This window comes from Vicia villosa, unplaced genomic scaffold, assembly GCF_029867415.1.
Source record: "Vicia villosa cultivar HV-30 ecotype Madison, WI unplaced genomic scaffold, Vvil1.0 ctg.001494F_1_1, whole genome shotgun sequence".
Classification (NCBI taxonomy): Eukaryota; Viridiplantae; Streptophyta; class Magnoliopsida; order Fabales; family Fabaceae; genus Vicia; species Vicia villosa.
Window position 1 is genome coordinate 350,682 of NW_026705640.1, and position 72,089 is coordinate 422,770.

General features: G+C 36.8%; 3 protein-coding genes across 3 annotated transcripts; all 3 read left to right on the forward strand.

The window, feature by feature from the left end:
- The first annotated feature begins 10,269 nt into the window (after positions 1 to 10,269).
- Positions 10,270 to 11,410, forward strand: LOC131635461 (repetitive proline-rich cell wall protein 2-like). Its single transcript, XM_058906077.1, has one exon. The coding sequence runs from the start codon at positions 10,308 to 10,310 to the stop codon at positions 11,157 to 11,159; it is 852 nt and encodes a 283-aa protein (XP_058762060.1). The 5' UTR covers positions 10,270 to 10,307; the 3' UTR covers positions 11,160 to 11,410.
- A 25,635-nt stretch (positions 11,411 to 37,045) lies between these two features.
- Positions 37,046 to 44,328, forward strand: LOC131635472 (metal tolerance protein C2-like). The gene is made up of 7 exons (XM_058906087.1): positions 37,046 to 37,284; positions 40,868 to 41,172; positions 41,361 to 41,469; positions 41,796 to 41,835; positions 42,936 to 43,017; positions 43,475 to 43,542; positions 43,871 to 44,328. Exons 1-5 carry the CDS (start codon positions 37,046 to 37,048, stop codon positions 42,945 to 42,947), a joined length of 705 nt encoding a protein of 234 aa, XP_058762070.1. The 3' UTR covers positions 42,948 to 43,017; positions 43,475 to 43,542; positions 43,871 to 44,328.
- A 4,444-nt stretch (positions 44,329 to 48,772) lies between these two features.
- Positions 48,773 to 49,455, forward strand: LOC131635464 (repetitive proline-rich cell wall protein 2-like). Its single transcript, XM_058906079.1, has 2 exons — positions 48,773 to 49,367; positions 49,415 to 49,455. Exon 1 carries the CDS (start codon positions 48,806 to 48,808, stop codon positions 49,313 to 49,315), a length of 510 nt encoding a protein of 169 aa, XP_058762062.1. The 5' UTR covers positions 48,773 to 48,805; the 3' UTR covers positions 49,316 to 49,367; positions 49,415 to 49,455.
- The last annotated feature ends 22,634 nt before the right edge of the window (positions 49,456 to 72,089 follow it).

Consider the following 72,089-nt stretch of genomic DNA (forward strand, 5'->3'; position numbering starts at 1 on the left):
GACCACTCTATTAAAAAAAAAGAAGCCTTCTCTATAAGTTGGTTAACACTTTTTCAACTGCACTTCATTTATAGTACAAAAAGCACAACCTCAATGAATGTATATCTTCCATCATTCCTTGTGATCACCATGTTCCTAGTTCCTTCATGCTTTAGTGGTATAATCTATGCTAGTCTAACCTTGCTCTTTCTCGCACTATCAAGCTATACCAAAATATTTTGATCATGCTTTATAATGATTTCATATATGAAAATTTCTTTACCCACCTCCTATCCTTCTTGGTCACCTCTAGCGAATTTACGAAAATACCCCTTGTTTCGGAAGTTCATTTCCGAAAACGTACTTTTATTGGAAAAAAAGGTGTTTTCGGAAATGAATCTCCGAAAAGTTGAATATTTTAATGAAAAATATTGATTTCGGAGATGCATCTCCGAAATAAGGTTAATTTTCAGAAAATTGGTGAATTCGGAAGTTCATCTCCGAATTCACCCCCTTTGGAGGAATTCGGAAATGAACTTCCGAAATAAGGTCTGGACAGAAGAAAAATAACAAACAAGAACGATTCGCTTTATTTAATCGGATGAAGATTATATCGATCACATTACATAAGATTAAAGTTACATATTGTTAAACACGGGTAGGTGAGGATGAGTCAACATTTTGATAACGTCGGCCCCCGATCTTTGAAGTTTAGCGTCCAATTCGATCGGACCCTTCGAAGAAAATCGGTCGAACGTTGTCCACAAAACCTCTAAATCTTCGTCGTTCTTGATCTCAAAAGGTGTGAATTCAATGCCTCCCTCGTCGTTAAGCGATGGCGAATGGTACTCGAGCTTGACAACCTTTCGATTTTCGGGATATTGCAATAGCGTGTGGAGCGACGTTATCAACTCCGCAAACGGCGTGTCGCGCGAGAAGCGAAATTGAAACGGCATCGGGTAGCCGGTGGTGAAGTAGACGAATGCTAGGTGGGGTTAGGTTTGTGTCATTTGTGTTTTGTGGTGTGAAGACGATGAAGAAGAGTGTGTTGTATTTATAGACTTATTGGAGTAACAATGGCCCAACAAACCTTATCTTGCACTCAGTGGATGTTTCGGAAATGAACTTCCGAAAATTGGAGGCAGACTAGTATATTTCGGAAGTTCATTTCCGAATTATGCAGAAACAGACATAAATTTTGCATTTTGTTGATTGCTTAGTGTGTTGTGTATAAATAGCAAAAGGAATTCAAAATAGACATAAATTAGACAATGATGACATAAAACATACTTATATTATATATGTATTGAATCGGTCCGATTTTACATGATAAACAACAATACATATAAAAATGGTCAGCGAACTAATCGGTGGATCCTAAGTCCAAAATAGGTACGTTCTTCGACCGCTCTCTATTTTGCTCGCGCTCTTGGCTCATCATTTCTTCAAACTCCGCCATTCTTCAAACGAACGGATCCGGCCAAGTCTCCGCCTCATTTGAACGATGTGCCATCCATTGACAAGAAGTAGCCGGTATAGGACACCCCGGTTTCAAAAACACTTGGACGAAGTGCGGCGATCGTAGATACCCGATGCATATGATGTGGCTTGACGCGTCCAACAACGGTCGACTATGAAGTGGAAAGAAAGTCTCACTTAGTCCAAACCTCGTTAAATCGACACACACCATATCATATGCACTTTCTATTAGATGACCCATATCGAGGAATGACATCCACTTCAAAACTGGAGCGATACCGGTAAGTGATGGAACAAGTGCATCATGAATTTTCTCAAACTTTTCTTGATTTTCATATAGTCGGCCGTAGATGTCCCGATACGAAGTCAACTCCGCAATGAGTTCCCTTCGGACTAAAGTGTGATTATTTTCCCCTTTACCGAGCAAACCCGCAACGACCCGATATCCACAATTGTCGTCGGCTCCAACATCAACGATGTTATCGATATATTTGTGCATAAAAAGTGGCATCTCATCAATGTAGACAATCGGTGATTTTTTGATCGGCGGTGTGCGAGGTGGCTTCGAAATACGGGCTCCTTTGTTTCCACTACACTTGGACTTCGGTGTCGGTGAATCCGGGAATGATGCATCAACATGTTCAAAGTAGGAAGGAGATCGTTTTGTTGATGTGTCTTCTTGTGTAACTTTGGACTTTTTCGGTGCACCTTTCATTTTAACCGGTTGAGATGGCGGTTTCAAATCGGTGGTCTCCGGAAATGCAATTTTTCGCAATTGTTCTTTTATGTGCATTTTCGTGGTGTCATCCGCTTTAGAAAAATTCTCCATTATCACTTCTAACTCGTCGGAGATGGTGATTTTGGAGTCATTTTCTTTCGGCGGGTCAAAATCATCAAAACGAAGTTTCTTCCAATGGTCGGCTACCTCATCCATGCGTATTGGTGAATTCAACTTCTTCTTTTTTGAAAGTATACAAGCACATGGAAGGCCGTATGTATTTCTAATGGTACACCCACATAAAGAACTATCCGGCCCCGTGGTCTCCGACCGCTTCGCTTCATGAAACAAAAAATTCAAACCCGTTCGGGATATGTTGTAAATCAATTGGGAAAATAAAATTTGGCCCTTATACCGGTGTTCCATAACCGTCTTGCTCCGACCGAACGATGTTTGAATTTCATTGTGTTGATTTTCAAGCATTTGGTTCACGGTGTCCCATCCTCGACACAAATCTCCCTTGCTATCACCCAACCACCTCTTGAAGACCGCATGTGCGGATTCAACTCGGTTAGTCCTGGTGCAACCAAGATGTCTAACTCGGTTTGTCCAAGCGCACACGAATTTTTCTCTTACTTTGTCAAGAATGGTGGATTCGACGTAATGACAAAAATTCTTAATGGAACCACACAAAGACCTAAAGTGTACCAATTTCTCGGTAAACACCTCTTCGGAGTATGCATCTAAAATTTCCCTCCATGCCGCCATTATCCTCTCAACCACAACACCGGCTTTGATAACTTTACCGTTTTCATCCGGCCTATCTTTTGTCTCAACCGCGGGTTTCAACTTACTTCTCACGTTGCAAGTTATGTGATACCGACAAAGTAACGCGGTCGATGTTGGGAAGACGGTATCAACCGCATTCATCAAAGCATTGTCCCGGTCGGTCACAATGACATTTGGCATAACATTTTGATCAACCAACAAAGACTTGCATATTCCCAAAGCCCATGTAAAGTTTTCTTCTTTTTCACACTCCAAAAAAGCAAACCCGACCAAATAAGTCTTGTCCGTCGAGGTCACACCGACGATCTCTAGAAGAGGAAGCCTATACGTGTTTGTCTTGTACGTCGAATCCATGACAAGAATGGTTGGAAATGTGTTGAACAATTTGATACTTTCGGGATGAGTCCAAAAAATATCACGCACCGTAACTTTGTCCTCGGACGTTCGGAAGCTTGACACATATTTGTTATCGCCTAATAGTTTCAAAAGTTGTTGCATTTCCGACCGAGGGCCCATTTTCAAAACTTTGAGATTGTGTCGTTCATTGTAAACTTGCTTGATATTTGAAACGCTATTCGATTTTTTACGCTTCAAATCGGCAAGTATGTTGTGAGGCGCCACTTTGACTATCATTAAATCCGAAATTACATTCTTCTCTTCGCGGGACAAACGACACGCCATTGGATGTCCGTGTAACTTGGAATCCAAGGCATGATTATGAATTCCACAAATCACGATTAAACGCCACAAATCATCAACCCTCCGAGTCGCCCGCAACTTAAACGGACACCCGCACTTTCTCGATCCCGTGTCTTCGTGTTTTAGCACCCGGTTTGATTGTGCATAACTCCCACCCTGTTTGCAATTCAAAACAACGAAAGCTTTCTGCCTACTATTTCCATTGTCGGACCTTAAAATTACAATTCCAAATCCAACTTTACTAGCTTCGTTCCGAACCCAATTAATCAAATGCTCGCGACTACCGAAGCTTCGATCAGTGGTAAATTGTTGCCGAAATCAACCGCATTGATCATAGCTTGATCATCGATAACCGAATCGTTTTTAACGTTGACAACTTCCAGAACTACTGCGTCATTGTCTTGCACAATGTTGTTCGGATGCACCATACCTAACATATGCAAAAATTAGCAAAATTGGCCAAAACTGTTTTTTTTAACTGCCAGGGCATATTTCGGAAGTTCATTTCCGAAATTTGTTAGGTAATATATTTCGGAAATGAACTTCCGAACCATCGCAGGTTTCAGCAGAAAATTCATCAATCAATGTAGTGAAATAGGGGATGAAATGGGAGATGTTTACCTCAAATTGTAGCTTTCTATGCTCCCTTTAACGTGATCAACGGTTTGAAACTTGATTTTGAGACGAAAAATGGATGGAGATTGATTGAGTTTTGGAGAGGGTTTGGAGAAGTTTTGGAGAAAAAATGATGAAATAGTGAAGGAGGGAAAATTATATATGCAGGAATATTTTCGGAAATGAACTTCCGAAATACTCACGGTTTTGAATTTTTTTGACTTCGGAAATGCATCTCCGAAAACACCACTTTTTTGGTGTTTTCGGAGATTCATTTCCGAAAAGTATAAAAATTCAAAAAAAAAAAAAAACTTCGGAGATGCATCTCCGAAGCAGGGGTAATATTGGGATTTCGCTGGGGGTGACCCCCATAGGGAGGTGGGTAAAGAAAAATTCTTCATATATTGCAACCATGAACACTACAATACTAGAATTTGAATCATCTTGGACTATCTTCGCTTCATCATCACCATTATCTTGAGCCTTCTCATGTCTCTTATTGCACCAACAATCTAAGGCACAATGACCCTAAAAACCACAACTCTTCTTGAAAGTTCAAGCATGCATAGCTTGAATCGACTCTTGCACTCCATTTCTTTAAAAATCCTCAACTCACGTGCTTCAGGAGACCATATAAGATATCTCATCCCCATTGCTAAGGTGCCATATTATTGTAAAACACATATCATATGATAAAAATAAAGAGTAAATGTTCTTATCACCTTTTAAATCACAATTTTCTCTGCCATCACTTCACCAAAACATTCATTGTATGAAAAAATCTTGTAATCTTTGATGCATAGGATGAAATTGTTTCATTCTTCTTCATGCGTAAAAATTCATACAGTATTCTCAGAGATTACAACTTAACTACTATATTATTTGATCAAGAAGTTCATGCCTCATACATGAAATGCATTTGCAACTACTTCGAGTGTGTTTTTGATAGAGAAACAACTTTCATTTGTTTGTGTCATATTTCTCAATACTTGAATTTGTGCCTTCTACACAATCAAGAACAATGTTCAAGATACAAATCTGTTAGAGCATAAGCTTTTGTTTTTGTCAAGTACCCTATTGACTAGAATTTACCATTTAAAGATGAACAAATAAATGTCGTAGGTTCGAACCTCGAGAAAATGGGAAGTAAAGAGAGAAAGCGAGATATCAAAATAGAAATTGTATTCAATGAAGCCCCCAACCCATATTACATTATTTATATAGAATCATATTACTAACTAACGTTTAATTAATAGCCGCCCTATTATGGGCCCGTTTGTTTTGGCTTTTTTTAAAAATGATTTTTATAGTGTTATTAAATTTTGTGAAAAAAATTTTACAAAGAAATTTTTTATAAAAGCTTCAAATGAAAATTTTGTTTGAATATTTATTCTTAAAATATGATTTTAGGTATTTCATCTATTTATGGGAAAAAAATTTGGATATCAAAATTTCAAAAAATCACTTAATTTTGAAGCTATTTCAAATAGATTTTCCTAGAAATCATTTTTGAAATACAACTTTTTAAAAAAATTATGATTTTGACTAAGTTTTGGTCTTCAATTTTGTATGTTTATGTTATAGGATGTCAAATTATGTGTTTCATTTTAGAAAAAACGAATATAAAAAAACTTGTAATATTTTGAAAAACGGTTTTAGAAAGGAAAATTCTTTGCCCACCTCCCAACCTTCTAGGTCACCTCTGGTGAAAAACCCATAATACCCCTTACTTCGGAAATGCATCTCCGAAATGCAAGAAAAATGTGTTTTCGGAGATGCATCTGCGAAAGCGCCTTTTTTTTTTTCAAAATTTGTCTTATTTCGGAAATGCATTTCCGAAAACACCATTTCGGAAATGAACTTCCGAAATACCGCGCGTTTTGCAGATTTAGCAAAACAACCCCCTCCCCCATTCACTTAACCCAAATCTACTTCAAACTTCCTCTCTTCAAAAATTTCTGCAAAAGCAAGTGTGTATCAAACATTTAGACATTGCAAAAGCTTCCCAAACTCAACCTAAATCATCCCAATCTCTTCAATTGGTAAGTTTTTCAATTTTTTCAATTTTTAGATCCATTATTAAAATCTCTATTAGGGTGTTTAGAAATTGCAAAAACTGTATTAGATTAGGTTGGTACTGCTATTTAGGTTGTTTAGGTTGAATAAAAGTTGTTTTGAAGTTTGTTTTGGGGGTCTGCCATGGAAGTTGCAGAAAACTTCCTCGCAGGGGTGTTTCGGAAGTTCATTTCCGAAAACACCTCCATTCCCAGTTTCGGAAATGAACTTCCGAATTGTATCAGAAGTGCAATTTTTTTAATTTTTTCTGTTGTCTCGCATATTAATCGATTTCAATTGTTTTCAGGAACATGTCAGGCAACCAAGCACGCATCAGACAGGGTAGAGAGACCCAGACTGCGTCGGCTAGACGCGAGCGGGCGGCGGCGCAGCTGGCGTCGACACAGGTACGGGGGCAGGGCCGGGGACGACGTGTGCGAGTTCCCGTGGAGATGGACGAGGGTACCTCTACATCTGGATCGAGGAGTCGTCTGGCTCGGGTATCTTCTTCCCGCCAGCGAGAGGAGGAGGAGGAGGAGGTGGCAGTGTCATACCACGAGGCGGAGGAGGTACCAGATGTTGACCCTCCACTCGGGGAGGAGGATGAGCAGGAGGAGGGCTACCCTGGAGGGCCTAGTGACACTTCCGTGCTACTTACCTACCGCGAGCACGTCGCTCGGCGTATCTGGGAGGGAGAGGTATTTTTTATAATTTTCCCGACTACATTATTTAACCGTTTGTAATTTAGACGTTTATTCAATATTTTCTTAACGGTCTATTTAACATACTTTTTTATTTGTTTTTTTTTGTAACAGGAGAGAGAGCCGTTGAAAATGGTGAACCACGCCTAGAAGGTTTTCAGTCTGTTTAAACCGACTGCTGAGTGGTTTAATGACGCTGTAAGAGGTTCAGGGCTTAGTGGGCTCTGCATGACGGGGTATTCCACCATCAGCCACGGCATGCAGGGGGCCTTTGTGGAGCGGTGGCACAAAGAGACTTCTTCTTTCCACTTGCCGGTTGGGGAGATGACGATCACCTTGCATGATGTGCAGTGTCTTCTCCACATGCCGATCAGGGGGGCGCTGTTGACCCACTCCCGGATCCAGAGGATCGAAGCCAGTGAGTGAAGGGCGCTCTATTTGGGTATGGAGCCCGAAGCTGCTGACTACAAGTGCATCACGACATCTGGGCCTCATATCCGGTTCACCACACTGAGCTGCTATTTCGAGCACCACCTGGACGCGGCGGCCAATGCCGAGGATGCGGGTGACAACCTTTTTACACATTATCACTGTGGATGCGCCCTCCGGTGCTGGTACATGTATGTGGTAGGCGCTGCGATCTTTGTGGACAAGAGTGCGAGGTACGTCGACGTGACCTACCTCCGCTACTTCATGGACTTGACCACCGTTCACTAGTGGAACTGGGGGGCAGCTACTCTGGCATACCTATACCAGAAGCTGAATGAGGCCTCCAACTGGAGGACGAGGCAGTTGACCGGATCCTGCACACTACTCACGGTACGTTTCATTTCAATTGTTTCATATTTATTTATGTTTCGTATTTGTGTTTCGTATTTACTTATGTTTCGTATTTATTTATGTTTCGTATTTACTTACGGTACGTTACATTATCGTGTTTGTGTTTCAGAGCTGGATCATCTCTTACTTCTCCTGGATCCACGACTTTCACATTGATCCTGAGTACGTTGACGCCATGCCCAGGGCCGCCAGATACGTTCTCCAGAGGGAGAACAATGCGGTGGGACCATACCGTGGGTACCTGGACCACATGATGCACGATGACGTCACCTGGAGGCCATTCAGCGACTACACTCAGGTTGTCCCCTTTGACGACATATCTTTATATTCTGGCTGGTTGGCATGCGGGACCAGCATCATGGTCCGGTATCTCCCTGAGCGGTGCATTCGGCAGTTCGGATTTGTGCAGATGATACCAAGGTCACCTTTTGAGGCTGCTCCCGACACAGTGACCAGAGTGCAGCTCACTGCCATATTTGAGGATTGGGAGCATCATGTGGTACCGGAGGAGTATCGTGGCATTCGGGTCACCCAGGACTGGCACAGTGTGGAGGGGTACGTCACATGGTTCTACCGGGTGTCACATCCTCTGCTGACACCCGACGCTCCCGGCGCTCCTAGGCCAGCACACGAGGAGATCCTGGAGAACCAGCAGGCCGAGGATGACCACGCCATTGATCTCCTGCCGATCTGCCAGCGAATAGAGATGCTTGGGCGGGACGCGTTGGATCGAGGTGTCGTTCATCAGGGCGGTCCAGAGGCAGTCGCCGTGATGGAGATGATCGTGACTGATGCGGGCCGTGCGGCGGCATACAGGCGGCAGAGGAGGTCCCAGGGAAAGAGGGTTAGGCATACCCAGTAGTGGTCGGGTTTATTTTTTTTTTTTTCGGATTGTATCTTTCGTACACTATTATTATTTGGATTTGGATCGGATCGGCTTGTATATATTACTATTTTTATCATATTAATATATTAGTATTTTCTGTTTATATATCACTTATTTTATTTGCCGTCTTCTTTTAATTAAAAATACGAGGCTGCTTCCAAAAACATAAAAAAAAAACACAGTTTCTGCATAATTCGGAAGTTCATTTCTGAAACCCCCCAAAATCCGAAAAAAGGTGTTTTCGGAAGTGCATCTCCGAAAACACCCCCCATTTGGTGTTTTCGGAGATGCACTTCCGAAGTCTAAAAAATTTAAAAAAAAAATACTTCGAAAATGCATTTCCGAAACAGGGGTAAAGTGGGGTTTTCGCTGGAGGTGACCCCCATAGGGAGGTAGGTAAAGAAATTTTCTTTAAAAAATCTATTTTCAAAAATACAAAGAAAAAATCTATTTTTTTAACGCTGAAACAATCTGGCCCTAAATAACTTTTCGATAACTTTTTGATGTTTGATTTAGTTATATGTTTGTCTAAACTATTTTGAATTTCCTCTTTACTTATATTTTTTATATCTAGTTAGAACAGTTTTTTAATATATTTGTTTAACTTTTCCAAAAGAAATTAGACACCTATATGTTTTGATCACAAAACCATTTAAGTCATAACTTTAATTGTCTAATGTCTTATAACAAAAATGATGCATTTACCGTTATATGCACCAATGCAACTCTTTATTACAATTCACAATTTGTCAAAAATTGCAATAACAACATAAGTCATTGAACGCTTGGAAATGATTGTTCATCGGAGAAATTGTATTTACCAAATGTAATTTTTATGAATTTAGTAAAAATTCATTGTTTTACTTAAAATAGATTATAGTTAATTAGTTGATTTATAATTTTTTCGATTTAAAGTGTTAGTGATCTGCTTTTGTAAACGGGCTTCGAGTACCCTTAATACTCGTTTTATTGAGATCCTTGCTTATAAAAAAAAGTCATTGAACTAAACCCATTTTACAAAACTCTAGTCCCACCTAATTTAAGTCAAAGCAATGTTTTCACCAAGACAAAGAAGTAGGTGAAAGTATACATAATTAAGAAAAGTAAAGTGGAAATCAACAAAGCATTAGATATTGCAATTTGCGTACATACTTCATCCATTACCAAGTATGAACTACTAGCTTTGAATTTTTCAAATGGAAAGCATTATAAATTTACTAATGTATGTCACTGAATTTCACGTCTTTTTCTTCATACTATTTTAAGATCTGTACAATCTTGTACGTCGCACCAGATCTTCACTAGTTATGTCGAAAATAATACATATTTGGCATATATTATTATTATTGGTCGTGTCGGTGTGTTAAAAATGTTATCATGGTACAACTTGTCCTTGCGAATTCATTGACTTTTGGTACAAGAGAGTGCCAAGTCATTACCGATAAGATTGAGCCATGCAGCTGTGAGTGGAATCAGTAAGACCATGATTAGTATAAAAGCATGTAGTCACTCTTGTGTTTTATGCATCAAACTCAAAGTTTCTAACATGGCTTCCTTAAGCTTCATAGTCTTGCTTCTTCTTGCTCTTATCTTTCCTCAGGGGTTTGCCAACTATGAGAAACCGTCTATCTACAATCCACCAATTGAGAAACCTCCGGTTTACAAACCACCAGTGTACAAGCCTCCTATAGAAAAACCTCCTATTTACAAGCCACCTGTTTACAAACCACCAGTTGAGCATCCTCCAATATACAAGCCCCCTGTTGAAAAACCACCCGTGTACAAACCTCCAGTTGAAAAACCTCTAGTCTATAAGCCACCTGTAGAGAAACCACCTGTGTACAAGCCACCTGTCTACAAACCTCCGATTTATAAGCCACCTGTAGAGAAACCACCTGTGTACAAGCCACCTGTTTACAAACCTCCAGTTTATAAGCCACCCGTTGAGAAACCACCTGTCTACAAGCCACCTGTCTACAAACCACCGGTTGAGAAGCCTCCGGTTTACAAACCCCCAGTTGAAAAGCCTCCAGTGTATAAACCACCTGTAGAGAAACCACCAGTATACAAGCCACCTGTCTACAAACCCCCAGTTTATAAGCCACCCGTCGAGAAGCCTCCAGTTTACAAACCCCCAGTTGAAAAACCTCCAGTGTATAAGCCACCTGTTGAAAAGCCCCCAGTTTACAAGCCACCTGTCTACAAACCTCCAGTTTATAAGCCACCTGTAGAGAAACCACCAGTCTACAAACCTCCAGTAGAGAAACCCCCTGTTTACAAACCACCAGTGGAGAAACCTCCAACCTACAAGCCACCTGTTGAGAAGCCTCCTGTATACAAACCTCCCGTTTATAAGCCACCAGTTGTGAAGCCACCGATTTACACACCTCCATACTAGAAGTGACTTCACAATCCAAGTACCCTTCCCCAGGTGATGGTACTCGTGTCTAGAAAATGCTATTAAGAATATATGTTAAATAAGAGAAATATATAAAGTCTACAAGCAAGGAATATTTATATTGTTGTTGTAATCTTCATTTCAATCCTTTGTTTACAATGTTATTGCAAAGACAAGAATGTGAGTGTAAAACGGAGAAGGAAATTATGCTTTTGTTCTCCATCTTATGAATAAGAATATTATGATTTAGATGTTGTTTTGTGTTACTTTAACAAACTGTGCTGATCAACATAAATCTTTAATTAAGTTAACTTCTTGTCATATTAGTACGTACTACGTAGCATGAAAACTCAGTCTTGATTAGAGGCATATATTCGTTATAAGAGAAATTTGAAGGAAATAAAGGTATTCATGAGTACTAAATTATATTTTTGTTCTTAAATGTATCTGTTCGGCAAGTACATTTTACTGAACTTGCAGGAAAAAAAAAAAACAATACAAACTGAATCAGGACGGATCTACAGCTAAGTGTATGAGGACATCTTCAGCATATATATATATATATATATATATATATATATATATATATATATATATATATATATATATATATATATATATATATATATATATATATATATATATAGGATGTATCAAGTAGGAGGATTTTTAAAATAGGAGATAGAAGGATAAAATGATAACCATTGGATTAGATATATGGTCTTGATGAACATTAATTACAAGCATAAACAATTAATGTTCATCAAGACCATATATCCAATCAAATGGTTATAATTTAATCCTCTTATCATATATATATATATATATATATATATATATATATATATATATATATATATATATATATATATATATATATATATATATATATATATATATATATATATATATATATATATATATATATATATATATATATATATATATATATATATATATATATATATATATATATATATATATATATATATATATATATATATATATATATATATATATATATATATATATACTATAGTTTTCTATGATACTAGGACTTTGAAATAGATTAAATACATTTCATTAAAAGAAATGTCTACTAAAATCTAAAATTTGGAAGTGAGTTACTATTTTATTTGTCGGGGGTCTTGAGATTAAATTTAAAAGTAGTATACTAGTGAAATTAATATTTGAACCCGTGCAATGCATGAAAATTAAATTATTTAAATGTTTATTAGATATAAAATTATAATAGATTTAAAGGTGAGTACTGTGTTAAAAAAACTAATCATATTATTAGATAAATTTTTATATAATACATTAATAGATTGTGAAATTCATAATTATATAAATAATCTTAAATTATTGTCACGTAAAGTGTCAATTTTTAATGAATAATTGTCTAGGAACTATGATTGCTGCTTTGTTTCTTGGGGACAACTTCTCTACCCATCATAAAAAGATGGGCAGTGTACCTTTCACCAATCAGATGACACCATTTAATTTTTATGTATTTTCTTATTTATTATTTAGAATGATTGTTTGATATTTTCAATACATTTTACACTAAAGGTAACCTTACCCAACTTTTTGAGTTGGGTAAATAAGAATTCACCTTGTTTCTTTCTTTAAGTATATCTGCAACAAACACAATTTCAGATTTAGGTACCCATATTCTTATGGGTCATTTGATATTAGTTATGACAACCTTTCTTTTATTTTGTGCTTTTACCTTATAAAAAGGTCTTGACTTATTATAGACTTTGTGCCTATAAAAGTTTTGTATTGGATAGGTTTTAACTTTAGTTTCTAAATCTTTAAAACCTTTAGTCATAAAGTCGTAGGTTCTTCTTTCTTTATAACTTTTGACTGACGATTTTTGGGTTCTGGTTTCTTTTGAACCCTTGACTGTTGAATCTTAAGAACTGACTTCTTCAAAACCTTTGACTTTGAGGTCTCAGGTACTAATTTGTTCAAATTCTTTGATTCAGTTATCTTAGGTTCTAATTGGGTCAGATTCTTACCCTTATCAGAAGCAGACACAAAATCAGATGATGTGAGAGCCATCGTTGCTAAGATTACTTCTCCTTCATCTTTGTCTGTAATGTCTTCATTATCATGTTCATCTTATGTTGCCATGAGACTCTTCTTGAATTTACTTTTGAAGATGTCCTTCTGGAAGCTTCCTTTCTTTGATATGTCCTTCTGCAGATCAGGGCATTCAACTCTGAAATGACCAGGCTTCTTGCAGTTAAAGTAGTTCATCTGATCATCATCTTTGTCTCTAGAACTAGAGTCTCTTAAGCCACTACTTCTACCAGAGAATCTCTTGTTCCACTTAACTAATTGTTGAAACCTTTTGATTATAAAGGTCATTTCCTCATCATCAGAGTCACCGTAAAAAACTTCTTCAATAAAAGCTTCTTCTAATTTCCAAGCTTTGAGGATCTTATTGCTTTTCCACCATATTTCTCAACAACTAATTTTAAAGTTAGTGTTTTGGACATCTTCACAGGTTTATATCTATTTAGTTCCATTTCATGGCTCTGAAGGTTGCTAATAAAACTTTTAAGAATCTGAGTATTCAGATCTTTGACCTCCTAAATAGATGTGACTTTGGGTCAAAATATGACAGGAAGACTCCTCAAGATCTTCTTTACACGGTCAGACTACTTTTATTCAGGATCTGAAGGCTTCATACAAGAACTTGAAACCTAGAAAATATGGTTTCAATAGCTTTATTATCCTTCATCTGAATAACTCAGTTTTGTATAAGAAGGTTGGCTTTTTCCTCTTTAACTTGAAGATTTCCTTCATAAGTAGAACATAGGGAATCAAAGATAGTCTTAGAATTAGACTTATCAATGATTTTAATGTACTCTGAGTGAGGTAGAGATTCAATCAGAATCACTCTAACTCTATGATGTTTCCTGTAGAGTTTCTTATCAGTTGGTGTGAGAGTTTTTCTGTCAGCCACTGTTACAATACTATTGACCTTAATGTCAATATCATCCTCAAGGATATCCCATTACTTATCATAAGACCAATAATGTAGGTATACATCTTGCATTTGCACCATTCTAACTGTGTGGAATCACCACTGAATGTAGGATGTCTAGTAGAATAGTGTCTCTCTTAAGGAGAAATATAATCAAATGGTATACCAGTAGTAATAGTAACATTACTATCAGAGTCACCCATCTAGTAAACTTTTTTCTTCTGGATCTTTTTCTGTACCATTGTGAAGTGTTTAGCACACATTGTGCACTAATGCCAACTGAAGAGAAGAAAAATATACAAGAAGGGGGTTGAATTATGTATGGTGGAATATTTTGTTTCTTTTATAATAACTCCAAAAACTGATTGTTAAGATCAGAATTTGACTATAGAGCGGATAACAACGAAAAAGATTAAGTGCAGAAGCAATAAGTAAAAACACACACATAAGTTATCTTGGTTCCTCTACAACTAAGAGTAGTCCATTCCCCTTGTCCCACAAATGATTTTCCACTATAATCAAAACTTGATTACAAACTGCTTAAGCAAACTAGCTTAAGACTTCCTTGCTCAATCAACCTAAAAAGAGACTTCTGCTCAAGCAACCTTGCAAGAGACTTACTTTGCTCAAGCAACCTAGCAAGAGACTTCCACTAAACTTCTAAACAAATAGTTTAGCTGAATAGACAATAAGATGTACTTTATATATAATCAGTCATGCACAAAGAATACAACACAACCAAATACTTGTTTCTTGAGATTTCTAAGATATATAAGTGTCGCCCTCGGTTTTTTATATCTCGCGTGAGATACGAACTGACTCTTCTTTTGTTTTTGAGTTTTGAAAATCAGAGAGTCGCCACCTACTTTTATTTTATCCAATTAAGGAAAGGTTTATAAAAGAAACAGAAAAAGACCTTTAAGAGATTTTGGGTTCGGGGGTAGGTTATACAAAGGGAAGGTATTAGCACCCCTTTGTATCCATGGTTATCCATGGGCTTTTAATTGCTTAGCTCACTCGTTTGAATCATTTGTCTTGCCTTGAAATGCTTGTATGTGGTTTTAAAATACCTTTGTAAATTAACTTTGTAATGATCCTTGTGCGGATGTATACAAAGTGTTTTATCTTTCGAAAATATGTTTTGAAAAAAAGATCTTTAATTTCGTAATGATCCTTGTTTGGATATATACAAAATGTTGTCTTTTTTGAAAGTTTTTGTTTTGAAAAAACAATGATATATGAGACATTTGTTGTTTTGATTTGATTTGAGCAAGCAATTAGGAGATCTACCTTAAGTTTATAAGGTCCTTTCCTATTTCTTTTAGAAAATTCTCCTTTTACCGGATGTAAACAAAAGTTTGGATTTGCATTTGAAACAGTAGAATTGATTTTGAAAAGAGTAACAGAGGGATTACCCTAAGAGGTGCAAGTGTGATTGTGTTTTGATTCAGATATTTTTATCTTTGAAGTTAGTGATCTAACGCTTCAGTTTTTATCTTTGACATACACGCAGTTTTATATGTACAGAATTTAAAGTGCGGGAATGTAAAATGCGGAAAGTAAATCTACACTATTACATCGATTGTGCGGGAAATGTAAACTACGCTATTTACATGATTTTGACAACCTATAAACTTTATCTAGGAATTTAAATTGCAATAAGATAAAGGAAGTATTTTTGGATGTTTTAGATGGTTGATTTTAATTAGAATTAATGCATAATTAATTTAATTAAATAAGAAAGAGGTAGAAATAAAATTTAAACCTAAATATTAAGTCTAAAATATGTTTATATTGCTTGTTAATTAATTTTAAAATAAAAACTATTTTTTTTGGATTTTTTGAAGTTGTTTTGGAAATTATTAAGTTAAATTAATATATAATTATACAAATAATTACACACATAATTAAAAATTAAAGAGAAAAATATTCTAAATATGTACAAAATTAGTCTATAATATATAAACTTAATTTAAATAAAAAGAAAATATTTTTCTTGATTTTTTGATGGGTTAAAATAATTAAAAAGCAAATATATAAATATATACTAATTAATTAAACAAAATACTTTAATTATTAAGAAAAATAAAATATTTTTGTGTCAAAAATTAATAGATTATTTTATAAACCTAAAAATATTTTTATTATATTTTTTTGATTTTTAAAACTATTTTAAATTAATTTTGCAAGTTATATTAAATAAAATGGAAAATAATTAATTAATGATCAAGTGTGGTTTGCTGGAGAGTCCATGGTAAGGACTAGCATGTCATAAGCGTTAGATGAGCTGGCAAGTTGATCTGAGGGTGATTAGAGTGGAGGCACGTGGTAACAATAGAACCTGCAAAACACTGGATCACAAATTAATTTAAGAAAACACGCGCGCGCTCTGGCCAATAGGGAGAGGCCACGTTTTCATCTTCTACCTCCAGACTCCACTTTTAACAGCGTTTTCTTCAAAAAAGCGCTGTAATAAGTGAGCTTAATCCCTGCAAAATAGCGAATAGGGGTAAACCCACACAAAAATGTTTCGCGATCTGTCCATTCTACTTGCCATGATTCACTGAGTTCAAATATGCCTCTTGTTTCCTCTAATTTTGCCTAGATCAAAAAATCCCAAATTTTAGCTTAAGAACCCTAAAATGGTATATTCTACAAACGGCCATTAAAACTCAATTAGAGCTCCAAAAACGACCAGAGCACCAAACTAAACACAAATATATGTCTACATCTTATTAAACATGCATGAATGATCAGATACGAGGTGATTTATGTTTGAACAAACTGTGGCTTGTGTGGCTCGATTTGTGAGGCTTTGATGCTTAAAATTTATTTGGATAGGTTCAATGAAGTTCAGAGATGATGTTTGAATACTTAGTTTGGATTAAAACTAGCTTGAACTCAAAATTCGAAATTTGAATTTCTTTGAAATTTTCAAGTTGCTACAAGTATGATACAAGCATGGATTTGGTTCTGAAATTGTGTGTGTCTCTCTACTGAAGTGTTCTACTTCATTTATAAGCAATGAAGTGCTTAAAATTGAAGCTATCAAGCATTGATTGCTTTTTTGAACTTTGAATTTTTTAATATAAAAAATCTTGAATTCTTTGGCCATGGCTTTGAATTTTCTTCAATCTCTTGCTCTAGGCCTGCTATGTACTTCTCTTGCTGCAGAGTTGAATCATTCTTGGTGGCTTTAGCTTAAGAATCAAGCATTGTATCATTATCCTTCACCATTTCTTTTTCAATTTAACTTTAAATGTAATAAAATTAAACCAAAAAAGAAATAAAAATGCTATGGGCCTTAGGTTGGTCGTGGGAGGCCCTTAACATTGTTAGAATCATGTTTGGATCATGGAAACTTGGCCCCTTTTGGAAAAAAAACATTTTTGATCAATGTTGGTTTCATGCATTTTCCCAAAATATAGCCAACTTCAACAAGGCATAAATCCCTCAATTTTTATCATATGAAGGAGTTCTTGTACTTTTTAGAAACCTCAAGAGGTCCTCTACAAGCTACTTTGGAAACTTTTTTTCATTTGGAGAAGTTATCTTGGTGTTATGGCCTTTGACAAAAAACCACTTTTTGTTGACTTTGAAAATGACCTGTAATGTCTGAGCTCATATTTTTCTAATGGTGAATCCAATGACCATGGGATCAATTGAATTTGAAAGATAATTGAATTTCCTTCAAAACAAGCTTTGGTTGGAATTTTTTGAATGAGCGAGGAGAGAGTTATGGCCAGTCAAAGTTCAGTTGACTTTTTAGGAGAAAACCCTAATTTTGAAACTTAGGGTTTTGTTGATTTTTGATCTTTTCTTGATGAATTATGATCAACCAATGATCAAATGATGAATCTTTTGAACAAAATATGGATGTTGACAAAAAAATTCATTTTTGACTGTCTGTTGACTTTTCGGTCAAACTGGTCGTCTGTTGACTGTTTGAGCTGCTGACTGTGCGTCTGAGCGAATTGAAGTTTGAAAATTTGTATGGTGGTACTTTGAGACATATGGAGGTCCATGAAATCCATTTGAGGTCTCAAAAAACTTGTTCTCCTAAAAAAAACAAAAACCCTAGTTAAGGACTGTTTGTGTAGGAGACAGTTATGCGTACCTGATTTTTGTGCAGTGCTGAGTCTCTGCTGATCATGTGATTATCAGAAGACTTCTAGAACAAAAATCTTGGAATTTTGAAATGCAAAAGATTGATTTGATTAATGGTACAAAATACGGAGAATTGCACTGTCAGCGGGTTTGACTGTCAACTGGTTGTTCGGGCATTAACATAACAGTTAAAGTGAAAATTCAACAGTTAAAGTTAATTTTTTTCTTTTTGTTTTTTGTTGTGTTAATGGTGAAAATTTATTTACATGAGTTGTTAGAAAAACACAAACATAATAAATAAATAAAATATACCGTACGCGAACGAAATTACCGATAATAACCTTGAAAAATATTTAAGGCACAGAAAAATAAATATTTAACTGGCAGAAAACACACATAATATTATTTGGATAATTAAACTACAGTGCGACAGATAGTACGACATTTAATACTGACAGTACAAATATAATATAATGAACAGTACGACAAATAAACGGTGCATTATTTGAAAGCAAAAGATACGACAAACTTTAAAAATGACGATTAAAAACCCATGCTATAAATAACAACATATAGATGATCGGGAGTGTAAATAACCCAGGTCCGCATTTTTCAGGACTATGCAGACAGAAAAAGGACATGATCACCACCAAGACGGTGATGACCATAAGAAAACACGTATCCATCCACTTCGCCATTTTTGCCGGGGAAGAAGAAAAAATAAATATGAGGTAGAAATTTGAGAGATGAGTTGAAATTCGATGTGAGAATTTATGGAAAAAATGAGAGGTATTTATAGAGTGAAAAGAAGGATAGAGACGTTGGGGAATGAAGTGATTCCGTATAAAAAAGGAAAATTTGAGTGGTAGTAGGATTTGAAGGAAAGTGTATGGTAGGGTTTGAAAAGAGAGATGTATAGAATAAAGTTAGGATTTGATTTTGAAAGAAAGAGATTTGAAAAGAAAGGAAAAGATTTTTAAAATAATAGAATATAGTAAAAAAATTAGTGGGAAACAAAAAACTAATAATAATTTACTCGTTACCAGTACAGTCTGAATCCCGGACTCTGCGCCTGCAAAAAATTTAATTCTGTACCAATTGCGTCAGTACTCTTTATCTGCAAATAAATCTCAAATAAACAGCGTGTGTGAAGTGATAAACAGTACTTGGCGTTTGTATAAGAATAAATTCAACAGCGAACCAAAATACCGTATAAGAAAAATTCTAAAAACCGAGTATTCATAAAATCAGGATATTTATGAAATAAAATCCAAGATTATATGAAACTCCCAATTTTTAGACAGAAGTCTGTTGTCTTCTTCTTGAAAAAGATGCGGGCAAATTTTGGGGTATAACAGTTGCCCCTATTCAATCTTCTTAAACCTGAAGAGACTGATTAGAATCTGAAGGTAGAAGATGATTGAATATTTTAGATGCCCTGAAAATTTGCACTTACCTCCACCGGAAGTGATGTTGGAAATTGCATTTGAGTGTTGTCTGAGAAATGTTGTTGGCAGATCGAAACATTACCTGAGATGGGCTTTCAGATGCCATTTGGCAAATGTGTTGATGGTTTGTTCATCAAAATGAATCCATTGATTATATCTTGATGAAGGATTTGAAAACCTCTGCGTTGACCGTTTCGGAACCGTCCGAGGTTACCGCTTTAAGTCTTGGAGGCTGATCGTTACGGAACTGTCCGAAGTTTTTCCGCTTTAGATTTTGAAAGTTGATCTATGAGGAACCGTTTGAGGTATCAGCTTTAGATCTTTGAAGATTGACTGCTTTAAGGAACCGTCTAAGGTATCGACTTAGATCTGAAGGTAGATCATTGTGGAACCGTCTAAGGTATCCGCTTTGGATCTTGAAGATTGATCGTTGTGGAACCGTCTGAGGTATCCGCTTTGGATCTTGAAGATTGATCGTTATGGAACCGTCTGAGGTATCCGCTTTAGATCTTTGAAGGTAGATCATGAAGGAACCGTCCAAGGTATCGACATAGATTTGTGTTGCTTGTTTTGAGTTGATAGGTGATTTGGAAAGAGAGATCTCTTCAGAATGAATCTTTAGCTTGATTATATCTGAGAGGAATGTTCGTCTGAATAGAATTCAGGGGAACACTGCATGTGACTGAGAACAACTTTTCTGAGGATATTCGTCCACCTGAAAAAAATAAAGTTAGTGACATGCAATGTTATGATGCATGTAATGTATATGTTGAGATTCTCAAACTAAATGAGAAATGTGCATGTTATGTATGCGTTTGTCATGAAACATTATATGCTATGTATGAATATGCTTATGATATATGACTTATGCAGTTTAGAGCGTATCAAACTTCTGGTTGGGAAAATAAATCCCTGCTTGCTATTTTGGAAACGAAGGCATTGTGATTGTTGATGATCTTTGTTCAAGTATACTCAGCTGGGGAACTTCCTAACGGACCAGAGTACTCTGTTGAGGGATCTTTGACTACTGCTTGGAGATGAAGGTAGTTTGAACATTCTGATTTTGATGCCCTTTGAATGGGAATAAAAAAGATGCGTAATCCTCCGATGCACTATTTGACCAAGTCTCGATGTGGGGACCACACCTTCTGGGGATAGTGCTCTTGAAAAGCCTTGCTGGGGAACAAGATTTCTCGAATCACTTTGTTAGAGAGAAAAATCTCATTTGAGGAATTTGCTGAGAAATACGTCTCTGTTGGGGAATTTTCTTCTGAAGCTGGTTTCGGGACGATGTCCAGATGATTGGGACATTACCTGAATGCTATTCCTGTTTTTCTTATAAACATCAGTCATATGCATATGTTCATTCAAAATTATCATTGGGACGTTTATGTATTCAAAACAGAAAAAGTGGAAACACTGATTTTGAGCATGAGCTGTATTGATTTTGAAAGAGAGCCATAATAGGCGGATTAGTACAAGGAGACAAAAATCCTAGTAGTAGGAAATTGTCATAAAACTTTGAAAAGTACTTATAAAGAGAAATAGCTATGTGAAAACAATCCAGTCAAGTTTCAACTCTGCTATTGCCAATCTGTCTTTGAGTATCTCATCCCTCACTTGATGGAAGAAAGTGATTGGAATGATTGGTGCCTTTGATGTGCTGAACCTTGAAGGTGAGTAGGTAGCCAAATGGGACATAGTCGTACGCTTTATTCCCTAACTTTTGCCTAGGCTGCCTTTTCAGGTTTTCAGCCTACCGGGATAATTACTTATTTTTTAGTCTCTAACTTTTGCCTGGATCGCCCTTTCAGGTTTTCAATCCACCGAGACGCTCATTTTTTGCTTAAGTTGCCCTTTCAGGTTTTCAACTTAGCGAGCTTTTCTTTAAGCGAAGTACTTTTTGACTATGTCCGCATTTACAGGGTGTGGGAAATCCTCGTCGTCCATAGTGGTAAGCAACATGGCTCCGCCGGAGAATACCTTCTTAATTACAAACGGTCCCTCATAAGTGGGAGTCCACTTGCCCCTGGGGTCACCTTGTGGTAGGATGATACGTTTGACAACCAAGTCACCGATTTGGTATGCCTGAATTTTAACTATCTTGTTGAAGGCTTTGATCATACGCTTCTGGTACAACTGACCATGACAAATAGCTGCGAGCCTCTTCTCATCAATCAAGTTTATCTGGTCCAACCGAGTCTGAATCCAATCGTCTTCATCTAGATCAGCTTCTTTCATAATCCTTATGGAAGGAATCTGAATTTCAATTGGAAGAACTGCCTCCATACCATAGACTAAGGAAAATGGAGTTGCCCCTATTGAAGTACGCGCTGATGTGCGATAACCATGAAGAGCAAAAGGTAACATCTCATGCCAGTCTTTGTAGGTTACTGTCATCTTTTGTATGATCTTCTTGATGTTCTTGTTGGCAGCTTCCACGGCGCCATTCATCTTTGGTCGATATGGAGAGGAATTATGATGTTTGATCTGGAACTGCGTGCAGAGTTCAGTAATCATTCTGTTGTTTAAATTTGTGCCATTGTCTGTGATGATCCTTTCAGGGATGCCATACCGACAAATGAGATTGTGCTTGATAAACCGGGCCACAACATTCTTGGTGACTGAAGCAAAAGAGGCTGCTTCTACCCACTTTGTGAAGTAGTCAATAGCGACTAGGATAAAACGATGTCCGTTGGAGGCAGTAGGCTTGATTTCTCCAATCATATCAATACCCCACATTGCAAAAGGCCAAGGAGCCGTCAGGATGTTTAACGGGACTGGAGGTACATGTACTTTGTCGGCATATATTTGGCATTTGTGACAAGTTCTGGAGTGAAGATGGCAATCTGTTTCCATGGTAGACCAGTAATAACCTGCTCTTAAGATCTTTTTAGCCATTGTATGTCCACTTGAATGAGTACCAAAGGCACCATCGTGTATGTCTTCCATAATCTGTTCTGCTTCCTTCTTGTTCACACAACGAAGCAAAGTCGAGTCATGGTTGCGTTTGTACACGATTTAATTACTTAGAAAGAATTTGGCAGCAAATCTTCTTAGAAAGTTTCTATCGTTAATGGATGCCCCTTCAGGGTATTCTTGGACTTCGAGATATCTTTTTACTTCATGGAACCATGGTTTTTCTTCCATTCCTTCGGCATCAATCTCATTGCAATAGGCTGGTTCATTCTGTCTATAAATGGTGATCATTGGCGCCTCATTGTCCCACCTGACTTTGAACATAGATGACATGGTAGCTAGAGCATCAGCTAGTTGATTTTCTTCGCGCGGGATGTGTTCAAAAGTGATTTCTTCAAAGTAAGGAATCAAACTCAGCACATATTCTTTGTAAGGAATTAGATTCGGGTGCTTCGTGTCCCATTCCTCTTTGACCTGATAAATTACAAGCGCCGAGTCTCCGTAGACCTCCAGGAACTTGATTCTTAGATCAATTGCAGCTTTGAGACCCAGAATACATGCTTCATACTCGGCTATATTGTTAGTGCAGTTGAAGCATAATCTGGCAGTGAATGGTGTATAACCTCCTGCAGGAGAAATGATCACAGCTCCGATGCTATTGCCAAGTGCATTAGAAGCTCCATCAAAAACCATAGTCCATCGGGATCCTGGCTCGGGTCCTTCCTCCGGTCCTGGTTGTTCGTAGTCAGTAACTAGCATAATATCTTCATCTGGGAAGTCAAAGTTTAATGCTTGATAATCATCCACTGCTTGATGAGCCAGATGATCAGCTACCACACTTCCTTTGATCGCCTTTTGTGAAGTGTACTGGATGTCATACTTTGTTAAGATCATTTGCCATCTGGCTATTCTTCCAGAGAGAGCAGGTTTTTCGAACACATACTTGATAGGATCCATTTTGGAGATCAGGAAAGTGGTATGGTTTAGCATATACTGTCTTAGTCGGCGAGCTGCCCATGCTAAGGCACAGCAAGTTTTCTCGAGTAGTGAGTATCTTGTTTCACAATCGGTAAACTTTTTGCTAAGATAGTAGATGGCATGCTCCTTTCGGCCAGATTCGTCATGTTGTCCCAGTACACACCCCATTGAATCTTCTAACACTGTTAGGTACATTATCAGAGGTCTTCCTTCCACTGGTGGTAACAAGATTGGCGGTTTTTGAAGATATTCTTTGATTTTATCAAAGGGTAATTGGCATTTGTCATTCCATCTTTCCACTTGATCTTTCTTCAACAGTTTGAAGATTGGCACACAAGTAGTAGTCATATGGGCAATAAATCTGGCTATGTAGTTCAGACGTCCCAAGAATCCCCTGACTTGTTTCTCGGTACGGGGTATGGGCATTTCTTGAATGGCTTTGACCTTGGCAGGATCAACTTCAATACCCTTACTCCAAAGGTACACTTGTTCGGATTCAGTCGCAACCTGTACTTCTTGAGTATGTCAAACAGCTTGTGCAGATGACCCAGATGTTCTTCTTCGGTGTTGGACTTTGCAATCATATCATCGACATAAACCTCTATTTCCTGATGAATCATATCATGGAACAAAGCTACCATTGCGCGCTGATATGTTGCTCCTGCGTTCTTTAAACCAAAGGGCATTACTTTGTAATAAAAGATTCCCCAGGGTGTCGTGAAGGTTGTTTTTTCCATGTCTTCGGGCGCCATCTTGATTTGATTGTACCCTGAGAATCCATCCATAAAGGAGAATACCTTGCATTGTGCAGTATTGTCAACCAGTACATCGATGTGAGGTAAAGGGAAATCATCTTTGGGGCTTGCCCGATTCAGATCTCTGAAGTCTACACACATTCTGACTTTCCCGTCTTTTTTAGGCACAGGCACGATGTTAGCTATCCATGGAGGATAACTCACAACTTTTAGAAAGCCAGCATTGAATTGCTTCTCAACCTCGTATTTGATCTTCTTGGACATATCGGGCCTACTTCTTCGCAGCTTCTACTTAACTGGAGTGCTACCTTCTTTGATTGGCAGGCGATGAACCACAATATCCGTGTCAAGGCCAGGCATATCTTCATAGGACCAGGCGAATATCTCAACGTAGTCTTATAACATTTGAATCAGTCTTTGCTTGACACTGTCTTCTAGATCAGCCCCTATCTTGACTTCTTTCTTTTCTTCGCCACTGCCCAAGTTGATAACTTCAATTGGTTCTTCATGCGGCTGTATAGTCTTTTCCTCTTGTTCTAATAGCCTTGCAAGTTCCCTTGGTACTTCACAATCTTCCTCACTTTCGTCCTCAATTTGGTAGATCGGATTTTCAAAGTCATGACTGGCAATAGCAGAATTGTTATCAACAGGATCCAGAGTGAATGTGAATCTGCATTTATTATGTGGGTGTGTGTAAGAACACATAGCTATTTAAAAATGAATAAAGCAAAGAAAGAAAAAGGATCACAAAATTTGAATATGCAAACGTCCCATGATTTTATTGAATGAACATGATCATGATATGACAAACCCTTATAAAAAGGACCAGTGTGCTTCGGGCAAGGCACCTGGCTTTTAAGTTATGGTTCGATAGTACAGGAACCATTTTTATCTTTGCACATATAAACAACGAAAACAGGAAATTGCATTTACTCCTTGGCTGATGAAATGTGACATTAATCCTCCAGAACGAGGACTTTGATCGTTCTTTTGAGTTCCATCAGCATAGCCCAGACCTAGCTTATCGAACTTGTAAGGCACATCAAGGAGTTGCCCCCACACTGTGCAACCACCTTCTTCGATCACAGCTTTGGCATCTTTGAGAGAAGCCATAGTTGGAGTTACTTTTGTAGCAGGAGTAGCAGAAATATTTTTGGCAGTAGAGACATCTGGAGGGACCACCTCAAAAGATCGGCAGGGAGTTTCGATGAATTCTCCATCCATCTCAACATAGTTGGAGTTGCTCAGGTGGCTAACCACATACTCTTCTTCGCCATAAACTGTGACGACCTTACCTTTTACCGGATACTTTAACTTTTGATGCAGGGTAGAAGTTACAGCATTTGCCCCATGTATCCAAGGGCGTCCTAGTAAACAGGAATATGCTGGGTGAATTTCCATTACATAAAAGGTAGAATCAAAGATCTGAGAGCCCACTCTGATTGGGAGCTTCACTTTTCCGTACACTGTTCTTGTTGACCCGTCGAAGGCTCTTACCACAACATCGCTTGGTTGTAACACAACTCCTTCGAGGTCAAGTTTTTCCAGTACTGCTTTTGGTAACACGTTCAAAGAGGAACCGTTGTCTACCAGCACATGAGACAGAGTAGTGCCGTTACATTCAATAGAGATGTGCAGGGCTTTATTGTGATTTTTCCCAGCAGGGGTTAAATCAGCATCAGAGAAACCGAGACCGTTATTCACTGTTAGACTGGCAACACAATTTTCGAATTGATCGACTGAAATCTCCTGTGGTACATGTGCAGCTTTGAGGAACTTCATCAGGGCCATGGCATGAGCCTCTGAATACTTTAGCAGAGACAGCATTGAGATTTTTGAAGCAGTGTGCCCCAGTTGTTCGACAATATTGTAATCACTTTTGCAGATGATTTTCAATATTTCCTCCATTTCTTGCCTCGACGGATCTTCAGCAGTGACTTCCACCGGTACGTGAACTGGTTCAACTAGTGGCTCCTTGCCTCGAGCATTAATATCTTGATTATGAACTGGTACTTGGACTGGATTAGTAGCAACATTTAGAGAAATTTCTGGTGAAAAGATCCTTCCACTTCTCGTAATCTTACTAGTACCCACAATATTATCAACAGTTGGAGTAGTAAAATTCATGGCCTCTTCAGTCAAGGTGTCTTGTTTAACTCCATGGACATAAACATTAGTGTCATAACTCCACGGGACAGCTTTGTCTGAGGAGTATGGAAATGGAGCCGGGCTGGTGATGATTACAGATGCCACTTTGGGTGCAGCAGAAATTTTGAAAGGAGTTTTGGTAGGGATTTTCAATGGTATGTTAGAAACCACTGAGACGTCCTCTATTCTCATCCCATTTGAAAAAACTTCGCATAAATCGTCCATAGAAGGGAGCCTTTCAAACATAATGATACGGCGATCCATCCACTTTTGAATTCCTATTTTCAGATTCTCACAACCATTGGGCAGGTGTGCACAATAAAAGCAATCAGGGTCACAACATGGAAAGAAACCAGCTCGTATTAGCTTTCTTTTGACTTCAAGGAGCGGAGTTAACAATTCTCTCACATCATAGATGTAAACAGTGTCTATGATAGCATTAACGGTCTTATTGTGCTTTGGCATAGGTGCAGTGATGACATTTAGAGTCTCTGGAGGATCGAATTCAATTTCCCCAGCATCTATCATGTCTTGTATTTTATTTTTCAGGGCCCAACAGTGATCTGCGTCATGTCCTGGACAGTTGGAATGGTATGCACATGTGGCATCGGGGCGATAACTAGGAGAGGAAGTGTTGACATTCTTTGGAGGGTCTTTCAATGTGATCAGATTTGCTTTTAACAAGTGTTGCAATGCTTGAGAGATTGGCATATTGATTCTGGTGGAGTTTCTTCTTGGTGCATCTGGTCAACGTGTATACTTCGGCGGTTGATATTTTTGAGGTGCATATGCAGAGATCAGAACAACCCCTACAGATTGGTGATGCTCACTTTTGCGACTTTTCTGACTGTGCATTGTATTGACTTCATTTCTCCCACTGATGGGCCTCTTTGTAGTACCAGAGGAGGAGCCTATTTGAATTTTTCCACTTTGAATACCGCTTTCGACACGCTCTCCAGTTAATATCAGGTCAGTGAAACCTGATGATGAGCTTCCCAGCAAATGACTGTAGAAAGGGCCAGTTAAAGTGCCCATGAACATGTCAACCAGCTCGCGATCAGATAAGGGTGGTTGAACCCTTCCAGCTAGATCTCTCCACTTTTGTGCATACCCTTTGAAACTTTCTTTTGGTGCCATAGTCATGCCCCGTAGTTGAGTACGGGTTGGTGCAAGGTCAGCGTTGTATTGATACTGTTTGTAGAAAGCAGCAGCCAGATCTTCCTAGGTGTGAATTTTTGCACTTTCTAGTTGGTAGTACCACTCGAGTTGTGTACCCGACAGACTTTCCTGGAAGAAATGAATCCATAATTTGTTATCTGCTGTATGAGGTAGTATCTTCCTTGCATAGGACCTCAGATGTAGTTTTGGGCAAGAGACTCCATCATACTTTGCAAAGACAGGAACTTTGAACTTTGGAGGAATAACAATATCTGAGACGAGTCCAAGATCTTTGAAGTCTAAACCAGGTATTTTTTGTATCTCCATAGCTTTCATGCGTTCTTCCAACTGCTGGTATTTGTCATCACCCTGTTCGTCTTCGGAATGATAATCTTCTTCGTTAGAAGAGAGGGAGGGTTTGGCAGAACCCTGGTTGCTGTGGTTGTCTTCTCGATCACCTTCACCGACTATTTCAGGGATCGGCGCCTTTTTGGACCTCTTGACTGGGATTTTGACCTTCCTTGCAAGGTGACTTAAGCCTACAGATCCTTTGGGCTTCTTTTTCTTCTTGATTATCAAGGCTTTCAGTTCCTGTTGCCCTTTTGCTAACTCCAGAATTGCTATTTGAACTTGGGCGTTTTGTGCTTCGAGATTCTTGACGCTTGTTTCGGAATCCATCCCTTCTAACTGAAATAAACAGCGAGGAGATGAGACACCTGTTATGTGAACCTGTTATGCAATGTTTATGAATGAAATGCATATGCAATGTTTTCAAGGATCTTGGAATTTAGATTTGTTTAAACAAAAGAGAAACAAACATTTATCAGTCAAACAATTATTTCTTTTTCTCTTTTTTTTTTCTTTCTTTTTTTCTTTTATTTGCCTCTTTCGGGCTTACAAGATAAAATAAAGAAAATAAAGGATTCCTCAAGCCTCCCATGGACGCTTTCTCTTTGCACCCAGGAATGTGTTGATCTGCTGTTCTTCCCGGAGTTGTCTGGTGAGCTCCAACACTTTCCTCTCATAGTTTTGACAGTGTGCTTTGAAGGTGTCTCTTTCTTCTCTTAGTTGAACCCAAGATTTCTGCAGCTCTTCCAGGTCAGTCGGCATGTCCGGATGTAGAACAACTCGAGGTTCGTCCCCTTCAACTTCTGGCTCAATAGTCACAGGTAGAATAGCGGGATATGGCATGATGAGCTTCTGAGCACGAGCACGCACCCATTTGAGGTAAGGCTCCATGGGAATAGAGTTCCATTGTCCTAAAGTCGTGCTTTCTATTTTGTAGACACTGCCCCACGCATGTGTAAACCTTCGTCGATGTCTTTGGGAATCATCTTCGTAGTCGAACACAATGCCACGGATAATCATGTCGTGAGGACCGTTTTTTCGTGCATATCCAAATTGGCGCAAAGCTAAAGAGGGGTTATAAGTGATGCCTCCCTTGATGCCAAGGAGTGGCACATTAGGGTACTCTCCACAATGGTCAATGAGAGTGATGTCTCTTTGAAACAAGTTGTTCCACCGGATATCTGAATGAGATAAAGACATAATCCTGCGAGACCATTGCATTCTTTGTTCGTTTCTCAACACTGATCGGGGAAGGTGTAATGTAAACCATCTAGCCAGTAGTGGTACACAGCACATAAGAGTTCCTCGTTTCTTCATGATACGAGTGTGTAAAGAATGTAGAATGTCTCCCAGCATGGCAGGTACCGGGTTGCGGGTTAGGAAAATGTTGATAATGTGTACACTTATGAACTGGTCGGGATTAGGGAATAAAACCAACCCATAAATCAAAAGAGCCACAACTTCTTCAAAAGCTAGGTAACTTCTGTTTTTTAGTAGTAATCGAGCCTTTTCCATTAAGAACTTAGCAAGCAAACCCTTGAATCCACTCTTTGTTTCCCAATTGGACTCGATTTCTGACTTTCGCAAATGTAAGGCAGCAGCAATGATTTCAGGTTTTGGAATCTTTTCTAAACCAGTGAAAGGTAATTGATCTCGAACAGGTAACCCAATCAGTTCAGAGAACTCTTCCAAAGTGGGTACTAACTGGTAATCAGGGAATGTAAAACAATGATGTTCGGGATCAAAGAATTGGAACAGGACCCGTATCATGTCTTCTTCAAATTTTGAGGTAACCAAATGGAGTAGGTGACCCTGCTTTTCAGTGAATTGAGCATTTCTGGGAAATTCTGATATTAAGTCCTTAAGTTTAGATGGTACTGTTGAAATGTTGATCCGAACATAATCTCTAGTAGCGGGAGCCATTACCTGCAACAACAGAACAAAGGTAAACTCTTCGATCCTTGAAATGATTAGTGAGAAAATGATATGTTTATGATGCTTATGATGTCATGATGTCAAACATGTGGCAAACACAAACAAATCAAACAATAGCCTTAGGTTTAAAGGCTTGCATGAGGTTCATAGGTGATACCCTCCCCATTGAAGTTGAGTTGGTTAAAACCTGTCTTAAAATAGTATTCGGGTTCTATGATCATTGGAGACAACATCTCAATACGGCGCTCTGACGGCCGATCAAAATATTCCTCGAGGATAACTAACTTCGATCAATTTCAAAGCTAGTCACTTAATAGGCCACAAGTCAAGTTCAACTAAAGGTTCTAAGGCAAATTAGTGTTTAATGACATTTCGGAAGCCTAACATACTCCTTGATCGTTTTCAAGGGATATCAGTACAGACCAAAGTGTCGCACTAACGGTGACCACTAGATCAACCATATCGGTACATGTCGTACAAATCCTTGGTCTATTGTCACATACTTAAGGTATCTCGAGATTCGGGTTAGAATCTTTCACACAAGCAAATACCCAAACAAACCTTTGAAAAATAGAACAATCAAGACAAGCAATTGAAAACATCGAAGTGATCTAAACTCTAAGGTAACCCTTTTTGAAAACATTTTGGTTTTTTGAATATGTCCCCAGCAGAGTCGCCAGTTCTGTCGCCCTCGGTTTTTTATATCTCGCGTGAGAAACAAACTGACTCTTCTTTTGTTTTTGAGTTTTGAAAATCAGAGAGTCACCACCGACTTTTATTTTATCCAATTAAGGAAAGGTTTATAAAAGAAACAGAAAAAGACCTTTAAGAGATTTTGGGTTCGGGGTAGGTTATACAAAGGGAAGGTATTAGCACCCCTTTGTATCCATGGTTATCCATGGGCTCTTAATTGCTTAGCTCACTTGTTTGAATCATTTGTCTTGCCTTGAAATGCTTGTATGTGGTTTTAAAATACCTTTGTAAATTAACTTTGTAATGATCCTTGTGCGGATGTATACAAAGTGTTTTATCTTTCGAAAAGATGTTTTGAAAAAAAGATCTTTAATTTCGTAATGATCCTTGTTTGGATATATACAAAATGTTGTCTTTTTTGAAAGTTTTTGTTTTGAAAAAACAATGATATATGAGACATTTATTGTTTTGATTTGATTTGAGCAAGCAATTAGGAGATCTACCTTAAGTTTATAAGGTCCTTTCCTATTTCTTTTAGAAAATTCTCCTTTTACCGGATGTAAACAAAAGTTTGGATTTGCATTTGAAACAGTAGAATTGATTTTGAAAAGAGTAACAGAGGGATTACCCTAAGAGGTGCAAGTGTGATTGTGTTTTGATTCAGATATTTTTATCTTTGAAGTTAGTGATCTAACGCTTCAGTTTTTATCTTTGACATACACGCAGTTTTATATGTACAGAATTTAAAGTGCGGGAATGTAAAATGCGGAAAGTAAATCTACGCTATTACATCGATTGTGCGGGAAATGTAAACTACGCTATTTACATGATTTTGACAACCTATACACTTTATCTAGGAATTTAAATTGCAATAAGATAAAGGAAGTATTTTTGGATTTTTTAGATGGTTGATTTTAATTAGAATTAATGCATAATTAATTTAATTAAATAAGAAAGAGGTAGAAATAAAATTTAAACCTAAAAATTAAGTCTAAAATATGTTCATATTGCTTGTTAATTAATTTTAAAATAAAAACTAATTTTTTTGGATTTTTGAAGTTGTTTTGGAAATTATTAAGTTAAATTAATATATAATTATACAAATAATTACACACATAATTAAAAATTAAAGAGAAAAATATTCTAAAAATGTACAAAATTAGTCTATAATATATAAACTTAATTTAAATAAAAAGAAAATATTTTTCTTGATTTTTTGATGGGTTAAAATAATTAAAAAGCAAATATATAAATATATACTAATTAATTAAACAAAATACTTTAATTATTAAGAAAAATAAAATATTTGTGTGTCAAAAATTAATAGATTATTTTATAAACCTAAAAATATTTTTATTATATTTTTTTGATTTTTAAAACTATTTTAAATTAATTTTGCAAGTTATATTAAATAAAATGGAAAATAAATAATTAATGATCAAGTGTGGTTGGCTGGAGAGTCCATGGTAAGGACTAGCATGTCATAAGCGTTAGATGAGCTGGCAAGTTGATCTGAGGGTGATTAGAGTGGAGGCACGTGGTAACAATAGAACCTGCAAAACACTGGATCACAAATTAATTTAAGAAAACACGCGCGCGCTCTGGCCAATAGGGAGAGGCCACGTCTTCATCTTCTACCTCCAGACTCCACTTTTAACAGCGTTTTCTTCAAAAAAGCGCTGTAATAAGTGAGCTTCATCCCTGCAAAATAGCGAATAAGGGTAAACCCACACAAAAATGTTTCGCGATGTGTCCATTCTACTTGCCATGATTCACTGAGTTCAAATATGCCTCTTGTTTCCTCTAATTTTGCCTAGATCCAAAAATCCCAAATTTTAGCTTAAGAACCCTAAAATGGTATATTCTACAAACGGCCATTAAAACTCAATTAGAGCTCCAAAAACGACCAGAGCACCAAACTAAACACAAATATATGTCTACATCTTATTAAACATGCATGAATGATCAGATACGATGTGATTTATGTTTGAACAAACCGTGGCTTGTGTGGCTCGATTTGTGAGGCTTTGATGCTTAAAATTTATTTGGATAGGTTCAATGAAGTTCAGAGATGATGTTTGAATACTTAGTTTGGATTAAAACTAGCTTGAACTCAAAATTCGAAATTTGAATTTCTTTGAAATTTTCAAGTTGCTACAAGTATGATACAAGCATGGATTTGGTTCTGAAATTGTGTGTGTCTCTCTACTGAAGTGTTCTACTTCATTTATAAGCAATGAAGTGCTTAAAATTGAAGCTATCAAGCATTGATTGCTTTTTTGAACTTTGAATATTTTAATATAAAAAATCTTGAATTCTTTGGCCATGGCTTTGAATTTTCTTCAATCTCTTGCTCTAGGCCTGCTATGTACTTCTCTTGCTGCAGAGTTGAATCATTCTTGGTGGCTTTAGCTTAAGAATCAAGCATTGTATCATTATCCTTCACCATTTCTTTTTCAATTTAACTTTAAATGTAATAAAATTAAACCAAAAAAGAAATAAAAATGCTATGGGCCTTAGGTTAGTCGTGGGAGGCCCTTAACATTGTTAGAATCATGTTTGGATCATGGAAACTTGGCCCCTTTTGGAAAAAAAACATTTTTGATCAATGTTGGTTTCATGCATTTTCCCAAAATATAGCCAACTTCAACAAGGCATAAATCCCTCAATTTTTATCATATGAAGGAGTTCTTGTACTTTTTAGAAACCTCAAGAGGTCCTTTGCAAGCTACTTTGGAAACTTTTTTCATTTGGAGAAGTTATCTTGGTGTTATGGCCTTTGACAAAAAACCACTTTTTGTTGACTTTTAAAATGACCTGTAATGTCTGAGCTCATTTTTTTCAAATGGTGAATCCAATGACCATGGGATCAATTGCATTTGAAAGATAATTGAATTTCCTTCAAAACAAGCTTTGTTTGGAATTTTTTGAATGAACGAGGAGAGAGTTATGGCCAGTCAAAGTTCAGTTGACTTTTTAGGAGAAAACCCTAATTTTGAAACTTAGGGTTTTGTTGATTTTTGATCTTTTCTTGATGAATTATGATCAACCAATGATCAAATAATGAATATTTTGACAAAATATGGATGTTGACAAAAAATTTCATTTTTGACTGTCTGTTGACTTTTCGGTCAAACTGGTCGTCTGTTGACTGTTTGAGCTGCTGACTGTGCGTCTGAGCGAATTGAAGTTTGAAAATTTGTATGGTGGTACTTTGAGACATATGGAGGTCCATGAAATCCATTTGAGGTCTCAAAAAACTTGTTCTCCTAAAAAAAACAAAAACCCTAGTTAAGGACTGTTTGTGTAGGAGACAGTTATGCGTACCTGATTTTTGTGCAGTGCTGAGTCTCTGCTGATCATGTGATTATCAGAAGACTTCTAGAACAAAAATCTTGGAATTTTGAAATGCAAAAGATTGATTTGATTGATGGTACAAAACACGGAGAATTGCACTGTCAGCGGGTTTGACTGTCAACTGGCTGTTCGGGCATAACATAACAGTTAAAGTGAAAATTCAATAGTTAAAGTTAATTTTTTTCTTTTTGTTTTTTGTTGTGTTAATGGTGAAAATTTATTTACATGAGTTGTTAGAAAAACACAAACATAATAAATAAATAAAATATACTGTACGCGAACGAAATTACCGATAATAACCTTGAAAAATATTTAAGGCACAGAAAAATAAATATTTAACTGGCAGAAAACACACATAATATTATCTGGATAATTAAACTACAGTACGATAGATAGTACGACATTTAATACTGACAGTACAAATATAATATAATGAACAGTACGACAAATAAACGGTACATTATTTGAAAGCAAAAGATACGACAAACGTTAAAAATGACGATTAAAAACCCATGCTATAAATAACAACATATAGATGATCGGGAGTGTAAACAACCCAGGTCCGCATTTTTCAGGACTATGCAGGCAGAAAAAGGACATGATCACCACCAAGACGGTGATGACCATAAGAAAACACGTATCCATCCACTTCGCCATTTTTGCCGGGGAAGAAGAAAAAATAAATATGAGGTAGAAATTTGAGAGATGAGTTGAAATTCGATGTGAGAATTTATGGAAAAAATGAGAGGTATTTATAGAGTGAAAAGAAGGATAGAGACATTGGGGAATGAAGTGATTCCGTACAAAAAAGGAAAATATGAGTGGTAGTAGGATTTGAAGGAATGTGTATGGTAGGGTTTGAAAAGAGAGATGTATAGAATAAAGTTAGGATTTGATTTTGAAAGAAAGAGATTTGAAAAGAAAGGAAAAGATTTTGAAAATAATAGAATATAGTACAAAAATTAGTGGGAAACAAAAAACTAATAATAATTAACTCGTTACCAGTACAGTCTGAATCCCGGACTCTGCGCCTGCAAAAAATTTAATTCTATACCAATTGCATCAGTACTCTTTATCTGCAAATAAATCTCAAATAAACAGCGTGTGTGAAGTGATAAACAGTACTTAGCGTTTGTATAAGAATAAATTCAACAGCGAACCAAAATACCGTATAAGAAAAATTCTAAAAACCGAGTATTCATAAAATCAGGATATTTATGAAATAAAATCCAAGATTATATGAAACTCCCAATTTTTAGACAGAAGTCTGTTGTCTTCTTCTTGAAAAAGATGCGGGCAAATTTTGGGGTATAACAACAAGGATAAGAAATCTCAAGACTATGTGAAATACAACATATATATATATATATATATATATATATATATATATATATATATATATATATATATATATATATATATATATATATATATATATATATATATACTACATTTTCCAGTTGTTATTTTTTTTTTGTCTTCTCCCTTCAAATCTTCAGCTCCTTATATAGAGGCAACTAAAGAGCCGTTGGAAGATGACTTGAACATGTGTCTTTGTAGAGAAGCAATTTCCAAGAGAGACGCGTTGAGAGTAGGTACTTTGAAGATTTTCATCTTTTGAATAAAATATTTATCCATAGTGTCTTTCTCAAGAAAATCAACCAAAAGATGTTGAAGTTGAAAAGTCGTGTCAAATTACCTTGAGCCTTGCACTAGGAAATCTAGTTGACTTTCTTCATAATCTAGCTTTCGACAAGATATAACTTCTTTTTATGGAGTACGGATCAGAGGCGCTGAACTAGGTTTCTAGGTCATCAGATTCTAAGATGTCATTAGAAGCAGATAATCCAAGTGTTGAGATATCTAATTATGATCCATCAAAATCTGATTCATTTGCTTCTCTTTATAAGTTATTTAGCTGCATCAGAACCAAGTTAATTTAGGGCTTAATGATCCTGCACACCTAAAAAATGTTATTATACGCAATTGCTCTTTAAGAACTTTGTTATCATCAAAACTCAAGGAGTATGAATAGATTTTGTTCCAACATTTATTTCATTAGAGATATTCTATGATTTTACTGTAGCGAGTTTTCCACCTATGGCTTTCTTCTGTCCTATACCGGCTCATCTCAGTACTAGGTCTCCTAGATGAAATTCTAGAGGTCTAACTTATTTTTTGTATTTGGCTACAATTGCTTGCTTTACGATGGCGCTGATGAGGGCGATTAAAGTTCTTTTTTCTTCCAGAAGGGCTACCTCTTCTCTAATAACTTATGAATTATCTTCTTCTAGAATCAAATATGTTATTGTATAGTTGAGCTCTCCTATTTCAATAAGGATGACATACATTCTCCACTCTCTTGAGGCCTTTTTAACCAGTATGAAATTAGAGAGCCATTAAGTGTATCTTACTTCAGAGATTGAGTTAGCATCAAGCAAGCCATGGACTGTCTTCATGGTTGCTTCAACATTTTCTTGGGATTTTGTCTTCTTCTATGAACTATGTCTCAGGCGGAAGGATTGATATTCAATTGATGGCATACTATGCCTGGGTTTATGCCTGACATCTAACCAGGAGAGATTGGGAAAGAATTGATGTTATCTCTAAGGAATTCAATGAGTCCCTTTTTCAATGTGGTCGGCAGATCAAAACCTACATAGACCGGCCATGTTTGGTTATCATCAAGTTGGACGGTCTCAAACTCGCCATCAAAAAATAGCTTTAAGTTCAACTCCGTAACCCCATTGACGAACTAACTTGATCGTCCCATAGGATTTTGTCATGTTGTATGTCAATGTCGACCATGCCAACTGCTTCCCAAACCTTCTCCTTTCTTCTCTAAAAAGTGACGACGATTGTGAGGGGGTTCTTCAATATTGTATTATGTATTAGGTGATCTCCACGTGAAGCAGTTGCGATAACGGCTGGCTCACTCGAACAATTATGATATTTCATCTTCAAATGAATCAAGGAGGCCACTTCATTTAATGTAACCAAAAACAACTTTTCTAAGAGACTAATTTAGACACTTTCGCAAGGATGATAAGGAAGCATACTTTTAGGGTTCTCTTGTTTTTACCTTCTCCAAACGAGAGTGGTAGGTCTATGGTTCCACATGGACGAGTTAAGGAGTCATTGAAAGCTAGAAGGTTCCCACCTAACTATGGCTTCAAATCTTTCATGTGTAGTCTTAATCACATGAAGAATTTGAGGTACATCGAGTTGCATAAGCTTATGTCGTCAATGAGGATCCCCGATACTGAGTTGATGGCTATCACGTCAGTTAAGACTAGTGGAAATGTAACAACCCGATTTTATTTCCCGTATTTAATTATTAGATGTTTTATTTATTTATTATTTATGTGGTTATTAAGTATTTGATGTGTTTTGTGATTATTTGAATATTTAATTATATGTATTTTGTGCTAATTTGATTGATTAGACTATTAGTGAATATTATGAGATAATATGTTTTTGGGCCTAATTAGTGAAATAAGGATGTCGGGCAATAATTGAGTTAAACCCAAATGAGAGAAAAGAGATAGTAAGAGAGAGTTAGGTCATTTTCATTTAACTTTTGTAAGAAGAATAAAAGAGAGAAGAGAGAAGAGAAGAGGATTTTGGTGAGATTCTTGAAGATAAAAGGAGATTAACTTGAGGTAAGGGTTAGAATCCAGATTATTATAGGTTTATATAATTGTGTAATGTTGTGTGTAAAATATGATGTGTGTATAATCTCTTATTATCTCAATTTTATAAGTTTATAAAATGTTAAGGTTTGGTAGATTTCATAAGATTTTGTGAATCAAAGCATGTTTGATGATGTATGTATGTGAACCCATGGTTAGAAACATGTTTAGGAACCTTATATGTGTGCTAAATTGCTGTCAATTGATGTATAAATTGTATGAGGATTAGTGGTTGTTGTATGAGGTGAATGGGGAAGAAAAATGGTTATTTTTGGGTTTTTTACGCAGCATGAGTCAACCTATACAGAAGCATGGGTCGACCTGAGCTAACCCGCAAAGGCAAAAATTCAGTTTTTAACAGCATGCGTCGACCTGAAGAAAGTTTGCGTTGACCTGAAGAAACCCAAAAACCCAGCATGAGCCGACTCATGGTCGACCTGAGCAAACCCGAAAGGGACAAACTCAGCTATGCGTCGACCTGAAGAAAGCTTGCGTCGGCTCACATAATTCAATTTTTGGTAGATTTTGTAAAGACCATAACTTTGTATCCGTAACTCCGTTTTATGCACCGTTCGAAGTATTAGGAAGCTAATGAGATTATCTATATGATAGGATAGAGTTGGTTGATGTTAAATGGTTTAATTTTAATGTTAATATATGGATAACATGTGATTACTTATGTGTGCATTATGAAATAATGACTTGTGGCTAATATTCATAGATGTGTTAAGTGGTGTGATATCCATGATATGTTGGAATGAATATATATATATATATACTATTTGAATGTATCTTGTTGATAATGATCATTTAAATGTGTATGTATCGAGATGTGGATTGAATAATGATAATGCTAGATTTGAATACATGTGATTGATTGATGAATGTTAAGTGATGCATTGTTTGGAAGTGAAATCATGTTGTGTATATTACGCAATGTTGGAAAGATGTGATTGTGTAGTTTAAGAGATAGAGATCGTCTTAAATGCATGAGTCTTGTTTTGTTGCACACTTACACTAAAATGAGTCTTTGAAAGAGGGAACATCGGGTAATCTCGCAAAGATTATTTGCTTGTCCCAAACCTATTGGGAATAGGGTTTGAAAGCTTAACGCCGAATGGGGCCTTGAGGTGGTTATCTAGTCTGCAGAAAATGACAATCGGCTTGCCGGAAATGATAACGGAGGGATTCACATGCATATCGCATTGAGTCACACTTGAGTCGCACGTGTCGGTGTGAAATGTTGTTGTGGGTGTGATTTATGTGATATGAATTGTGTGGAATGATGTTGTGGATATGCATATATGTGTATTTTGTGATTCATTTGATACGAATTGTTGATGTGTTGTTGATGTGATATATGTGATTGAAACATATGTGATGAAGATGTGAATATATATACATATATATATATATGTGTGTGTGTGTGTGTGTGTGTGTTGATGATATATGTATGTATGTATGTGGGTATGTGAATCATATTTGATTGATGATGATGCATGTAATGAGAAAGGTGATTACTTGTATACTTGTGATATAAATGATATGAATCCAATGATGTAAATATATTCTATGATGCTTTATGAATTGGGATAGAGAGGGATATGTGCATATGGTGATATATGTTCATACTTGCGATACATCGGTGAATTATGTACATGTCTATATAGTTGGAAAACATGTATACGGGATTATGTGAAGATAACTTGTATATTTAGAATATGATTATGTTTGTATACAATTGTTACTTCGTAAATGTTGTTGAAAAGGATATGTATTTAGAACCTATATGTTGGTAAAATATGATTATGTACATTGTTTAATAATCATGTTTGATCACTTGGAATTGAATGAGCCATGTTGTATGACATGAACATATGAATCTTGATTAATTGCATATGATGCATGTTTATAGGAAGAGTGGTGTATTCTTGAAATGCATTATGTTTATCTATAATGATTTGAATTCTCACCCTTCTGTTTGAATGATGTTCATCGTGACATCGTGCAGGTTTCGAGGATAGTGGTGCTTCGAAGGAGGCTTAGTTTAAAGATTTAGATCTCTCGTAGAGTGTTGTGACTAAGTAGTCATTTGTGCTCTGGTCATATGTAACACATGGGATTTGGGTTTATATTTTTATGACTCGATGTTATGAGATATTTGTTTACTCATATTGTATTTCGTATTCGAATATGTTATTTTGTTGATGAGTTGCCTTGAGCCGAGATGTCGAGACATGGTGGATGATGTATGGGAATCATCCGATTTTACCATTTATTTGATGAGATAATTATTACGCTGTGGTTTTGGCATGTTGTTTTAATCCTGTGTTAATTGGAAATGACCATTGCATATTTAAAGATGAAATGTTGTTTTATTTTAAAATATATGTAACGCCCTCGTGAGATGCATGCTTCTTTACTCTGATTTATGCAAATGTATGTCTTATTTGTTTAGTATAGAATTGGAGGTGTTACAGGAAACGTCAAACAAGGAGTTCCATCCACCTCCTTGTGGTGTCGAAACCTTAAAATTAGTCAATCTTTTTCTTATTTTTTACTGTTGGTGATGATTTGAGTGAACTTCGTGTTGGAGCACCTCTCTTGCTAGAAAATTTCACTACTACATTTTTGGCCTACGACCATGCTAAAATTTTCCACAGCTCAGAAACTGTGGCCACATATATGATTTGGCCAGGGTTTTCAAAGCGTAGAATTATGTTATAAAATATTGAATCCGGAGTATGAAACTGTAGCCTTTACTTCAATTGCCACGGTTAGACAACTGCAAATATTTTTATCCGCAAAGAAAAACCGCGGCCTTATAATTTTCACTTCAAACTGTGGCCCAACCCTAAAAAAATATATCCCTCCAAAATTTCTCTTTTTTTGGTTTCCCTCTCATAATTATTTTCTTTTATAATTTTTTTAGATTAAAAAAGTAAAAGAAAAATTGAAAAGATAAATACACAAACCCTAAAATCAATCAATCTCTCTTCTTTCTCTTTCCAAACACACGGTGCCGCTCCTTCTCCTCCAGCCTCCTCTCAGCGTTTTTCCCTCAATCGCCTTGTTGCTAATCGTGGCGGTTCTAGCCGAAGTCTCCGTCGAATTTCTCCTGCGCTTTACACATGCCGGTGAAACGACGACGTACGCTGGCGTCATGAACGAGCGACGAACACCGAACACCGATTTACACCGATTCAACCGATTTGAGTTTCAGAAAACCGTTTCTTTCACGAAATGATTCTAGCATAGATATCCCCTCTTCTGGACCGCACCACCACTCCTGGTCCGGCCATGACGATAAACCTTCCGGCTCGCCGCGTAAACCGTCGTTTTCGTCGTTTGTTTTATCCTTTTTTCGAAATATTAGGTCTGGTCATAGGTATATGAAGAGATTGTTCTTTATGATCTCGCTTAATGTTCCTTACTCTACTGTCGAGTTGCTCATTGGCCTCTTCACTGGCCGTGTTGGCAAGATTCTGTAACGAACTCTATGTCAGTTTTCAATATTAGTTTTAACAAATGTTTGATTAGGCGATTCGTTTTGATTTACTTATTCGAGCTTATTTAGTAACTTAAGCTATAAGTTGTTTTCAACTTATTTCATGAGAAATTGAATCTCTTGCTGACTTTTTAAATTTATTACTATGCATTTTTAGGTCTGGTGTCTGATGCAGTTCATTCGACATTTGGATGCGGTCTTCTTACGTTTTCGTTGTTTGTTATGGGGGTGTCTAGAAAAAAACCTGATGGAGTTTATACTTATGGGTGAGATTTTTGTTTCATGTATTGTCTTGCGCATATTTGATAGAATACTTCTTCTGGAAATAGTTGTCATCAATATTGTAATTAAGTACTTTTTTCAAACTTCCTCAACACACATATCTATGTGTGCATGTCATTTAGTATAAGATAATTTTCCCCCCATTGTCTGTATGTCAACTTATCAATGCTTATGTTTTGACTTTTGTGTGCAAGAATATGAATGTGTGTTGTTGTATGTTTGTTACTGAAGATATTATTGAACTATTATTTACTGTATGGTTAATCATTTCAATCCTGTTAATGGTTTTATTGATGTACTCTAATTTCAGGTATAAAAGACTAGAAGTCTTGTCTGCATTTACAAATGCTGTAAGTATTTTGAATTCCCGTTTCTGTTGCACTTGTTACCTTGTATCATTGTGATTAGGTTGCCTGATGCTGTCATCAATTTACATTTTGATGCTTGATCTATAAAACTGATAATCATTTAAAGAATATCCATATTCTTTTACCTCCTATGGTGCATGTGCATCTCAAACCGGACAGATAATTGGTCTAGGTCTTAGATCAGGTTTTCTGAATCTTTCGTGAGGTTTAGGGGGCATTTGAAAGAGCTTATTTGAACTTATTTTCTGATGCAACTTCATGCAAGTACTTGTGTAAGTATCCTGAAGAGCTTGTAAAATTAGTGTAGTGTAATGGACATACAATGCAAGCTAATTTTCAACCGACGTCCAATGAAAATCAATTGGTCTGTCATGCCAGTCCACTTTTGTAACTGCATCTAGGAATTAATGATATGAAATGGAAAAATAGTGAGCTCTCATTAGACGCCAATGCAAAACTGGTTTATTCGGAAAGTCATTTAAACTCAATAATTTAAACTCAATAATTTAAACTCAATGTTTTGCTGCTTAACCTACATGTAAACCTGCTAACACGCTCTCTCTCCTCGGTCTCTAACCAATTTTCCACCACCTCACATGTGCATACCTCCTATCAACTTGCTGATACTTGTCCTCTATTTCTTTTCTAGTATAAACTTTTAATATCTTAGGTCATGTAATTTAATCCTTGGGTCCAATAGTACATCTTTGCTATTATGTCTTTTTTTTTGGTTGATTTTACTCCATCTTTTTCATAATATTCTAATTCTTCTTCTATCTAATATTTGACTATTATCAAATTTTAAGTATACTCTCTCCGATCCCTCTTATAAGACTTATTTGATGATTTGTTTGTTCCTTTTTATAAAACTCATTCTAAATTATATCACATTAAGTATTCTTCTTATCAAAAGAAACTGCAGAATATGTCTCTTTACATTCCTTCCCAAATGGCTGATAAAACTACACTGTCAAATTTAGAAACTAGTAGAGTGTAACTACATTTGCTTTAGTCCCATTTTGTGCTTGGTTTTTAATAAGTGTTGACTCATATCATATTGCTTTGTTGTTGTTGTTATTCAGTTTGTTTCCTGAATTTTCTGGACAAGACTCTGGATCATTTGAGGCTTTAAAACTTGATATGGAGCTTCCTGCATTGCCTAAGGTAATCTAAATATGTTTTCAATTTCTCTTTTGTTCCACATCTAATCTAACATGATCTCTGTCCCTCTAGTGGAAATACTCAAAGCTTGAGTACCTAGTGAAGCACTGAAATTGACTCGAAATTGACTCATAAACACTAGTAATAAACTTGGCAGTGATGCTTTTTACACATGATCGCTTTAAATTTTCTTGAATTATGTTAATACTTTTTTGAATTAGATAATTGGATTAGGCTATCCTGTACTTTCTCTTGGTGTTATCTCCCTAATCTTTCCCAAGTGGTGATAGTTTAGAGTTATTCTATTTTCTTGCATGTTTCTATCTGTCATTTCTCTTCAATCTATAACCCTCTTGAATTTTTTTTACCATGGTCTCAATGAAGAGTAGCTATTTTCTTAACTTCAGTTGATGCTTTGTCAAAATATGATCCGAAAATGTTCTTCTGTTTTCATTTTTAGGAGAAAAAAGGCCGTGGTCCCCCACCAACGTGGTATGTCAGTGGAAGTGAACTAGAGTCCTTGTCATCGTAAGTAACTATGAATAGTTTTTTTAAATTTTCTCTGTTAAATTTTACTGAGTTCAGCTAGGTCATATTCAAATGGATTATAAAACACATATTGTCAACAAAACATTCACAGATTCAGGTTGTTTCAAAATTGTGTTTTCATTCTATTGTACCCGTAGATTGATTGGTTAATGATGATGATGCATAGTGATAATGTTTATGTATAATACCTCAATTTCTATACGACCAATCTTATCTTATATTTGCTAAACTAATAGTTAATAGTTTGGTGTTAGATTTTGACTTGTTTTTGTACTAGTTTGCTGACCTCATGTCTGTGATTGTGCAGTGTGTTTCCTCCATATTTATAGCAACAACTATTAGCATGTTTGTCAACTAGAGAGTGGGTTTGGCGGCATTGGCTGGGATGCTCTGCTAATTCATAGGTGGTCTCATTCAAGCCAAGTCTGCCAAAGGATTTTCAGGCGACTACTCTGCTATAGCATCATTCAGACCTTGTCGCTTTTGCATCTGAGTCGACAACCGACATAAGGACTATAGCATCATTTTGTCACTGTTCTTGACAATTTCAATTTTCTTGAAATTGAATATTGACTTCTGATATGCATGTAATGTATATAGATTATGATATGCATGTAATGTATATAGATAAGACACTAATGTGTTATGGTTTAGGAATGGTTTGAATTGAAAGGGTGGTTGCATGAAATTTATGAAAGACTATTGCAAAGCATCTTAATTTGATGATTTAATATAATTTTGACACAGGGAATGATTCTTATATAGAGAACTTTAGCTTTCTTCAATATATATATATATATATATATATATATATATATATATATATATATATATATATATATATATATATATATATATATATATATATATATATATATATATATATATATATATATATATATCCAAAATTGTATGCTAAACGTTAAATTGAAATCGTGGTTTTACCATATGGCCACAGTTCTGTAATCATGGCAAATATAAACCGCGGCCTTAATCAAACTACCTAAACCGTGACCTATAAAAGCCACGGATGTCAAAAAAACGTGGTATATACCAAAAAATTGTGGACTATACTTTAATCCACGCTCGCATATCCCACAGTTGGATTTTCGTGGCCAATCTGTGGCCTCAGCGTTACGCCACAGTTATTTTACATATAGCCTCGGTTTCTTGGCCATGGCAGGAGACCTTTTTTTTTTGTAGTGTTTGATGTCAACTGAGTCAACAACGAAGGTAGGAGACGATTTGCTGGAGGAGCTATGACATTTTTGTCGTCTAGATCAAAATTCATCTACTTTGTTGGAGTGTAATTGTTGTTGTGATTTGTAACTTTGGATCAAAAGAAATTTGATTTTAAACATTTGTTGGAAACAAAAATTAATGAGAATTTCTTTGCCAACCTCCCAACTCTCTAGCCCACCCCTGGTGAAAAACCCAAACTACCCCTGACTTCGGAAGTTTATTTCCGAAATGCAAGAAAAAGGTGTTTTCGGAGATGCATCTCCGAAAACGCCTTTTTTTTTGAAAAAATTGTCTTATTTCGGAAGTTCATTTCCGAAAACAGCATTTCGGAAATGAACTTCCAAAATAATGCGCGTTTTGCAGATTAAGCAAAACAACCCCCCTCCCCCTAATCATTTACCCTAATCATCATCAAACACTTTCAAAGGAGAAATCTCTGCAAAAAATCTGCAAAAGCAAGTGTGAAGTAGCCAAACTCTTCTTCCAAACTCAACCAAACTCATCATCAAACACTAATTGGTAAGTTTATCATTGTTTTTTCAAGTTTTAGATCTATTTGATTAAACTATATTAGGGTGTTTAGAAACTGAAAAAATCACATTAAGATAGGTTAGTACTGATATTAGGATATTTAGTAGGCATAAAAATGGTTTTGGTTTAGGTTTTTGGGGTCTGCCATTGGAGGTTGGATTGAAGCTCTGCGCAGGGGTGTTTCGGAAGTTCATTTCCGAAAACACCTCCATCCCAGTTTTCGGAAATGAACTTCCGAACTGTATCAGAAGTGCATTTTTTTTTTGTTTCTTCTTTTGTCTCGCATATTAATCGATTTCAATTGTTTACAGGAACATGTCAGGCAACCAACCAGCACGCATAAGACAGGGTAGGGAGACCCAGACTGCGTCGGCTAGACGCGAGCGGGCGGCGACGCAGCTGGCGTCGACCCAGGGACGGGGGCATGGTCGGGGACGCCGTGTGCGAGTTCCCGTGGGCGAGGGAGAGGGTACATCTGGTTCAGGATCTAGGAGTCGGCTGGCTCGGGCATCTTCTTCCCGCCAGCGAGAGGAGGAGGAGGAGGAGGAGGTGGCGGCAGTGACTTACCACGAGCCGGAGGGGGTACCGGATGTTGACCCTCCAGCCGGGGAGGAAGATGAGCAGGAGGACGGCTATCCGGGAGGGCCCTTTGACACTTCCGTGCTGATTCACTACCACGATCACGTCGCTCGGCGGATCTGGGAGGGAGAGGTATTTTTTTAATTTAACCGTTTATTTGTCACCATTTTTTATAATTTAACCGTTTATTTGTCGCTTATTTAATATATGTCGCTTATTTAATATATGTCGCTTATTTGTTTTTTTTTTGTAACAGGAGAGAGAGCCGCTGAAAATGGTGAACCACGCCCGCAAGATTTTCAGTCTGTTTAAACCAGCAGCTGAGTGGTTTAACGACCATGTGCGAGGTTCAGGGCTCAGCGGGCTCTGCATGACGGGGTACACCACCATTGGGGAGATGACGATCACTTTGCATGACGTGCAGTGTCTTCTCCACCTGCCGATTAGGGGGCCGCTGTTGACCCACTCCAAGATCCAGAGGGTGGAGGCCATTGAGTGGATGACGCTCTACTTGGGCATGGAGCACGAGGTTGCTCACTTTGAGTGCGTCACGACTTCTGGGTCTCATGTCCGGTACACCACACTGAGCACTTATTTTGACCACCATCTGGACGCGGCTGCCGAGGCTGAGGGTGTGGGTAACGAGCTGTTCACAGAGTATCACCGCGACTGCGCTCTCCGGTGCTGGTACATGCATGTGGTAGGCGCTGCATGCTTTGTGGACAATAGTGCCAGGTACGTCGACGTGACCTACCTCCGCTACTTCATGGACCTGGATACCGTTCACCAGTGGAACTGGGGGGCAGCTACTCTGGCATACCTCTACCAGAAGCTGAATGAGGCCTCCAACTGGAGGACGAGGCAGTTGGTCGGATCCTGCACACTACTTACGGTACGTTTTATTTTAACACACTATCGTATTTATTTATTTATTTATTTATGTTTCGTATTTATTTTTAATACATTATCGTGTTTGTGTTTCAGAGCTGGATCATCTCCTACTTCTCCCGCATCCACAGCTTCCACATCGATCCTGCGTACGTTGACGCCATGCCCAGGGCCGCCAGATACGCTCTCCAGAGGGGGAACGATGCGGTGGGACCATACCGTTTGTACTTGGACCGCACGATGCACGACGACGTCACCTGGAGGCCGTTCGCCGACTACGCCCAGATTGTCCCCTTTGACGGCATTGCTCTATATTCAGGCTGGTTGGCATGCGGGACCGGCATCATGGTCCGGTATCTCCCTGAGCGGTGCATGCGTCAGTTCGGATTCGTGCAGCGGATACCCAGGTCACCCTTTGAGGCAGCTCCCAACACAGTGACCCGAGTGCAGCTCACTGCCATATGGGAGGACTGGCAGCATCATGTGGTACCGTAGGAGTACCGTCTCACTCGGGTCACACAGGACTGGCACAGTGAGGAGGGGTACGTTACATGGTTCTACCGGGTGTCCCATCCTCTACTGAGACCCGACGTTCCCGGCGCTCCTAGGCCAGCACATGAGGAGATCCTGGAGAACCAGCAGGCCGAGGATGACCACGCCATTGATCTCCTGCCGATCTGCCAGCGGATAGCGATGCTTGGGCGGGACGCCTTGGATCGGGGTGTCGTTCTTCAGGGCGGTCCAGATGCAGTCGCCGTGATGGAGACGATCGTCACTGATGCGGGCCGTGCGGCGGGGTACAGGCGGCAGAGGAGGGCTCAGGGTGAGAGGGTTAGGCACACCCAGTAGTGGTCGGGTTGATTTAGTTTTTGTTTACGGATTGTATCTTGCGCACACTATTTACTATTTGGTTCAGCTTGTATATATTATTTGGATTTTATTTATCTTATTAGTATTTTCTGTTTATATGTCGCTTATTTTATTTGGCGTTTGCGTTTAATTAAAATGCGAGACTGTTTAAGAAAAAACATAAAAAAAAAACACAGTTTCTGCATAATTCGGAAATGAACTTCCGAATTCACCCCCCATGAGGTGTTTTCGGAAGTTCATCTCCGGAGACATGTTTTCGGAAGTTCATCTCCGAAGACACCCCCCATGAGGTGTTTTCGGAGATGCACTTCCGAATTATGGAAATTTTTTTAAAAAAAAAGCGCTTCGGAAGTTCATTTCCGAAGCAGGGGTATTTTGGGATTTTCGCTGGGGGTGACCCCCATAGGGAGGTGGCTAAAAAAATTCTCAAAATTAATTCCTACAAAAACCTTTACTTTTCCACTAAGGAGTCAGAAATGTTTGGTAAAATGTCCGACATATAAAAATAAAGGCCTAATCTAATTTGAATTTAAGCTAAAAGTGGGTTTGTGTTATGGAAAGGGCAAGTCACCGTAGTAAAAAACCGAAGATTGAGAGTAAACTTGGCAGTGCCGGCAGGAAGTCTATATGTTGAGAATTGCCGTTTGCAACCAAAGGAGTGAGTGAAAGGGTGTATAATAATTAGGAAAAAGAGTATAAGTGAAAAATCATTTTCTACAGGCAAAAGATACATGTCATCCATAATGAAATTTGTAAACTCAACTTGATGAAACTAAATTCCAACATTGCCAGTAGAAAAGAATTACTGTGAATACATCAATTATTTGACTTAGATATTTAAAATGGAAAATTCAAACTATCTTTATAATAGTCTCTTTGAAAGGACACGTTTTTGGAAAATGTTCTCGGAAATTATGCAATTTTTCCATCCAATAATTCACTCATAATTTCAAACTTCGCCACCATATGATAACAAAATCATAGGTTTCAATACTGAAAATTCACAATGAAATATTGACTTATATAGTAAATAAAGTGCCACGTCAGTACCGTTTAAAGATTGAGACATACACTTATGATTACTATAAAAGAAAGTAGTGACTCTTGTGTTTCATGCACCAAACACACTAACATGGCTTCCTTAACCTTCCTAGTGTTACTCCTTCTTGCTCTTGTCATCCCTCAGGGGTTTGCCAACTATGAATCACCTCCAATTTATCAACCACCGGTGAAAACACCACCAATCTACAAGCCACATGTAGAGAAACCTCCTGTTTACAAACCACCTGTTGAGAAGCCTCCAGTTTACAAACCACCAGTAGAGAAACCACCAGTGTATAAGCCACCTGTTGAAAAACCTCCTGTTTACAAACCACCTGTTGAGAAGCCTCCCGTTTACAAGCCACCTACAGAAAAGCCACCAGTCTACAAACCACCAGTAGAGAAGCCTCCAGTCTACAAACCACCAGTTTACAAGCCACCAGTAGAAAAGCCTCTTGTGTACAAGCCTCCAGTTGAAAAGCCTCCGGTCTACAAGTCACCAGTTGAGAAACCTCCAACATACAAGCCACCAGTTGAAAAACCTCCGGTTTATAAGCCACCGGTTGGATATCAGCCACCGGTTTACACTCCTCCTTATTAGAAAATGGTATTAAGGAAGTATGCTAAATAAGAAATATATAAGGTTTACAAAGCATGGAATCTATATTCTTGTAATCTTCATTTCAATCTTTGTTAATGTCATTGCGAAAAGAAGAATGTGTGTGTAAAACAGAAAGAAAATTGTGCTTTTGTTCTCCATATATTATAAATAAAAGCATCATGATAGATTACAACTAGTTATGATAAAAACTAACTAGTTGTTGGAATCATGTTGGTTTAAAGAAAAATGAGTTCTAACTATTTTTATGATAACAACTCACGTAAGAGAATAACTGATCCTCTAAAGTTTGTTTAAGTATGCAAACTATTTTTTTTAAGTGAATGAAGAAGATTCCATAATCAAATTGTTTTGAGAAAACAAACACTTTTGTGTCTTTGTGAGTGGTGTACACTATTTAACTTATCTACCAATGAAAAGCATCACATATTTTGATTATGTGTGTCCGTCTATTCAATGGATTTAAGGCGACAAAATTAAGATCACTTTGTGTCTCTCTTATTATAAAGCATCTAGTTTAACTCAGATACTACTAAGAGCATTCACGTCCATGCTATTCAAATTAGTGGTATAAATAAACCCTACTTAATTTATTATATTTTTTTCACACTTTTCAATTATTTTACCACTTCACTAAATTTTTCAAACATTTATACCACTCACTTAAAATTCTAAATTGGATTCCAATTGTTTCACAATTATTCTAAACAGCCGTGGTTTTCTTTAGCATTAGTGGTTTAGAAATTTGGTCCAATTTAATTTAAATAATAATATTTTCTGACGCATTGTGACTTTACAACACAATACTACCACCGATGTGTATATTCTAAAAATTTAATAAGAAATATTCGTATGGTATTTTAATTTGTCAAGGCATATCTAGATAATCCATTCAAATTATTTTTAATTTTTTTTATGTTTTGTTGTTGATTAGTTTATTGAATTGTAAGTTAGATTTTAATTTATTTAACTTAATTTTACGGTTATGTCTTGTTGTGTTGTAATAGAAAGTTTTTAGTTTTAAATATATTTTAGATTTCTTATTGCAAAGAAATTATATTAGACTAACTAATAACTTGATCATAAAATGAAATATCTCACATTTTCATTTTTTTTTCTATTGTCCATTTCGTTTCTAATGTGGGTATTGTTTGGGTATTTTTTCTTTTTCCTTTGTATAAGGTTGTCGTTACAAAGTCTAAATCCTTTATTTTGAGGCCAATATTCTTGGTGGGTAAGTCTAAGGAAGCTTTTTAAGTAGATCTTATATGCATTAACAATTTTGTACTCATCTGATATGCATATAAAGTAGTCTTGACGTACACTAGAAGATGTTGCGACAAGGTAAATGGAAAGCTTAAAATTTCTCACAGTCATACCACTCTATTTTGAGGTCAACATTGAAATTACCTATTGGCGGACCCTCATCATAGACCACGAAATTGAATCTCTTACGATCAAATTGCATGATATTATGAGTGTTGGATTTTAATACATCTTCAGTGAGATCTTTATTTTAATTATTTGTGTAAACTTTCCTTAAAGCCAACATTTTTATCTTAACATGGCCTTAATTCCCAAATATAGATCCTAACCTATAATATGCCGATTATAACAAAATAGTGATAGGTAGGCTACATGTTGCCTTAGTCAATGCGTTCATTGATTCAATAAGATTTTTTGTCATGTGGCCCTATCATTGTCCTGTGTCATATGCTTTTGCATATTATCTCTTGGAATATTGTCTACCCACTGCCATACCCCAAATTTTTCCTACCTTTACCAAATCATATGGCTTGTTTATTTCATCACTCTCATATGTACATACCCTCCATTAGGTCATATAATAAATCATGCATCATTATTCTATATCTTGGTATTGGGATCAAGGATCATAGAACTAGGGCTTTCTTCTGATTCAAGGTCATCAAGAAATAAGATGTTCAAGCACCTAAATTCCTCAAGCTTACTTAAAGCATAAGGGTTCATAAGGTTGTTCAAGCTCATCAAGATTTCAGGGTTTCATTGCTTCAAGGGTGATCACAAGTTTCTTTGTAACTGGCACAAGATAAGGGTTTCGATCAAAGACAACCTATGTGCACCTTTTTGGGCTAATCAAAGGGTTTCAAGAGGATCAAAGTGATAGAAGGAGAGGACTAGCTCAATTTAAAAAAAAAGTCAACTATGATTCAAAGTCTGACTTTTGAAGTTTTTGGTCAAACATGAACGTTTCAAGTCATTATACATACTAATATGAGGTTTGGTCAAGTTACATCAAGATAAATCAAGAAAATCATGAAAGTTGCTAAACTAGGGTTTTCAAAATTATTCTAAGTACAAGTTTTCCATGTTCATTCGAGTGACTTTTTATGGTTATATCTCTTTCCTCAAGGATTCAAAAATTGCAACCAAGGGCTAAAATTGATGATAATGTGTGATACTACAAGTTTGGGAAAGATTTGAAGTCAAAAGAAGTTCATAAGTGGTTTAAAAATCATGCCAAAGTGAGGTGTTCAAGTTGTCAAAATTGGCTAAACATTTATGTTAGGCAGTTGAAATTTGTGATTTCCAAAGGGTATAACTTTTTGCCAAGGCATTATCTCAAGGAACTTCAAGGATCAACATTGTAGTATGATATGAGATCTTTAATTTGATGTAAAGTTTGGATTGTAACGCCACGAATTTAATTAATTAAATTAGTTAAGGATTTAATTATTGGAAATTGTCAAAGTTGGGATTTATCGGTAAAGTCTGATTAAATATTGTTATGTATAAGGTCTGATTAAATTTGTCGGTTTAGTCGAGAAATAATATTAGAAATAATATTATGGTATTGGACTATTTATTTAATTAAGTTGGTTTGGTTGTGACGTAAGAATTAGCAAAAATGGAGGTGCTAATATTAAGCCCAATAAGAAGTAATAGTGTTATTTGGTTATAATTAATAAAAAGGGAAATTTGAAGTATTAGTAGGCTTTTTTTGGAGAAGTGCTACCGAAACAGAGGAAATACGTGAGAAGTATATAGGCACAAGGGTCTTGGTGGTGGTACGAGAGCTTTGCCGTGAATTGGAAAATAAATCGAGGAATTACGCGAAGCCGGAAGCTAAGAATTCAACCAGAACAAATTTTAGAGCGGTCTACAATCCAAGGTAAGGGTGGGGTTCTTGCTCTATAAATGGGGATATGATGAACTGTATGTGGGGTTTAGGGTAAAAATGATATCTCTATGTTTCGGTATAATTTTGATGTTTGTGGTGTCTATTGTGTTGTAATTTTCATGTGAAACTGATACTATGTTGATTATTGCTTTACTGTGTTGTTTTTTATTTTTTGATGAAGTACCATGATGTTTTCAAGTTGTTTTAGTTGAATAAAATAATATGTTATTTAGACTTGAATTTTGTGATTCCGCTGCATAATTAATATGAAGATGTCTAGCCTCAAAGCTTAAAGTATGATGTTATTTGTTCATCCGAATGCGAAGTGTTATGTATCAATTGAAATAAATGAGCAGGTTGTTTATGATGTATGTTTTCATGTAATGTTAGACATCCTGTTGTTTGATAAGATTTTGTATAACTCTGATTTTCGTTATAATTATCGTGGGTAAAATTGGGGTGTTACATGGATCATCTGGATTTTTGAGTGAAAATTTATGATGTCTTGAAGATGGCCTGTTGAAACTGATTGTGACCAAGTGTATGTACAAATATTAATCGGTGTTTCCTTGATTTTTTTCTTAAATGCTTTGGATTTGTGTTGTTGTAGAAATAAGCATCATAAATCTTGATTAAGGGGATATTTGTTAGCTTAGATTCTAGAGATAGGATTAGGGTTAACATCCACAAAATATCTAAGTTTAATGTCTCTATGTTGTTCGATTGGTTGAGACATCGTCGAAAGAGCAATATAGTTGAACTCTCGTCGGTGTTGCAGAAATGGACATTGATGCGAGGGTGCCCCTGTTCAATCTTCTTATACCTGAGGATGTAGATTGGCTTGTGTGCCTGTCGGAATCTGAAGGTAGAAGAGGATTGAACACTAGAATACCCAGGAATTTGCCCTGGCTGAAGCAGGGACTTTTGCCGGAGACGGGCTTAAAGATGTCGTCCAAGTGTTGGAAAAGATGTATGAGACGGGCTTAAAGATGCCATCTGATTTGGATAAATACGAAGTTCAGAATAAGTCGTACGTTAGACTATATCCGAGCTTGAAGTATTGAATGGTGTTTGTCGGAGATGGGTTTACAGATGCCATCAGTTGATGTATTGAAGTGCGTCAGACTGATTCGTACATTAGACCGCATCTGTGGTGTCAGAATTTGTTGGCTCGATTGCCTTGAGCGTCTGGATCATATGAGTGAATTGATTGTCGTGACTCTATCGTCGTAACTCCATCGTCGTGACTTCATTGTCATGATTGTTTCTGAACTGAATACCAGGATTAGATATGTGACTTAATCTTTGTGACTCCATTGTCGTGACTTCATTGTCGTGGTTCCATTATCATGACTTAGTTGTCGTGATTCCATTATGGTGACTCAGTTGTCGTGATGCCATTATCGTGACTCAGTTGTCGTGATTCCATTATCGTGACTCAGTTGTCGTGATTCCATTATCGTGACTCAGTTGTCGTGATTCCATTATCGGGACTCAGTTGTCGTGATTCCATTATCGTGACTCAGTTGTCGTGACTCCATTGTCGTGACTTCATTGTCGTGACTCCATTGTCATGGTCTTTTCTGAATTAAGTGTCATGATTAAGTCTGTCTCTTTCTTTGATTGTGTCAGCACCGTTCGTGGTGGCCGGATTAGATCTTAAAGAGATGATCGTGTCTATATCGTTCTTGATGATAGAATTAGATCTTTGAAGGTTGACCGTGTCAGCACCGTTCGTAGTAACTGAATTAGATCTTTGAAAGTTTGTCGTGTCAGCACCGTTCGTAGTAACTGAGTTAGACTTTGGATAGTTGATCGTGTCTACACCGTTCGTGATGATAGAATTAGATCTTTGAAGGTCGATCGTGTCAGCACCATTCGTAGTAACTGAATTAGATCGGAGATATTGTTCATTTGCTTGTACCTGTATCCTGAAAAAGGTAAAGTTAGTCTTTATGCAATGTCATGATGCATGTATTATGTGACGAGTTTCTCAAAATAAATGAGAAACTTGCATGTTATGTATGAATTTATTATGAGATAATGTATGCAATGTATGAATATGCTTATGATATATGATGTATGAATATGATTTATCCTGTCTTGATTGAGAAAGTAAATCTCGGTGTCATTGTGATTTTGTTGTCTGATCTTGTCTTGAAGATGCTCAGCTGGGGATTTATGATTTCATCTTGGGGAAGAGAGTCGTTCGAAAGATTAATTTTGATGTTCCCTGACTGGGGATAAGAGAGATGAATGACCCTGTTTGGAGAAGAGAATAGTATCGGGGAACCGGCAGTGTCGAAGATGTAAACTCAGTTGAGGAAGTAAGTCTTTGTTGGGACGAGGACATTTGAAGATATCTTCTTAATGATTACTCTGTGGGGATATGATCCTATGAAACCGGCTTTGTGGGAAAGCATGGATGTCTTGAACATTGCCCCTAGTATTATATTAACTGTCATTCCTGGATTTGTATTGATTGGGACACACCAATGAGTGTTGGTTGAAGTACACACCAATGAGTGTTGGTTGAAGTGTCAAACAGGCTTTGCACAACTTTTCCCCTGCTATTAGGGAATTTGAAGAGATTCGCCTCGCGAGGACTTTATAAGGTGTGTACTATGGGTGACATGCCCCCAGTAATCATAGACTAAGAATGATGTCCCATGTTGATTGGGAAGTAGCTGCAGATCCACTTGGGTGTATGCCCCTGATTGTTTGGAATCTTAAGAGATTCTTGGAATCTTGAGATATTCTTGGAATCTTGACCTGACTGCCCCAGATTGATTGGCATTCTTTGAGAGATTCTCAGAATCTTGACCTGACTGCCCCAGGTTGATTGGATAAACTATGTCATGCCCCTTGTATAGATAAGAGACATTGCTTCTGAAGTGATTTTGTCCGTCGGGATAACTTTCAGTCATTAGTTGTACCATGTGCAAATTCTTCCTGATGCTAACATTCGAAATTATGTAGCAAAATATGTTTAATAATGAATTCATGAGATGCAGTGCATATGTTTGTCTTAATTTTTTTGAAAGCATTAAAACAGAAGATGTAAAAAGCGTGATGTTTATAAAATGTGATGTTTGTAAAAGGAGATATCAACTCAGCTTTTATGGCAAACCTTAAGGAGTCAGGATACCTTTTTGGTGACAGTATGCTTTCGAACTAACCATGCTTCAGTTAGGACTTTCAAGGGTTGTAACGTGGCTTGGTTCACGGTTTAAGAAACAAAGGACAGTGGCTCAAAGTTTATTTGTACCCATCCCAATCTTCGTGATGTTCTTCGATCCTATGCTCAGTTAACTTTGCATTTAAGTCCTAGCAGAGCTTTGAAGTCGTAACATTGACATTTGATGATGGTTAAAGTAACCGACAGTTTATTTGGACAAACATCCATCTTTCTTGTAACGTTTTCTTTTGTCGAGGATTTTTAGCAACCTCCTTTTTGACTTTCTTATCCCTAACTTTTGCCTGAACTGTTTATTTTGAGATTACAGTCAGCGGGATGTTTCAATTTTGATAAGTTCCCTTCATAGGTTTTGACTTAATAGCTTTATTCTTCTGATAGATATTGATTGCCTGACTTAATGATTACGGGAAACCATCATTATTTGTGTGAAAACGTACTGGCATGACTGAGTTAACTGAGTAACTACCCTGCCCCAAGTTATGATCAAAGGTTTTAAATTGTTCAAGAAAGAAAACTCCTACACCTTAGGCTCAAAGGGGTTGACAAGGGATTAACATCCTTATATCTCCACTGTTTAGGAATTGAAACAATTCCTGTACATCGTCAGCATAGTCCGTTCAAAAGCATACTGTATGAGGTTGCGGTATCTTTTTCGTCATCCTCCCTCAAAAGGCATGCAGCTCTAGCAAGAGTCAAATATCACAAGACATATGCAAAGTAAAGACACAATTTAAACGAGTGATAGTAAATAATTTATTCAAGACAAACATATGCAATGCACTGATGATGATTATTAAATCAAATAATGTCTTTCATAATTCGAATGTTTAAACAAACAGAACAGAAATTTGCAAATGAAAGTAAAACTAATGATCTGGAAGTCCCTCCTTCTAGCCATCCACAGCATTAGCAGTTACGTTAGGAGTCTTATGAGGATCAAATTCAATTTCTCCAGCATCGATCATATCTTGGATCTTGTTCCTCAATGTCCAGCAGCTATTTGTATCGTGACCAGGACTATCAGAGTGATATGCACACCTCACATTGGGATTATAGCTACGATCAGAAGTAGTAGGATTCTTAGGGGGGTCCTTTAAAGTGACCAACTCTGACTTCAATAGGTGTTTGAGCCAGTAACGATTATACCGCAAGGTGATGAATATTATGACTTGAACCTGAATATATTGTTTATCATAAACCTATTTATATAGTTTGATATCTCACCCCTTTATTTTGTTTCGCCGTTACCTTTATACTGGTAACGTGCAAGTGATTGCAGGGATGAAAGATTTAGTTGCTGTGAGTTCGAGTCGGTGTTGTCGCTCTGATATGTAGCACTCAGGGGGGATGAATGATATATGTTTAGATGTTGTATTTGTTTGCAATGATGAATTTTAAATAATATTTGATGAAGTACCATGATGTTTTCAAGTTATTTTAGTTGAATAAAATAATATGTTATTTAGACTTGAATTTTGTGATTCCGCTACATAATTAATATGAAGATGTTTAGCCTCAAAGCTTAAAGTATGATGTTATCTGTTCATCCGAATGCGAAGTGTTATGTATTGATTGAAATAAATGAGCAGTTTGTTTATGATGTATGTTTTAATGTGAAGTGTGACATCCCGTTGTTTGATAAAATTTTGTATAACTCTGATTTTCGTTATAATTATCGTGGGTAGAATTGGGGTGTTACATGGATCATTTGGAGTTTTGAGTGAAAATTTATGATGTCTTGAAGATGGCATGTTGAAACTGATTGTGACCAAGTGTATGTACAAATCTTAATCGGTGTTTCCTTGATCTTTTTGCTTAAATGCTTTAGATTTCTGTTGTTGTAGAAATAGACATCATAAATCTTGATTAGGGGGATATCTGTTAGCTTAGATTCTAGAGATAGGATTGGGGTTAACATCCATATAATATCTAAGTTTAATGTCTCTGTGTTGTTCGATCGATTGAGACATCTTCGAAAGAGCAATATAGTTGAACTCTCGTCGGTGTTGCAGAAATGGACATTGATGTGAGGGATATGTGGTGATTCTGATGAGTATTGAGATTGAGTGCAGCGGAGTGATAAATATAAGTTTGTGAGGAGTAGCTTAGATTCGAACCAGATAAGTTATTCTCTATCAAGAATGAATTCTTTTTATGTTCATATGCTATATTTTCCTTGTTTACTTAAAACCCATTTAATCCAAACTCGTAACTAAGAATTCGTCAAACGGCAATTCAGTAGCACTAATCTCTATGGACACGATAATTCCCGGATAAATACTTCTAAAAATTTTGTTGCTTAGTGATAAATCTAAGTTTGTGAGGAGTAGTTTAGATTTGAACCAGATAAGTTATTCTCTATCAAGAATGAATTTTTTTTATGTTCATATGCTATATTTTCCTTGTTTACTTAAAACCCATTTAATCCAAACTCATAACTAAGAATCCGTCAAACGGCAATTCAGTAGCACTAATCTCAGTGGACACGATAATTTCCCGGATAAGTACTTCCAAAAATTTTGTTGCTTGCCACTTTATGGCTCCAACAGGTGTAGGACAAAGGCATCGTCTAGAGAACCTAATATGGGTGTCGTATCTCATGCCTCCTCATACGTATAAAGGTCCACGAGATTTGACATGAGTATCCTCTCTAATTCTAAGTGTACACTAGCCTGAGTATTGGGCCTTTTACCTTAAAGTATCATCCCATCCCCCCTGAAAAACCAGCAAATCCAGCACAACATATATACAAGACAGCAGAAAACCAAGATATAACAGCAAATAATACAATATAAACATATATACAAGTAAAGCATAAAGAAAGCAAACACCCAAAGACGAAGAAAAACAAGAGCTAGGACTGATACTCAGGATGGACCAGGAATTGGTCAATCTGTCCCCAGCTGAGTCGCCAGTTGTCACGGCGGGAAAATTTTGAGTGTAAGTTATTGATTAAATTAACTCGAATGAAACAGAGTCGCCATCGAACTTTTATTTATTCCAAAAGGAAACTGGAAGAATATCGAGAAAACCCTAATAAGATCTAGGTACGGAAGTCGGTTACGCAAGAGGAAGGTATTATAACCCCTCATGTCTATAGTACTCTATAGGATCCACTTAAGTTTGTTCTAATCTAAGGGTGTAATCTATGAGTCTAAAGCTTAATGCTAAAAGGGAATGCATGCAAAAGAAAATACGAGGAAAAGAAGAAAGATTTTTACAAAGTTATGCTCGTTTAGGCCTTGCAACCTAATGCCTGCGTATCCCTTTCAAGGAATCAGAGCGTCGTAGTTCGACTCAAATTTTTTGGTTTGTTTGTATATTTTTAATGAACGATGCTAATTTTGCATTCTACTGCTGCTCGACCTTTGGAGACTTAAGCAATTGTTGTAAAAGGGAATTAACATGTTCTTATTTGAAAAGGTTTTAAGAAAAAGTCAAAAAGCAAAAGAAAAATTATAATGGTTGGTGTTTTGTTGAGAAAGTACATCAGGTGATCCCTCATAAGGTGGTGGTATTTGAATATTTTGTTAGAAGATTACATCAAATGATCCCTCATAAGGTGGGAGTACTTGAATATTTTTTCTTTAATTAACTGAATAGAATTAGAGTGTTTTTGGATTGTTGATAAAGAAAAAAAAAGTTTTGTTTTTAGTTATCTGAGTTTATGTACAGTTATAAAATTATTTAAAAGTAGTGAATGTTAGATTTAATTAGGGAAAACTAAAGCATGTACAAATAGATTAATTTACCTAAAAAGAACTAAAAATATTTTTGATATTTTTCTAATAAAATAAAATAAAATAAATATATTTTTTGCGCTTTTGGTGTATTTTTAATTAATCAAATAAAAATGAAACTAATTAAATAACCTATCTTAAAACCAAAACATTTTTTTTTTGCTTTTTATATTTTTAATAATGATTATGATTAAATAACTAAATAAAAGATTAAGCCTAATAAACTAATTAACTTAAATAAGATAAGAATATATTTTAATATTTTTATATGTTTACTAATTAACTAGACAAAATTGCATAAGATGAATTAAATAAATTACTAACTATAATTATTAATTTGTATATATTATATAAAAGTAAAAATAGGAAAATGAAAAACTAAAATAGAAAAACAAAAAGCTACTATCGTAATATTTACAAGGGGGTGACCCTTTAAATCTCCAACCATAATTCTCTCTCTCTCTTTTTTTTTTATAAATAATAATATATAAAAAAAAACTTTTTTTCTTAATGATATTATATTTTTAAAATAAACAACATAAATTAAATAATATTAAAAACTACATGAATTAATTTAAACAAGACACAAGTAAAAAACAAACAATCATGAATAAACTATATAGCAAAAACACAAAGCAAGACAATTAGAAATTACACGCAGGCTAGGGATGAGATGATAATAGAAAATAGACTGACCTACGGGAGCGAGGTTTCTCCCGGTGAGCAAGCGATAAAAATTCGTTCTCTACTTCTTCACACTCTCCGCTATTTCCTTGAGTTTTCTCGCGAATCAAGAGATGCGAGACTGTGGCTTAGGGCTTTAGTGTTGTTGTTCTTCAGTGTGACGAGCAATAACTTTAGAATATTGTATTTGGTGAATTGTGAATGATGAGAATGAAAAAACTAGGCCTTTATATAGAAGAAAATTAGGGTTTGACATTGAGTGAAATCAATCTATTTAAGGCAAGGTTTTTAGAGATTGAGATTTGCTTCAAGTCTTAGTGAGAAAGACTGTGAATTTGGATGATTTGGTGACCAGGTGCAAGATTGGATATGGAGGGAGGCTGATTTAAGGGAATCGCCACTGAATGTAGGTGGTCTAGTAGTAAAGTGACTCTCTTTAGGAGAAATATAATCAAATGGTATAATAGTAGTAATAGTAACATTACTATCAGAGTCACCCATCTAGTATACTTTTCTCTACAAGATCATTTTTGTACCATTGCTAAGTGTTTAGCACAAACTGTGGACTAATGCCAAATGAAGGTGAGAAAAGTATAGGAGAAGGGGGTTGAATTGTGTATGATGAAATGTTTTTCTTCTTATATAATAACTTTAGAAACTGATTGTTAAGATGAGAGTGTGAGTATAGAGCGGATAACAGCGAAAAAGATTAAATGCAGAAGCAATAAGTAAAAGCACACACATAAGTTATCCTGATTCCTCTACAACTGAGAGTAGGCAATTCCCCTTGTCCCACAAATGAATTTCCACTATAATCAAAACTTCATTATAAACTGCTTAAGAAAACCAGTTAAGACTTCCTTGTTCAATCAACCTAAAAAGAGACTTCTACCCAAGAAACCTTGCAAGAGACTTACTTTGCTCAAGCAACCTAGCAAGAGACGTCGTTTGCTCAAGAAACATATCAATAGACTTCCACTAAACTTCAAAAATAATAGTTTAGATGAATAGACAATAAGATGAACTTGATATATAATTAGTGGTGCACAAAGAATACAACACAACCAAAGACTTGTTTCTTGAGATTTCTAAGATATACAAGGATAAGAAATCTCAAGACTATGTTCAATACAACAAATATATATGATATTTTATACTACATTTTCTAGTTGTTGCTCTTGTTGTAATTTTTGTTGTTTTATTCCTTCAAATCTTTAACTCCTTATATAGACTCAACTAAAGAGATGTTGGGGGATGACTTGCACAAGTGTCTTTGTTGGGATACAATTTCAAAGAGAGAGACATTAAGAGTAGGTACTTTGAAGATTTTCATCTCTGAATAAAAGAATTATCCACAGTGTCTTTCTCAAGCAAATCAACCACAAGGATGTTGGAGCATACTTGAGAAGTTGTGTCAAACTACCTTGAGCCTTACACTAGGGAATCTAGTTGACTTTCTTCGTAATTTAGCTTTAGACAAGATAGAACTGTTTTTCATGGAGTACGGATCAGAGGCTTTGTATTAGGTTTCTAGCTCATCAGATTCTAATTAAGAAGTCATTAGAAGCAGATAATCCAATTGTTGAGACATCAGATTCTGATTCATCAGAATCTGGTTCATTTGCTTCTCTTTATAAGCTATTTAATTGCATCAAAACCAAGTTAATTTAGGGCTTAATGATCCTGCACATATAAACAAATGTTATTATACCCAATTGTTCTTTAATAACTTTGTTAACATCAAAACCCAACGAGTATGAATAGATTTTGTTCCAACATATTTCATCGGAGATATTTTATGATTTTATTGTAGCGAGTTTTCCACCTCTGGCTTTCTTCCATCCTATATCGGCTCGTCTCACTACTAGGTCTCCAAGATGAAATTCTAGAGGTCTAACTTATTTGTTGTATTTGGCCACAATTGCTTGCTTTACGATGGCACTCATGAGGGAGGTTAAAGCTCTTATTTCTTCCAGATGGGCTACCTCTTCTCTAATAACTTATGGATTATCTTCTTCTAGAATCAAATGTGTTATTCTCTAGTTGAGCTATCTATTTCAATAAGGATGGCACACATTGTCCACTCTCTTGAGGACTTTTTAACTAGTATGAAATTAGAGAGCCATTTAGTGTATCTTACTTCAGAGATAGAGTTAGCATCAAGCAAGCCCTGGACTATCTTCATGATTGCTTCAACATTTTCATGGGATTTTAACTTCTTTTATGAACTATGTATCAGACAGAAGGATCAATATTCAATTGGTGGCATACTATATCTGGGTCTATGCCTGACATCTAACTGGGAGAGATTGGGAAAATGTCAATGTTATCTCTAAGGACTTCAATGAGTCCCTTTTCAATGTGGTAGGCAAATCAACACCTACATACACCGACCATGTTGGGTTATCATCAAGTTGGAGGGTCTCAAACTCGCCATCCAAAAATAGCTTTAAGTTCATCGTCTTGACCCCATTGACGAACTAACTTGATCATCCTATAGGATTTTGTCATGTTGTATGTTAATGTTGACCATGCCAACTGCTTCCCGAACCTTCTCCTTTCTCCTCAAAAAACAGACAGAGATCGTGAGGGGTTCTTCAATATTGTTTCGTGTATTAGGTGATCTCCACGTGAATCAGTTGCGATAACAGCTGGCTCACTCGAACTATATGATATTTCATCTTCAAATTAATCATGGAGGCTACTTCGTTTAATGCAACCAAAAACAACTTATCTAAGAGTCTAATGTAGATGCTTTTGCAAGGATGCTAAGGAAGCATACTTTTAGGGTTATCTTGTTTTTACATTCTCCAAACGAGAGTCGTAGGTCTATGGTTCCACATGGACGAGTTAAGGAGTCATTGAAAGCTAGAAGGTTCTGAAGGTGTTTTTTATGTTGGCTGCATTAATGGTAAAACATACCTGGTTGATTATTGTGTTATGCAGGTTGCATATGTGTGAAGCTAATACAGGTTTTGTAGTGAATGTCATGATCGATGTCATGACATCCGTGTGTGACAACAGGAGCTGGTATTGTTTATTAATGGTGTTTCCTGATTTATCCCTTTTATCAATTTAGGAAACTTTTATTGAGTGTTGCATATTTCGTCCAGAAGATCCTACTGACAGCACATTGTGTAACATACAGTTGGCGTGTGAATTAGGTTAACTTTGTTAACCCTAATGTGTTTCTTAAAAAGCCGAAGGCCCAATACTGCATATAAAAAGGACTGCAATCCTAGTTTGGAATGCAGACAGAAGATTGTGTATTGTGAATAACGGCTGTTCTGTAACTGTCTCGTGTGATCCATGCAATTGTCCTTGATGATTGCGTTGGAATTAGTTTGTGTTTTTGTAATGTCACTCTAAGCTTTTAAGCACGAGTGTGTGTCTCTTGATTGAAGCTTTTAAGCAGATCAAGGTGTGTTTTTGAAGAGTGTCTTCTATTTGTAATTTGTTTATTGTTTATGTGTAATCACTGCTGTGATTAAGGGGGAGTGGAATGGAGATATTCCATATCTAGGTAGAACCTAGGTAGAAGGGTCATTGGGTAGTGATTAAGTGAGAAGTTGTAAACGGGGGAGTTTAGCTTTGAATTGATACTACTGATAGTGGACTTCATCCTTGGCTTGGTAGCCCCTAGAGTAGGTTGTTTGAACCGAACTGGGTAAACAATTTTGTGTGTTCTTTATTGTTTTTATGCTGTTTTGTTATTACTGTCTGCGCTGCATAATTGTGGATGTCATAACATCCAGTTTGACATCGAGCGTGTGTTACTAGAATTTTCAATTGGCATCAGAGCAGGAACCCTGCCCGTTTTCATCTGGGTGAGATCTAGGGATAACAAAATTCTGGTACTATGGAGAAGGAACTGTTAGTGTTTGGAAACAGACCACCTATCCTGGATGGCTCTAACTATGATTACTGGAAACCTCGTATGGTAGCAGTCATTAAGTCAGTGGACAGCAAGGCCTGGAGAGCTGTTGAAAACGGATGGAAACATCCTGAGAAAATTCTGGAAGATGGAACCACTGTTCTAATTCCTGAAACTCAATGGAGCAAATCTGAAGAAGAGTTAGCTTTGGACAATTCCAAGGCCCTAAGTGCTCTGTTCAATAGTATTGACAAGAACATATTCAGACTTGTGCAACACTGTGAGATTGCTAAAGAAGCTTGGGATATTCTCAAAACAGCACATGAAGGCACGTCCAAGGTCAAGATGTCGAGCCTTCAAATTCTTACCACCAAGTTTGAGAATCTCAAAATGAAAGAGGATGAAACCATTTATGAATTCTACATGAATGTTCTTGAGATATCAAACAACTCAAGTGCCTTAGGAGAAAAAATGACTGAAGAAAAATTGGTAAGGAAGGTCCTCAGATCACTGCCCAAGCGTTTTGATATGAAGGTAACTACAATAGAGGAAGCCCAGGACATCAGCAAAATGAAGCTGTACGAACTCATTGGGTCTCTATAAACCTTTGAGTTGAGCATTTGTAAGCCTGTTGAAGAGAAGAACAAAAGCATAGTGTTTATCACCAACACAGATGATAATGATGGAAATAATGACGATATATCATAAGCCATAGCCATGCTTGGAAAATAATTCAACAGATTTATTAAAAGGGTTGGTCAGAAGTCCAGATTCAATGTCAAGAACACTTCCAATCACATCATCAAAACATATGTTCCTAACAGAAGAGTCTCAGCTGAAGAAAAGGCATATCTGGAAAGAGAGATTTAATGTCACGCTTGTGAAGGATATGGACACATTCAAGCTGAATGTCCCACCTACCTCAAAGAGCAAAGAAAAGGTATGTCTGCCACTCGATCTGATGAAAACTCAGATAGTGATAATGAAGAGGAATGTGCTGCTCTAACAAGTGTGTGTACACTTAATCATAAAAACAACAAAAAGGTCCCTACTTTTGAAGAACTGTCCATCTCATACAATGATCTAAGGATCAAGAGTGATGAAATGTGGAGGATAAAGGAGAAACAAAAGAAATTTATAGAAGAAATGGGAGTTGAGAAAAGAGAACTTCTAGCAACCATAGCACATCTCAATGGTGAAATCAGCATTTTCAACTACAAACTAGATCAGATGTCAAGATCAATTAGAATGCTGAACAATGGAACTGACTCCCTTGAAAAGATCCTTGAAATTGGTCAGAAAGGAGGAAATCGGTCTGGATTAGGATTTGTAAATGAACCTAATCTAGGGTTAAAAGAGTTAGAACTAGAAACTCTCCCTGTCAAGCAGATGTCAGCATCGTCGTCACGACATCATGAAACGAGGAATTGGAACCAAACAAAAGGGAAATTTCAGAAATGGAGATGCCACTGTGGGAGATTTGGCCACCTAAAACGACTTTGCTATAAACTGATTGGATACCCTTGGCAAAAATATACAAACAATCTCAACCAGCACAACATTTTCACGAAACAACAATGGGTTGCCAAATGTTCTACTTTAATTGATCACACCTCCTTGAGGGTGTCAACCAAAGGAGACTGGTATTTTGATAGTGGATGTTCAAAACACATGACAGGAATGAAAAACCTGTTAGAAGAAATCAAGCCACATTCCACCAGCTATGTGACCTTTGGTGATGGAGCCAGGGGAGAGATTAAAGGGGTAGGAAAACTAGAACATGCAGGAGCCTCTCAACTAGACAGTGTTCTACTAGTCAAAGGTCTAGCTGCAAACTTGATCAGCATCAGTCAACTATGTGACCAAGGCCTAAAAGTCAGATTTACCAAAGATGAATGCGTGGTCACTAATGAAGAAGATGCAGAGGTCATGAAGGGGGTAAGATCCAAAGACAACTGCTACTTATGGGAGCCCAAAATAGCAAGTCATTCATCAATATGCGCCATGGCAAAAGAAGAAAAAGAAGTTAGACTCTGGCATAAAAAACTGGGACATCTGCATTTGAGAGGAATGAAAAAGATCATAAACAAAGAAGCTGTGAGAGGAATACCTAAGCTACAGATTGATGAAGGAAAAGTTTGTGGAGAATGTCCGGCTGGCAAGCAAACCAGGACCTCTCACCCAAGGGTCAATCAACTCACAACCTCTAAAACTCTGGAACTATTGCATATGGATCTAATGGGACCAATGCAAGTGGAAAGTCTTGGAGGAAAAAGGTATGCTTATGTAGTAGTTGATGATTGCTCCAGATACACATGGATAAGCTTCATTAGAGAAAAGTCCGACGTATTTGATGTCTTTAAAGAGCTCTGCACTAGACTACAAAGAGAAAAGGAAAGCACTGTCATCAAAATCAAAAGCGATTATGGAAAAGAATTTGAGAATGCCAGATTTGCTGAATTCTGCTCCACTGAAGGAATTAGTCATGAATTCTCCTCCCCTATTACACCCCAACAAAACGGAGTAGTAGAAAGGAAAAACGGGACTATACAAGAATCAACCAGAGCAATGATTCATGCTAAGAAACTACCCATGTATTTTTGGGCTGAGGCTATGAACACAGCTTGCTATGTCCATAACAGAGTAACATTGAGAAAAGGAACCTCCTCCACTCTTTATGAACTCTGGAGAGGAAAGAAACCAAGTGTCAAGTATTTTCATGTTTTTGGGAGCAAGTGCTATATCCTGACAGATCGAGACCAAAGGAGAAAAATGGACTCCAAAAGTTATGAAGGCATATTCTTGGGATATTCAACAAACAACAGGGCTTATAAAGTATTCAACATCAGAACACAAGTGTTGATGGAATCCATCAATGTGTTCGTCGATGATCAACATGGAGAATTTGATATCATAGAGAATGTTGAAACATTCATTGAAATTCAGGCTGAATAGACAAACCAACCTGAAGTGAGTAATGAAACTCCTTCAGAGCCAGAACCTGAGCCAATCAGCAAAGATCCATCTATTAGAATTCAAAAAGATATCATAGGAGATCTCAACAGTGGAATAATGATCAAGTCAAAAGGAGTTATAGCTAACTCCTGCTTTGTGTCCAAAGTTGAACCAAAAAATGTAAAGGAAGCCCTGACAAATGAGTTTTGGATAAATGCCAAGCAAGAGGAATTTGCACAGTTCAAAATGAACGAAGTATGGGAACTGGTACCTAGACCAGAAGGAACAAACATCATAGGTACCAAATAGATATACAAGAACAAAACTGATGAACAAGGAATCATAACAAGAAACAAGGCCAGGTTAGTGGCTCAAGGATACACTCAAGTGGAGGAAGTAGACTTTGATGAGACTTTTGCGCCTGTAGCAAGACTTAAGTCAATCAGACTTCTACTAGGAGTAGCCTGCATCCTGAAGTTCAAACTCTATCAGATGGATGTAAAAAGTGCATTTCTAAATGGATATCTAAACGAAGAAGTTTATATGGAACAACCTAAAGGGTTTGTTGATCCAAATTTTCCTGATCATGTATACAAACTGAGAAAAGCTCTCTATGGGTTGAAACAAGCTCCAAGAGCTTGGTATGAAAGGTTAACTGAATTTCTAACCACAAATGGATATAAGAAAGATGGAATAGACAAAACCCTCTTCGTCAAAAACACAGATGGAAGAATCATGATTGCTCAGATTTATGTGGATGACATAATGTTTGGAGGAATGTCAGATACAATGGTAAAACACTTTGTTGGTCAAATGCAGACCGAATTTGAAATGAGTATGGTTGGGGAACTGACTTACTTTCTTGGTCTCCAAATCAAGCAAATGGAAGACTCCACATTCATGTCTCAAAGCAAATATGCCAAGAATATATATAGTAAAGAACTCCTGCACCAACACATCAAAAGCTATCCAAAGATGAAGGAGGCATAAGTGTTAACCAGAGTTTGTACAGAAGCATGTTTGGAAGCTTATTATATCTGACAGCCAGCAGACCAGATATTACATTTGCAGTCGGTGTGTGTGCTAGATAAGCAGAACCAAAGGCAGGTCACTTGAATCAAGTCAAGAGAATACTTAAATATGTAAATGGGACTTCAGACTATGGCATACTGTACACCAACGGAAGCGACCCTGTCTTGACTGGATACTGTGATGCTGACTGGGCTGTGTCATACCCCAAAATTTGCCCACCACATTTTTAAACTCAAGCTCATTTTGAAGGAAATTGAATTTTCTACAACTTTGTCTCTCACATGCCAAGTCTAAAAATGCACCATTTGAGAGATATGAACCAATACATTACAGGTCCTTCTAAAAAATCGCAAAAAGTCATTTTTTCTCAAAGCTCGTAACTTGAATATGGTAGACTCAATTGAGATGAAACCAAAGGGAGCTTTTAGAGGACTCTATAAGCTTCCCAAAAAGTCCTAGAACATCTTCGCATGACAAATATTGAAGGAGTTATGGCTCGTACAAGTTGGACGATTTTGAGAGAAAAATGCGAAACAAAAAGGCTTCAAACTGGATCTCTTTACAAATGGGCTCAAATATTTGACTCCAAACTTGTCCATGGGCCTTAAAATAATATTTCAAAATAATTATTTAATATTTATAATATTTATCTTATTTAATTGAATTTTAATTCATTTAAGTATTGAATAAATCATTGTAAAATATGAAAAATTATTTTTTAAATCAAAGATTTGGTTTCCAATTAACTTAAACCAATCCAAATGCCAAAATATACTTCAAAATTCGTGCACAGTAGATTTGGAGCAAAAAGATTGAAATTGATCAATTTTTGGGAAGTTTTCATAACCAATCTCAATCAAGTTCCTATCAAATATTTCATCATCAAGGAGAAAGATCTAATTTGATTCTTCCAAGTTTAGTTGACCTAGCATCTTGTATTATAAGTACAGAAACAATTCATAAGGAAGAGGGAGAGAATTATTTGGCCGCAAGAATCCTACTCAGAAGCCAAAAAAAACGTGAAATTCAGGGAGCAAAAAAACACAAAGTTCCAGTATGGTTCTGCTTATACAAAGGTGTCCAATAGCTTCCTGATGATGCTCTGAATCGTCCCATACTCTTGCAAACAAACAGAACATCTGGGAACGTGAAATCGCAGTCTCACCTACCTTCATATTTTTATTTTCGATTTCATAGTTTCATGAGTTTTTGACATAAATTGGTCACATATTTATATTCCTAACATGATTTCGGTGCTTCCTATATGTTTTGATTGTAGTTTGAGTCTAGGTACGAGCTTCCACCATTGATAGGGTTTCATGTTTCGAATTGGGGCATCATGGAATTGCCAAAATCGGACCCATCCAAAGGCACCGATGAACTCAGAGGACAATTTGTAGTCGATTTATGGCTTTGGATTGGATTTATTCATGCTATAATTAATTTTTGAATTTTGCAGGATGTATGGCAACGCACTGGAACCGTGGGTAAAAGTGTTGGTGTTTTTCAAAAAACCTCTTGGGGAAGACGAACAGTAAAGGCGCGTTCCTCTATTTTTTTTAATTTTGAAAACGTTTTAAATTATGTTTATGTACTTTTCGCATGATTTCTATAACAGCAAGACATATAGAATCATTGGCCAGGCGTAGCATGTGTGAAGCGTTAAGACCCCAGTTCGATCCAGGTAGAAGACACGTTTTTTTTCTCAATTAAAAACACACTAATCCAGTGTGTCCAGGGCGGTGCGCGTCTACGACGCACCCTCATGTCAGCACCACAGGATCCTTGTCATCCCATATCCAACGCACAAGAAAGTGATGCTCCACCATGAACCAGCAAGAATGCTCCACACTGGATAGAGCTAAGTTTTTATTATTTTTATTTTATTTTCTTTTTAATTATATGAATGTTTTATTCTATTTTTTTTTCTTCTTTTCTACTTTCTTTTATATAATAATTATTATTAATTATATTATTATTCATGTTAAAATTAGTTTTTTAATAAATTGTAATTATTTATTTTTTATCGAAAACTCGTTTTTCTTTATAATTCTTTGATTTTAATTTTTATTTATACGCTTAATTAATTAAAATATTGGGCGTAACCCTATAATTATTAATTTTTATTTTGGCAATTTCATTAGTTTTTTTTAGGGTTTGTTCAATCCCATTTAATTTGCCTTTTGGATAAAATAGGGTTTGTACCCTGATTAAACGAATCTTAAATGCACTAACACTTTTCTTCTGCATGCCCAATTTTCAGGGTTAATCAAAGATCTCCGCCCATGCGCTCCACTGATCAAAAGCTAAGTTTTTAGTCTTTTCTTATTCAATTTGACTTTTATTTTATTTCATTATTTTTTGCCTTTTTGCCCAAAAATAAGGTTTGGTTCGAACAATCAATGCACTCACTGTTTTCTTTTTTCCTTAATGGTCAGGGTCAATGCTTCATGCTCAAGGCAAACCTCTGCCCATCAACCTTCATCAATCAAAGCCAAAGGTTTGTCAAACTGCCAAAGCTACAGACGTTGGTAACCCTAAACCTTACTTTTTATTACTTATGTCAAACCCTATTAAGGGATCCGCTGGTTTCATTGTCCCCTTCCCCATTATTATGTAACTGTTTACTGGTTGTATTGATTGGCCTTGAAGGCACTTAAATTGTGATATTATTTTTACTGCGTGGTTAGTAATTTAGGGAGTGCAAACCATGAATTGAACATAGATCACCTAACTACAAGATAAATGTAATCGAAGTTAACCACGTGATTGTTGCACCCACACACCTTTAGGGTAATCCCTCTGGTTGCCTTTGTTGCCTTTGTTGCCTTGCTGCCTTTAAGTGTACTAAATAGTCAAAATCCCTCGATTCCGAGGATACCTAAAGCAAAACAAATGTTGCCTTAAGTTCATTATCATCAATGTTGTCCCTCGATGCTGCCTCGGAAAAATAAAGATGATTGTCCTATTGCTAAGGTATCCTCGCATGATGCCTAAAAAGATTAATGACTATTAAATCTTTCCCTTAGACTACCTGCCCTCTTTATGGCAAGGGACAGTCTTATGGCGAACGATTACTCGATGACCCTTAAACATCCAATTGAAAGACTTCCTGCCCTCTCATGGTATGGACAGATCCTTTCGCCCGAAAGACTTAAAGAACAAGAAAGACAAATTTAGGGTAGGTAGTTCTTAATTGCTTGCTCACAATCAATTCAAAAATCAAATACTTTTCACACCTCCTATTTCAAAACGATTTCAAAACAAGGCTACGCTTACTTACAAGCTAAAGTCCTTAACGAAATTTTTACTATTCACACACGACACTTCAAACAATTCAAAAGTGAGCTAAGCAATTAAGAGCCCATGGATAACCATGGATGCAAAGGGTGCCTTACACCTTCCCTTTGTATAACCTACCCCCCGAACTCAATCTCTTTCAAAAAGGTCTTTCCTGTTCTTTTAGCCTTTCCAATTGGATAAAATAAAAGTCGGTGGCGACTCTTGCTATCCGCAACATTTTCAAATAAAAGTCAGTTCACCGTATTACAGAACTGGCGACTCTGCTGGGGACGCTTTCGATTAAAAGAGGGGTTACCTTAGAGCTAGAATCACTTTAAATTTGTTTGACTTGTTTGCTTTATCTTTAAAGGTTGTTTTGGGTATTCTGCTGTGTGAAAGATCCTACACCCGGATCTAGTGTACCTTAGGTATGTGGCATGAGACCAGGGAGGCTGTACGACATGTATCGTTATGGTTGAGCTGGTGGCCACCGTTAGTGCGACACTTTGGTTTGTCCTGATGGCCCTTGAATATGATCGAGGAGACATTTGGCTACCGCGTAGTGTCACAAGCACTAATTCGCCCTTAGAACCTTAGTTGAACTTGACTTTGGCCCATAGGAAGTAGCGAGATGGCTGGCTTTAGATTCCTGACTGAAGCTGGTTGATACTCGATGCTACACTCATTGAGATTGGACTCAAGGGATGCTTTTGGCTAGCCGATTGTGCGCTATGTTGAGACAATGCCCACGAGAAAGATCAGGGATATGAGCACCATAGAACCCGATCTTTATCTAGGACAGGTTGAACCAACTAAACTTTAGTGGGGAG

What these genes read in the sequence shown, in the direction of transcription:
- LOC131635461 (XM_058906077.1), top strand. Translation starts at nt 10,308, where the DNA reads ATGGCTTCCTTAAGCTTCATAGTCTTGCTTCTTCTTGCTCTTATCTTT.
- LOC131635464 (XM_058906079.1), top strand. Translation starts at nt 48,806, where the DNA reads ATGGCTTCCTTAACCTTCCTAGTGTTACTCCTTCTTGCTCTTGTCATC.
- LOC131635472 (XM_058906087.1), top strand. Translation starts at nt 37,046, where the DNA reads ATGATAAGGAAGCATACTTTTAGGGTTCTCTTGTTTTTACCTTCTCCA. An exon ending in CCTCTTCACTGGCCGTGTTG is followed by an intron (nt 41,173 to 41,360) that starts GCAAGATTCTGT and finishes ATGCATTTTTAG; the next exon opens with GTCTGGTGTCTGATGCAGTT. An exon ending in GATGGAGTTTATACTTATGG is followed by an intron (nt 41,470 to 41,795) that starts GTGAGATTTTTG and finishes CTCTAATTTCAG; the next exon opens with GTATAAAAGACTAGAAGTCT.